The sequence below is a fragment of the Lontra canadensis genome, unplaced genomic scaffold, assembly GCF_010015895.1.
Source record: "Lontra canadensis isolate GAN:19392208 unplaced genomic scaffold, GSC_riverotter_1.0 scaffold33, whole genome shotgun sequence".
Lineage (NCBI taxonomy): Eukaryota > Metazoa > Chordata > Mammalia > Carnivora > Mustelidae > Lontra > Lontra canadensis.
The window spans coordinates 7,104,566-7,176,654 of NW_022631027.1; the positions used below are offsets into that span (position 1 = coordinate 7,104,566).

General features: G+C 38.3%; 1 protein-coding gene and 2 pseudogenes across 1 annotated transcript; 1 reads left to right on the plus strand and 2 right to left on the minus strand.

The window, feature by feature from the left end:
• The first annotated feature begins 5,604 nt into the window (after positions 1–5,604).
• DR1 (down-regulator of transcription 1) lies at positions 5,605–25,129 on the plus strand. Its single transcript, XM_032867157.1, has 3 exons — positions 5,605–6,559; positions 15,049–15,212; positions 23,077–25,129. The coding sequence occupies exons 1-3, from the start codon at positions 6,340–6,342 to the stop codon at positions 23,218–23,220; spliced, it is 528 nt and encodes a 175-aa protein (XP_032723048.1). The 5' UTR covers positions 5,605–6,339; the 3' UTR covers positions 23,221–25,129.
• Positions 25,130–26,154: 1,025 nt separating this feature from the next.
• LOC116873450 lies at positions 26,155–27,644 on the minus strand (annotated as a pseudogene).
• Positions 27,645–31,998: 4,354 nt separating this feature from the next.
• On the minus strand, positions 31,999–45,748 carry LOC116873451 (annotated as a pseudogene).
• Positions 45,749–72,089: the final 26,341 nt, after the last annotated feature.

A 72,089-nucleotide genomic window follows, 5' to 3' on the forward strand; every position in this document is an offset into this window, starting at 1 on the left:
TTGTCTTCAACCTCTCTTCTCTGTGAAATGTGCCCTAGCTGTGTATCTAAGCCTGACCACTTCATCTGTGCTTTTTTAAGCTCATCCACCTCCATTTCCTAAGACCTTATTTTGCTTATATTTTCCATGTATCCCCGTCACTGGCTCTTTTTCCCTTGAACCTCACATGTCTTCTAGCCTTTGCAATTCTTCCTTGACCTTGCTTCTCCCTCAAGCTATCATCCTATTGCCCTCTTTCAATTTACTTACAAATTTAGAAGGTGTGCTCTATGCTCCTTGGCTCCAGTTCTTCCCCTTAGTCCTCTCTTTTAATTGTTTACATGTTGACATCTGCTCTCTCCTATTGGCCATTTCTGTCGGTGACCCTACATTTGATCTCCTTCCAACAACACCTCTCTGTGGCATTTCACACTCTTGGAACTCTTCCATGGTTTCTTTAAAAAAATTTTTTTTTAATTTATTAATTTATTTTTTAGAGAGAGAAAGAGAGTGAGGGGAGGGGCAGAGGGAGAGGAAGAGAAACAGAGTCTTAAGCAGGCTCCACATCCAGCGCGGAGCTCAATGCTGGGCTCTATCTCACGACCTAGGGATAATGATTTGAGATGAAATCAATAGTCAGACACTTAACTGACTTAGCCATCCAGGCACCCCCTTCATAGTTTCTTTTGTACTATGCTTTTTTATTTCAATCAAGAATTTCCTGAGATATTGTCTTCTTTCTGCTTTTTATTTTTGGACTTCTTTTTTACTCTACCATTGTTAAAAGTCTTTATTTACTTTTAGAGTTAACAAATATTTATTAAGTGCCTAACATGTACTGGGAACTATGCTGGCCCTGGGGATGCAGAAATGAACAAATCAGAAACTCACTAACTATACTATTTACTTCTCCTTCTTCACTGTAGATGCAATCCTATAAATTCTGTTTCCAAATCCCTCTGATCTATTTCCTCTCTCTTATTACCACTGAATCTCTTGTTCAGGTCTACATGATTATTAGCTTGTTTTTGAAATAGGGTAGTAACCAGTGTCCTGTCTCTCTCCATTTCTAGTCCATCTGACATGATATCCCAAACTAATCTTTTTAAATATTTATGTTATTCCCCTTCTCAAAAATGCTCACTGGCTCTTTCCACTGTCTATAGAAGAAACTCCAGACTCCTTAAAAGGATGTTGGAAAGACCTTAGGCTTTGGAGTCAGAAAACTTAGGTTGCATTCCCAATCTGCCTTTACTCATTCTGTGACCTTGAATAAACTTGCTGAGTTTTGATTTTTTTCCCATCTATAAGATGCGATTAATGAGTGGTGATGAAAACCAAATACATATGAAAGTGCTTCATATTTTTTAAGTGTTAGAGTGAATATGTTTTTTTTTCCTTTTTAATTGGTAGTTACCATACTGAAAATGGCCTAAGCTTCAGAGTTAAATAACAGCCTATTTTTAAATTCCAGCTCCATTACTTATTATCTGTGAGATTTAGAACAAATTAGTAAATCTCTCTAAGACTGTTTTGTATCTGTCAAAACACCTTTTTGTATGGATATCTGAAAATTACGTGAAGCAGAGAATACGAAAACTTCTGGCAGTGCATTAATTCATAAAAGGCACTGATTTGTTATCTTTTGGGCCCAACCTCCTTTTCCTGCAGCATATTCCACTCTGCCTCCTTACAAACCCTATTAAACAGAGGCTACTTGAATTTTCCCAATTGAGACAGTGTACTGCACGATAAACAGATCAATGAATAAAAAGTTTCTGCTTCATCATGAGGACGTGCTCATTTCTTCAAGGCTTAGTTAAAATGTTGAGACCACTCTTAAGTCCTACCCTAATTCCTAATCTGTTTCTGAGGTTAAAAGTCATACAATTGTATTTGACTAATTTGCTCTCTTGACTATCTAGGAATCAAACAATCAGGCTCTCCCAGCTCTTTCTGTGAAATAGTTCTTGGAATCACTTTTCTTTTCAATCCTGTTTTGCCATTCCTTCAGTGTAATGATGATTGTTTTTAACAACTGTGACCGTTTATGAACATTGTAGTTCTGGGATAAAGACTTTGTATACATTCTGCCATTTGATCTTTAAAACACCCTGTGAAGCATCTATTCTTATCCTTATTTTATAGATCAGAAAAATCAAGATACAGCTTAGATAAACTGCCTAAGTTACAATTAGTTGAGTGGCAGAGTGGGATCTAAACCCAGATCTGAAGCCAAAGCCTTCAAATGAGTTGGGATTTTTCAGTTGAGTAGAACAAAAGTTGAGTAGAAAAAACAAGGTTTTTTAGAAGAATATTATAAATATATACAGAAAAATAAAGAACCACAGGAAACTGTTTCATGAAGGTCTACTGTCTATTTTGAAAGCAGAATACACTAACATTCTAGCAATCCAGTTATTTTGTTGGGCTCTCTGACATGAGTGTTTGAGGCCCTAAATTTTTTCTCCTTATTTCTCTTGCTCTTATTTCCTAACTTCTTCTTCATTATGTGTTTGACTCTCTCACTTCTCTCTCACTAATGTATAACACGAATGCTTTACTCCAATTAAGGATCCCCTCACTGTTCCAAAACAATTTCTCTCTACAACTTTGTTGAACACACATACTTCCTCCCTTTCTCTCTATCTTTCAAGACTCCTTCATTACTTCTTCCCAATAGCTCCAGTGGATTCTTTAGTGATTACTATGTGTTAAAACCTTTTGCTGACCCATGATGAACCCACAACATGAGTAAGAAATAAATCTTTTGAGATTTATCAAAAAATCTTATCTGAAAAGTGGAGATTAAAATGGTATCTAGCAAATAAAGTCGATCTGAGGATTAAATGAGATAATACAAATAAAAGTACTTAAGTTAAGGGATACCTGCCTTCAGCTCCCGTCAGTCGTTCCTGGGACCCGGCCAGCAACGGGCTACCTGCTCAGCTGGAAGCCTTCTCTTTCTCCCACTCCCCCTGCTTGTGTTCCTTCTCTCACTATGTCTCTGTCTCTGTCAAATAAATAAATAAAATCTTAAAAAAAAAGTACTTATGTTAAATACAGATAAAAGCACTCAGCACAGTGCTAAGGAATAAGTATATAATAGACGTTAGTTATTTTTTTAAAATTTGCATTATCACCAATTAGCAATTGGTCTGTTAGCAATGACAAATGAACATAATGAAGAGTGTTACTGCTTTTTTAAATGTTAACCTTCAAATTCCAAATGTTGTAGATTATTGTCAGTAATTTTAGCTGAAAACCTGGGCAGCTATGAATGAACACATTTTAAGATAACTACTATAGAGTTAGCCTACCTCATTATAAGAATAGCTCTTATTTTTATATATATATATATATCTTATATATTATATATTTCATATTTTTTATATTTTTACATATCTTTTTTTTAAATAAATCTTGGAGTACCATGAAAAATAATAATGTTTCATATATATGCACTCTAAAACTCTCAAGCTTATTATGGAGACATTATCCTTGTTTTCAAAACCCTATTTACACTAGGGATATATTGTACTATAAATAGCAATTTAAATATGGGATCTAGGTTGGCATATTTCATGACATCTCACGCTATTTTAAAAAGATTCTATTCATTTATTTATTTGAGAGGGAGGGAGGGAGAGTAAAGGGGGTAAAGGGAAGAGCAGAAGGAGAGGGATAAGCAGATTCCAAGCTGAGTGTGGAGCCTGAGGAGGGGCTTGATCCCACAGCCCCAAGATCATGACCTAAACTGAAATCAAGTTAGACATTCAACCAACTGAGCCACCCAGGCGCCCTGACATCTTGCACTATTAAATTTAATTAAATTTTCTCTCTAGCCATATTATGTATGGTTTACTATTGGTTGAAGGCTGCCCAGACCTGATAAAGATAATAATGAGCACTAAAATCTATCTTAATTCATCATAATGTTAAAAGTGCTTTTACATACAGTCTCATTTGACTTTGAATCCTGCGAGTTATATAATATTTCCATTTCTAGTTGAAGAAATTGACACTCAGACAGTTACCTGTCTAAAGTAACAAAAAACTGGGACTGCAACCTAGGTCTCTTTACTACATATTTCATGCTTGTGCCATCACAGAACTCTGTGGTAATAAACTATTATTGGAATAAGAACTTCACATGTGCTCTCTGGATCCATGTATCATTAGCCTATAAGTCTATGCAGCATAAATGTTAAATAAAAAAGCAAGATTGTGATTATGACTTTTTTTTTTTTCAGAAATGAGATTTGGGTGAGCAACAACGTTGGTAACTCTGGGGGATTTTTTGCTAGCTAGGTTTTTCAGACTAATACACTTGGTAAGGCCAAGATAAATTTAGACAATATGAGTGTTTAAATGGAAAGTAAACTGACTTAACAAAAACATTTCATGAAGTGCCAACATCTGAGCCAAGAGTTTCACATTCCTATTTTGAAAACATTTAAAAATACAGTTTTATCAAGGAAATTTTGTTTTGCCTAAACTTAGTATCATCGAAAAACAAGCATCAGTACTTTACAAATTACAGAAACCACAAGTGTACTGGAAAAATCGCTAAATGAAAAAAGTGTAGTTAACTAAGATCTCCAGGTGCCACATCTAGCTCTTAAAAGGAAATAAAACGTTTTAAGGGAACATTTCAAGCAAACCAGTTGCTGTCCAATGTATCAAGAACAATGTATCTAAAGGGCCCAAAGTAAAATAAATAAATAAATAAATAAAGTGCCCAAAGTGACTTAAATGGGATCTTCTAACTTTTAGAAATTGCAACACCCCACTATTTACAACATAGCCTCTTCTTCCAAAGACAGTACGGAAAATTTTGTGAAGACCTTGACATATACTATAAGCCACCCTGGAGAGAAGCAAAGATAAGAGCTGCTTGATACTTTAACATACTTTTTCGGAAACAGCCTTTCCAGAAGCCAACGTGCACAACACCATGAAAAACGGTTGGGTTGGAACCTCTTAACGTGGCTCATTGCATGCCACTCATTTCCACTACGTTGGATCTTACTTCTAGTTTCTCCCTTAGTTATTAGCAGGTCACTTCTCTTAATGTTTCATTTCACATAACACAAGGAAATGGGTAAAGGACCATAAAGAGCTTTGATCCGAACAACGTCAATCAGATAGATATCCAAAGCCTTTCTTCCGGACGATGGGGTTAGGCACACAACGTTCTGCTTTCCCCCATCTCATTCCTGAACCCAGGCCTCTTTCTTTCAATCCCAATCCCTCTTTAAGGGATAGCAAACAGAGTTCCTCAGACAAAATCCAGTGCTCCCGTGTCCTCAAACAAGGCTGGGAGGCGGTTTTGAGGCCTCAGCTGGTAGCGATGGTAGAGGTGACCCACCCTCGCCCCATCCCATCTAGCGCCGCAGCAAGCGCGTGCTGAGCGAATCTCCGGTACCACGAGGCGCGCGCACGCCGGGCTGCGCTCCCAGTGTAAAGGTTGGGATTCTGAGGCGCGTGCCGAGACAACAGCAAGCGGAAGCGGCTGGCGGCGAAGACCGACCCATCTCGCCGGGGCTAGTGGGGGAAGGGCTGCAGCCACACCCGGAAGTCGGTCTGCAAGGGGGGGGGTGGATAAGGGGGGCTGAGGCTTCCGGTAGCGCAAAGGGTGTCGGGAGAGGCTTCCAGCAAACCTTCTTCCTTGGCCTCTGGAGGGACCACCGTTGCCGCGGCTTCGGCTTCCACGATCTGCGTTCGGGCAAACGGCCACGGCGGCCGCTACTGTCGCTCCCGTTGTGCCCGGCTCTGTCAGTATTCGTTCCCAGGAGGCCGTCTCGGTTCCAGCAGCGGCCGCGGCCGACATGTTGTGAGGCGGCGGCGCGGGTGTCTGAAGGATGGTTTGGCAGAGGCGGCGGCAGCGGCTGCTGGCGGCGGCGGCAGCGAGGGCTGCGGCTCTTTAGAGCCAAGCCCGCTGAGTGTCCGCCCGGTACCGCGGTGAGGCCAGTGCCCCTGGACCTTGCCTCTGCTCCGGCGCGGTTGGGGACCGGTTAGGCGACAGAGCCCGCTCCTCTGAGGGGACACGAAGGTGGTTCCCCAGTGCTCAGATTTCCGGACCACCTTTGCTTTCTCCTCTCCGACCTGGGCAGTGCTGTCCCCGCAGTCCCCAGCCCCCCGACCTCCTTCCCAGTTTCGCCTAAATCTCTCACACGGGTGTTTCCCACCCTCACGAACCGGCTCCTCCCCACCCCCCAACCCCCTTCATTTTCTGCACCCTCTTTTCGCGCTCCTGGGATCACACTTTTGAGGGCAGCCTTTGAAAAATCTTCGCGGAATAGTGGACCAGAGCTGGGGAGTTTTTAAAAGTCGGGGCGCGCGCGAGAGGGAGATACGATGGCTTCCTCCTCTGGCAACGATGATGATCTCACTATACCTAGAGCTGCTATCAATAAGATGATCAAAGAGACTCTCCCCAACGTCCGGGTGGCCAACGATGCCCGGGAGCTGGTGGTGAACTGCTGCACTGAATTCATTCACCTTATATCTTCTGAAGCCAATGAGATTTGCAACAAATCAGAAAAGAAGACCATTTCACCCGAGCACGTCATACAAGGTAAGTGGTAGGTGTAGGGTTTTGTTTAAATGAGAGTTGGGGACAGCCTGCTGGTTGCGTGACCCGTTCATGTCAAAGCCTTCATTCCTCTCCCCCAATAAGTACTGGCGGACGAAAAAGCCACGCGGGCATGGAAGCAGCCGGTCCCTTGAGAAACTCCTGTGTCGTATTATCGTGGTGGTGCTTTCCATCCAGCGAATACCAGTAAGGATGGCAAGCGTTTAGGTCAGCTCACTTCCTCCAAAGATAAAGTATTAGCTGCCGTCTCAGTTTACGGCCAGGTAAGCCGAAACAACAAGACTTTTGCCTGCCTGAAGTTGAACTGAGGCATGACAACTGAGAAGTCGTCTGCCTAAAGTGGAACCTCGATCATGGCATCTGGGAGAGGAACCCAGAGTTCTCCCTTGGAAAGTGAAAATTCAGACAGGAACTTCAAGCATGAGTGGAGGCAGCACCCTTTCCCCACTTGCCCTTTTTACCAGTGTAGAGGAAGAGAGAAATTTTCACACATGAGTAAAAGAATTTGGAACATGAATGTGTTCAACGTTGGAAAGTTTGGTGATGTTGAATAGAGATAGTTTATTTTCTGCCTTAAAAATGATTCAATGGTTCTGCCATTCATCAAGTTAATAAAACTCTCCAGTTCTATTCTGTAAGAAAAGGAAGAATTATAATTATCTTTATCGTTTCTTCTTCCTTCTTTCCTTCTTTTTTTCTCTCTTTGTTTTTCTTTTGTTTTGCTCTATGGAGATAAATTTTTAAAATTTGGATTGGAAGGTTGTAAGAGATTTTTTTTTCATGGAACATTTCCCTGTCCTTTCCTGCTGCCATTCCTATTTAGATGTATATGCTTAAGCTTTTATTGAACAGCATTTCTGAAAGTTTCAACTGTTTCTGATCTTGAAAGGAATTAGTCCAGTGGTAGGGATCTGGGGGACCACATTCTTATGGTTTGTTTCAGGCACAGGGAGACATATTTACTAGTTCTAATGTTTTGAAACCACTTACAAATACTCTTTATGAAAAAGTTGTATTCAATTTGAGGGGATAATTTGCCTTTTATAAAATTCTAACAATTTCTTGATTGCTTTTGAAGCCAAAAAATCATGATTAATTTTAATCATTTTAGGAGGCGGACGGTTGTCTACTATTTTATTTCTTATAATTTAACTTTTTAAAGGTGACTTAACTGTTATTCTGAAGTACGAACACATCTGCTCATATTTGCCATGTCCAGTATTTTACTGTCAATATTGACAAGAATTAAATGATTCATTTTTGGTCCTTAATGATGTGTGCAAGGTAGATTTAAATACACTCTGCTATTTCCATTTCAGTACATGAGGAAGGAAAAAAGTCTCTAGGAAAAGCCATATGTGATTTTAAAGCTAGTATTTTTTTCTCCCTGTTTGGTGTGCTGAATACTCTGGGAAGTACAATGAAAGTCAAGTTCTTTATTTTTTTGTCTACTGTTCTATTTTTACATTGTATGTACAGTTGTCATAAGTCTTTCATAAGATTATCCAACACAGATAGCTACAATTTCCCTTTACAACTCATAAAAAAGAAAAAGAATCTTTTATCAACACTGCCTTTTTAATGAAAATTCCGTAAGATTTCTAAAGGACCTGCCTAACATTTGTTTACAACACAGAAGTGGGGATCATTCCAAAAATCTGATAACACATTACACTCTGTCTTCTTGGGGAGTTTGTTCTTTTCTAGAGTATATTTAGATTTCTGATTGACATGATGGAATAAAAAATGCAGCAGCTGTAGCATGTAGTATGCTAAATAGCTCAACTTTGGAATATGCTAAATTCAGTTTAAGGTGTGAGTCAGAAAGTTCCAGTGAAAGCATTTTCCTTTGTGTACTGAGGATGATTGAATAATTTTTAAAAAGTCATTCATTGGGGAAAAAATAAATCATCCATTGACCTGTTATACTGTTATAAATTAAAGTTTTCTTGGTAACATTGCTGTTGCCCAATTCTCTCCAGTTAGGGGAATAAAATTTATACATGATAATCTTTTATTAATCTCACATTGCTTAATCATTTTAAAGAATTTTTGTCTTGAGTGGTTACATTTTTAAAAAGAAATCCTTAAGGTGTGTATTTTCTTAGGTATTTAAAATGTGTTTTTAGGGGTGCGTGGGTAGCTCAGTGGGTTAAAGCCTCTGTCTTCGGCTCAGGTCATGATCCCAGGGTCCTGGGATGGAGCCCTGCATCCCTGCATCCTGCTCTCTGCTCAGCAGGGAGCCTGCTTCCCCATCTCTTTCTCTCTGCCTGCCTCTCTACCTACTTGTGTTCTCTGTCAAATAAATAGATAAAATAAAATAAATAAAAATAAAAAATAAACTGTGTTTTTACAGAATAATGCTGGAAAGCTTGTGAAATCATGGTAACTATGACATTTTTTTATGATTTTCTGTAAGCATTGATTAATTTAGTTTGTTGGATAGATCCAAGTGAAATAATAATATATATTTAAAGTTGTATGATCTCACATGTTGACGTTCAGATTTTCTAGTAATAAATTTAATGAACTAGATTTTGCTTCAGGACATGTCACTTTTTCACTTGCTACTTTGCTTTACCTTGTCAGAGCAAATTAAGCATTTGAGGCAGTTCTGTAGAATGCAAGTTACTAAAGTAGAAATAATTTTATTGCCAGAAAATCTTTGAAAAACTTAAATTTTTAAAAAAATTTCTAAATGTTAAACAGCTTATTTTAAGAAAGTAGACTCGGTATTGACGATCACAGATACACAGAGGGGTTTTAAGCTACAAAAGGTGTTCCTTTGATTTCATTGCTGGTTTCTGTGAACACGTATTCTTTTTTTTTTTTTTTTTCTTGGTGTATTTATTTTAGAGAGAGAGTGCAGGGGAGGAGACAGGCCCCATTGTGGGGCTTGATATTGTGACCTGAGCCAAAATGGAGAGTCAGATGCTTAACCAACTGAGCCACCCAGGCACCCCTGTGAACACATATTTTTAAATGAATTTTAGCATAGTTTGTTGTATTATGGAAAGAACAGACATTGAGAGTTTAGAGTGGCAGGTTCTACACTGGAAAGTCTTTGGGCTTATGCAAATCTGTTGAAAGGTTCCCCATTTATGTATGAATAATACCTAATTGTTTCAGGTATTACTTGCAGTTCTTGAGAATCAGTTGAGGTTGAGAACCTTACATGATATGCTGTAATAAATAATAATTTTTTAAATATATAGTGGTACTGATTGAAACATAAAGCTGGAAGTCTGTTAGGTTTAACCTTACAGCATGATGCCATTTGTTAAGCCAAATGGTAAGTAAGGATATTTTAAGTGATACTATTTTTTTGCATTTTTAATCTCCTGCTAAATTCTACCCCCCCCCAACATTTATAACAATAGTAACTGAAAGTAGTGGAAGTTTGAAAAAGTCTCTGAAGATCTGCATTTTCAGCAATTGAGTTGATCCAAGCTATCTATGTTGAAGGATTTTTAAAAATTCCAATCCCTCTCACACCGGTACTTTTGAAAACACAATAAAAATGGATCACTAGGAAAACAAAATTTAAAAAAGACATAAGTAAAATTTCAATTTTTGTTGTTAGATTCAATAGACATAAAATTACTGTCAATTTACTATGAAGTTTCTTTTTTTTCCCAGCTTTATTGAGATATAATTGACATAACATTGTGTAAGGTTAAGGTATACAACATAATGATTTGATATATGTATAAATTGTGAAATGATGCCACACTAAGGTTGGCTAACACATTCATCATCCCACATGGTTACAGTTTTGCTGTGAATGTTCCAAAATGCTTACTTTGATTTTCATATTTAACCCTTCACAGATCATTATAAGCAATTCTAGCACGAGTGTGTGGACCACAGTTTGAGTGGATTTGCTCTAAAGCCTAAACCACAGTCTATTTTAGAAAGTGGGTGTGAAGTAGTTTTTAAATCAGAGAATCTGAGTGATTGCAGAGAAGTTGTAATAATAATGGGAATGAGAATGATACAGTATTACCTAAATAATCATGCATACTCATATTTTTTCCAAAGGGACACATTGTATATGGCATTGTACCATTTATCACATAAATTAGTTCTTTTCAAGTTAGGATTTTATTATTTTCCATAAAATTGATACATCTTTGTTTTTATTTTCCTTCTGCCACCCAACAATTACTTTTGAATACTAAGTACTTGGCACTGTATTAGGTACTGCTAAGGATAGAAAGATGGGGGGCACCTGGGTGGCACGGTGGGTTAAGCCACTGTCTTCGGCTCGGGTCATGATCTCAGGGTCCTGGGATCGAGCCCCGCATGGGGCTCTCTGCTTAGCAGGGAGGCTGCTTCCCCCTCTCTCTCTGCCTGCCGCTCTGCCTACTTGTAATCTCTTTCTCTGTCAAATAAATAAACAAAATCTTAAAAAAGAAAGAAAGAAAGCTGGATGATATTTGGTTCCTGCTCTACCATCAGTCTCGTTATTTTCCCAGAGTGATCCATAGAGGACGTAGTTAAGGGTCTTCAGAAACCTTTGCCAGGCTAATGAGCCAAGAAGTCACTTTGGCCTATATTATCCTCTTAATGTATTTGAGTGAACTACATCACCCCCCCTTCCTTTAACATGTAAACAAAAGAAAATAGAGAAATTTGAGAATGCTATTTTGTGTATTTAATTTTTTAATGAAAAACTTGCATTATACATGTGAAGTACAAAGTAAGTAACACAAATTCTTATAATAAAATTTTATAAGATTATATCACTTTTTTATAAAATAAGAAAAGACTGTTAGAATTATTGTTGCTGGGTGGAAGTTTTACTTTTTTTTTTTTTTAACGTGGTTATCTTGTTAACATCTGTCTTTCAAATTGAAAATGTGCCAAGTATTTTTTCCCCTAATATACCATACATTTTTCTGGGTGTAGTTTTATTTATTTATTTATTTGACAGATAGAGATCACAAGTAGACAGAGAGGCAGGCAGAGAGAGAGGAGGAAGCAGGCTCCCTGCTGAGCAGAGAACCCGATGCGGGGCTTGATCCCACAACCCTGAGATCATGACCTGAGCTGCAGGCAGAGGCTTAACCCACTGAGCCACCCAGGTGCCCCTGGGTGTAGTTTTAAAATACATGACAGAGGATAGCAGACAGACCTCTAAGGAGCAAGTGATGTATGTGTTTTAACCACCTTTTTTTTTTTTTTTTTTAATTTTTCTTTTCTGGGTTTTACTCTGAGATCCCTAGAGCCAGGGCCATAACAGTCCATTAAGTCTCTTTATACAAACTAGAAAAAGGCACTTTTTACTTAAAAACCTTTACTGCCATCTGCCAGAAAACTGCCATAATAAACATACAAATCCATGTTTACAGTAGGAATGGCCCTCCTTAGATATGGTACTATAGTGCACTGAATAACCTGCACCACTACAGATGATGGCCCTGCTTATAAGTCATTTCCCTTATCCTTTAAGATTCTCTTTTGTGTAAAATAGGAATAATTATTACTACGTGGTAACAAATGATGTAAAATATCTCCTTGTTTAGAAGATACTATAACCACTTATGGCCATCTGTTAGCCAAAATGTATTTAAAATTTGGATTAAAGTCAATGTAGTTTTTGAAATTAAAGTTATGGCTCTTCCTTTTGAGCCATTTTGTTGAGAGTATAGATTTGTATATGGAAGCTCTTTGAATAATATTAAATATTAACCTTGGATTCACTCGAAAATTTTTTGAAGGCAGTGCTCTCAACCTTAGATGTTTTTAAAGGTGAGTTCTTTGTTTTCTTTTTAATTTTTAACTCAAGCCGTCCATGGTTAAACATAGTTTGGATTGGATTTTTTTGATGTCTAGTATAGTAATTTATGATATTTTGAAGAGTTGTCTCCATTGTATTTATTAATTTTATAAATTTAATATTTTATATAATGAATATATTCATTCAACTTGAATTTAGTGTAATAATGCATATCTCTACATATAATTATGTCTTGTACACTTATCAGGGCACTCTTATTTTTTTAATTAATTTTTTTTGGTAGAGCACTCTTTTAAATGTAAGAAAAAAAAAAGATGAATAATATATAGTCCAAGTGGTTAAGCGAATCTTATGTGCTAGACACTGTTAAATGCCTTAGATTACTTGATCTCACAGTCCAAAAATAATAAAAATATAATAATATGAGCCATCTTTTGTTCTAGGCTCTTTGTTTATATTAATTCATTTATTCTTCACAGTAACCTGATCTGATGAGGCACAGAAGAAGGTACTTATCTAGGGTCACACAGCTGATAAGAGGCAGAGCTGGGATCAGTCTCTGGTAGCCTTAGGGCCTGCATGTATAACCACTGTATTGCATATGTTTTAGGAAGGTATTAAATAGATGCTACTCTCAAAGAAGGAAAACTGAAGCTTAGAGATATATATCCAAGGTTATATGAACATATTGACAACCAAATTTCTAATTCTAAGATATCTGTCTGATTTTACAGTGGGGAGATTAATTCTGTTTAGGAGGATCAGGCAAACTTGATTTGAGCCATGAATGCATTACTATCAGTATGAAAGTGGGAAACTGAGGTCTGCTGGGAAACACTGAGCTGTCAGATTTAGCATAAGTATGTAGGGACTTAATGGTAGAAATAAAGATGGGGCTACTTAGGAAATAAGCCTTTCTTCAGAATATGAGAGGAAACCGTAAGCCATTTTTGGTTTCTTTTGGTATTGTCTCCAGCCAATATTACTGAAAATATACTATTATGTTCATGCCTTTAAAAAAGAGAAAAGGGGTGCCTGGGTGGCTCAGTGGGTTAAGGCCTCTGCCTTCCGCTCAGGTCATGATCCCAGGGTCCTGGGATCAAGCCCCCCATCTGGCTCTCTGCTCAGTGGGGAGCCTGCTTCCCTTCCTCTCACACTCTCTCTGCCTGCCTCTCTGCCTACTTGTGATCTCTCTCTTTCAAATAAATAAATTAATGAATTTTAAAAAAGAGAATAAAAGAAAAACTTTGGCTTCTATCACTGACAATAATCCATCTGTCAATTCAGGTAAAAAATGCAAGTTGCCTAATCTTCACTTAATTTTTTGCTATACCCCAAGCTCCTTGAGGCCAAGAATTATGTGGTGGTTACTTTGATATACAGAACTCAGAGTAATGCATTACTGAAGTTTTTTTGGGGGGGAGGGCAAAGAGGGGCAATAAGTTAATATAATTAAAATTCAAATAATAGTACTATGCTTTTTGGCATCAGATTATTTCTAAAGAAGGTTGATGCAAACAGCTTAATATTTGAAGTAATTAAAGTTATTTATCACTTCAAAATGTCTTAAAAACCACAGCTTACACAGGAGGGAATGTGTATTCATAAAGGTGTATTTGATATCCTCCCTGAAAAGCAAATCCCTGATGTTAGAATTCAGGGCATCTTTACTGAGGTCACTCTGGTTCACAACATCATAATTGTTGAAAAACTATAAGAACGGATGAACTAATTTAAGTTGATGTGCTGTGTTTTTCACTACCTATATTTCATCATTGGGTCAGAAAACAAAAGTGCCGTTGGGGCACTTATCAACAGATAGAAAACTATAAAATATAACTTTAATTACTCTAAGCCAAAAGGAAATTTAATGCTTTGTTGTGATTACAGAAGGCATTTAGAAAGTGCATTATTGTAAAATTTTCTTTCTAAATGTGAAAAAATGAGAATTTTTTGTTAATGCTTCTGTCTTTATAGTTTTCCTTTATCCCGATTTTCTACCACATCACTTGAAATGTTTTTATAGTGCTTCCCGTTAAGTTTTATTTTCAAGGGAAACTTGTTGGCTGAATATAAATGCTGAATTTCACAAGTTATTTCTACCAGGATATTTTAAACTTGGCAGTTTGAGTGTTTTTGCTAAAAATAGTTTTCTGTTGATATATTGTACAAAAGAAGTTATCTATTCTTTCAATCCTATCCTACTAAAACTTAGAACATGTGTTATCAGCCTACTTTTTCTAAGCCAAATGGCACAAAATGTGTTATTAACAAATAAATTCCAATTATTTCCCTTTTTTTGTATTCTTTGACAAAGTGACTGAGTTACTGATGTTTGATTTACTGTGAGTGGTATAGGAAAAAGGTTTTCTTACTAAAAGCACATGTTCTTACATTGGACGTTTTTGCATAGGAAGTGTTTTGGTTTTTAAAAAATTAGAAAGAAAAGAAAAAGTAAAAGGCCTATGCTCTTAAATGTTCCTCAAATTTTATCTATTTTGCAATTTAATATTAAGAAAGTTGATAAAATAGATTTAGCCATTCAGCTAGTTGCTGTGCAACTATAAAATAGGTAAAATTATTAAGAGAAAGCTACCCACTCCCCCCACCAAAAAAAACCCACAAAAAGTTAATGTTACATTAACATTAACAAAAGTTAATGTTCTGTAGATGGGGAAAAGACTAAATTTCATCGCTCTTTCATGTTTTCCTATTTTCATTTCCCTAGCACTAGAAAGTTTGGGCTTTGGCTCCTACATCAGTGAAGTAAAGGAAGTCTTACAAGAATGCAAGACTGTAGCGTTAAAAAGAAGAAAGGCCAGTTCTCGTTTGGAAAACCTTGGCATTCCTGAAGAAGAATTATTAAGACAGCAACAAGAGTTATTTGCAAAAGTAAGTAATGCATTTTAAATTATTTTCACCTGAGTCCTACCCTGTTTGCTAACAGAAATCTTACTGGTTTCTGAAATCATTTCCTAAAATCAACATACATACCCAGAGGATTTTCTTTCTGTGGCTGATTGTTTGATCATAGTCTGATGTTTAGATCTAACTAACCGGTTTGACTCTGGTCAGTTATTTACTTCATATAAAAGTAAATATTTGTAGCAACCTGTTTTCTAAGGAGAATAACTTCAAATAACTACTGAGATTTTACTTTGATGGTTTTTTTTTTTTTTTTCCTTTTCAGACTACTAACCACTTAAAAGCATGAAAAGTATACTTAAACATTCATAAAATTTTAAAATGATGGACTGGTGAGAGAATACTATATCAAACTTTATGATGAGTAGCATATGAGGGAAATTTGATAAACATCTATTTTATAGTTAAAGTAAGTTTTTTAAGTTTAAATTCAGTTAATCAACATATAGTTTCAGATGTAGAATCCATCATTAGTTTCAGACGTAGAATTCAGTAATTTCATCAGTTGCATGTAACACCCAGGGTTCATCACATCACGTGCCCTCCTTAATGCCCGTCATCCTAGTTAATTTAAGTTTTTAACACACCTTTAAAACAAACAGTCTGGGCATGCCTAGGTGGCTCAGTTGGTTTAGTGTCTGCCTTTGGCTCAGATCATGATCCCAGGGTCCTGGGATCGAGTCCCACCCTGGGCACCTTACTCAGTGAGGAGCCTGCTTCTCCCTCTGCCTGCGACTCTCCCTGCTTTGTGCTCTCTCTCTCTCTGACAAATAAATAAATAAAATCTTTAAAAAAAATAATAAAACATCCTAATCCTAAAAAATTGAAGGACTAGTAGAACAGAGAAAGGGAGAAAATTTTTTTTTTTATTATTAAAGTTCTAATTACCAGTTTGTAAAGGATTAGCACCGGGTACTAATATTCCTCTATTTTATTTTTTAATATTCCTCTATTTAAAAATTAAAAAAGGAAAAAAAATTTAAAATAAAAATAAAAAAGTAAGGGAGAGGATGAAGATTTTTTTTCCCCACTAAGTTTTGGCCTCTCATTTGAAATTGTAAGGCAATTTTGGGTTGAATAGAAAAGGTAAGATTTCCTACCGTTAGAACCATGTAATTACCATTAGAACTGAGAAAGTATCATTTTAGGTAATCTCTTCCAGGTTGGCACCATACCTGATCTCTTTGTAGTAATAACAATCAGTTGGGCTTGAATCAAATAGCACTTGAATTTTAAGTGTTGTCAGGTACTAGGCACTAGAAATGATTTAAATTCATAAGAAAAATAAAAGTTTACCAACATTTATTGAGTTCTAACCATGTGTTAATCATGTTGCTAATTAATTTACCTGTGTTTTTTTAATCCTCAAAACAACCTACAAGGTAAGTACTAAAGAGTACTAAAAGCTTTTGACGCAGGCATGAACACAAGCAATTTATAATCCATATGAATATGAGGTTACAAAGACAGATGATGATTAAAAAAATTAATGGCTATTTTTTATTGATTCTCTGCTATTGCAGATCACCTAGAGAGTTCCAAATTAGATTTTTTTTTTTTTTTAAGAGAGGGAGAGAGCGTCGGGGAGGGACAGAAGGGGAGGGAGGGAGAGAATCTTAAATAGGTTCCATGACAGCGCGAAGCCTGACTCAGATCTCCTTTTCACAACTCTTGAGATCATGACCTGAGCCAAAATCAAGATGCTTAACCAACTAAGCCACCCACATGCCCCCCGAAATTAGGTATTTGATGAAAGGAAAAAGATTCTCTGTTAGATAATTTACATACTTTGCAGACTTTTTATAAATATGAATAAAATAAATGTAAATTTTATTATACCCATTTACACATTAAGAAACAGATTCAGAGATGGAGAAACTTGCATGAGGTTGTACATTCATTTGTTCTACATATAATTACTGAAGTCCTCACTACTTACCAGACCTTGTGCTAAATGCTAGGCTTATAATAGTATAAAAAAGGGACATGGTTTTTGCTATTCTGAAATGTAGTTTACTGGAAAGGATTGAGTTAAATAAAACAAGTAAGTTCATATAGTTAGGAAGTGTTGGAGTCTAAATTCAAAACTCATGTCTTCTGACTCCAAAAACTTGCTCACTCTTCATTACCATGCTAATGTTCTAGCCACTATTTTGTCTGCTTAACTTTATTTTGGAACTTTTAAGTGAAATATGCCTTATCCTTTGCAGGGCAAAAAGAATAAAAGAAATCTGCCAAATCTGTCTTTACTTTTCTATCCTTGTCATCTGTTTTTTCCTCTTCCTTATTTCCCTTCTTTCTTGCCCTCCTCTGTGGAGTCATGATCCCTTAGTATTTCTTTGCTCTTGTGAGAAGATCATCAGAGAGAGAAAATTATAGCACCTATCTAATACTTCTTCCCCAAAGCACAAAGCAATTCAGTCCAAAATATGAAAGGAACTGTTAAGTAAATATAGTATCTTTTTCATCAGTTTCATTTCATTTCATCTTTTAGACTTCATTTTAAATACTAAAACAATAGCAACCTCATTTGAAGCTGTCTTCTACCTGCTGGCAACAAGTATTTAGAAAGGGGGAACCATTAGTATACTGAAATTAAAGTTAACTGTAAATTATAAATGAATCATTTTAGTATTTGGGAGTGAGATTCTTTAAACATAGTGAAACTCTCCAAAGGAAGAAGTGAATTAGGAAGTAGACACCTACTCTCTTTCTCACTCCTGTTTTAGAAAAAAAAAATACTTGGGGTACATTGAATAAGAGGCAAGAGGGAAAAAAAATTAGACAAAGTACCACTGAAAATTTTAATTTATGAAAATGAATATAAATAAAATTTATCAGTCAACAAAGATTTTAAAGGCACAGAAATGTTTTAATGTCCAGACAGCAAAGTACGGTTGCTAATATGGGGCCTTGGTACTTAAAAGTCAGTTAAATTTTAATTGTAACCAGTACATGTCTTTGCAGATCACTGAATAAACTACGAGATCAGCGCCTTTTGCAATTAAACCTGTGTAGAGACCTGAAATTATTTGAGTTTTTTCCTGTGCTACAAAATTATACCTATTTATAGTTGATTAAGGCACAGAGTAGGTATTCCTAAGTTTATTAAATTCAAATATTTGGTTTGCCCTATAATTTTCTTATGAACTCTTTTTTTTTTAAGGTTTTATTTATTTGTTGATTTATTTGAGAGAGAGTGTGCATGAGTGAGAAAGAATGCAAGTGGGGAAAGGGGGGCAGAGGGAGGGGAGAAGCAAACTTCCTGCTGAGCAGGGAGCCTGATCTGGAACTCCATCCCAGGACCCTGGGATCATGACCTGAGCCAAAGGCAGATGCTTAACTGGCCAAGCCACCAAGGTGCCCCATTATGAACTCTTAAAATGTTTTTTATGAAGCACTCTTAGTCTGTTTTACACTCCAGGTACTCCTGCTATAAAAATAAATATGCCTGGGTGTTAGAATAACTATTTTCCATACTTTTTAAATAAAAATTGATGAAAGTGGTGATGAGAATATCTGATTTTCTAAACAAAAAAAGTTGTTGTCTTGTAGGACAGGTATATAGGTACACTAACAACTATAATAAGGCTGACTGTTTCATGAAGAAGGTGTAAAAAGATCCCAAGTACAGAGACATCACATTAGATTTTGGCGGTGTAAGAGTGTGCCAGTTATTTTGTATGTGAATGCTAATACAAATTTAAACCCAAGACGATTTCATCACATGTCTCCTTATGAATGTTGACAATGGAAGGAATACCTTGTCTGTAGTATAGTATCAGTTCTGGACTAAAAAGCTGGGGAAGAAAATTTTCTTTTTTGCATAACTCAGAAAAACAGCTAGTGTGCAGTTTTCTTGTTGACCTCAGCACATGAACTGAGCTGATAGTGTTAATTCACATTCAAGAAATTATCTGAATCTTGATTTATGTAGATTCGTAATCCACATGCAATATTAACTAAATTAGATAGTTTTTGGAACTCCAGGGTGGCTCAGTCTGTTAAGCGTCTTTGTGTCAGGTTGTCCTGGGATCAAATCCCACATCGGGCTCCCTGCTCAGCAGAAAGCCTGCTTCTCCCACTGCCTGTCACTCCTTCTGCTTATAGTCTCTCTCTCTGAAAAATAAGTAAATCTTAAAAAAAAAAAAATTTGGATAGTTTTTATATTTTCACATGTATACCATAGGCTCTCCCCACCCTCTTCAATATCCATTAGTTATTGAACTTTGTAAACTGGCATTGAAACATTACAATGTTTTGTTGTAGCATTTGATGGAGAATCTTTTATATACACTTGTAGTAGGTGAGAAATAAACCAAATTGCAAATCCTTTTTTTAATCCTTGAATCTCAAATTATAATACTAAGGTTTTGGGGTGCCTGGGTGGCTCAGTCAAATAAGCATTTGCCTTCAGCTCTGGTCATGATCCCAGGGTTCCTGGGATTGAGTCTTGCATCAGGCTCCCTGCTTAGTGGAGAGTCTGCTTCTCCCTCTGCCCCTCTCCCCTGCCCATGCTCTCTCAAGCTCTCTCTCTCTCTCAAATAAATAAATAAAATCTTTAAAAAAAAACCCTAAGGTTTTGGTCCAAATTAAGTAGAGTAAGTTATATTTATCGCATTCTGTTACCCAATATGAGTGTATTTTTATAAACATAATTATGTTTAAAAAGTTTTAAAAAGAAAAAACATCATGCGCCAGTTGCTAAACAGTTTTCTTGGGCTGAAACCTACCTTTCTATGATTTGATTTGTGACCAGGCCTAGTACTTTGCAAACTAAATTTCTGCTTTTCTTGCAGACTTTGTTACAGACTCTGCTGCCAGTAGGGTGTTCTGGAGGGAGATTGCCAGGCTGAAGGAGAAGGCAGCACTTGAACTCCTTTCTTTTACTTCCTGTTGGTTTCAAGCTGAATAACCTACTAGTGCTTCTTCATTCTGGCTGCATCACTTTTTTGTTTTTTTTTCCCCCCCTGTAGCAGGAACTGGATCCAGTTCTTTAATTGTTACAGACTCAGCCTAAACATTCATTCTCTTCTTCAGGGATGTGGGTCTCAAACCTTGAGGCATTCTGCGAAGCTCAGAAATGCTTTTAGCAGCCAATCTATGCCCCTTCTTCAAAGGTCTAAGTTTCAGTTCCAATAATTGTTCCTTTAAGCTTCTGAGTTTTAAAAATTCCAGCCTCTTCCTTTGTTGCCCCAGTTTTAGGGATGGTGGCTGGTTTTGGTAGTTACCAGTCACATGATGTCTTAGTGTTCTTTTCTTGCCTTTTCAATGACGTAGTTACCAGCTTTATACTTAGTTAACAATCCTTTATATTTCCTTCTCTCTATTCCCCTAACTAGTGTGACTTCCATCTTGATTAGATTCTGAATGATACTGTTAGGAATCAGGAAAAAACTTAATGGATAAAATAGTATTTCATTTTGAGTTGAAGGAAGAGTGAAATTTTGGTAGGTGAAAATTATGAAATTTCAAATAGAATGAATATCAGCATGAGTTAAGGTAGTGAAAATGGGAGGATATGGTGTATCTGGGAAATATTTTATGTTCTAAGTTTTCTTGGAGTACCAAGTATATATTACAAAAGTTGATTTTGAAGATAGGTTGGGGCAGGCAGCAATTTTGAGGACCTTGAACTCTAGGCTGAGAAATTGGACTTAATTGGTATAACAAATGATTTTTTTTTAAAGTATAATAATGGCCTGATTAGAATTCTCCTTTAGAGGGCGCCTGGGTGGCTCAGTGGGTTAAGCCGCTGCCTTCGGCTCAGGTCATGATCCCAGGGTCCTGGGATCGAGTCCCGCATCGGGCTCTCTGCTCAGCAGGAAGCCTGTTTCCCTCTCTCTCTCTCTGCCTGCCTCTCTGTCTACTTGTGATCTCTGTCTGTCAAATAAATAAATAAAATCTTTAAAAAAAAAAAAAAGAATTCTCCTTTAGAAATGTTTAGATTATAAATTCATGACAGTTATTAAGAAAAGTTAGGAATGTACATGGTAAAATCTTAGAGTTATCCTGAGTATTAGCATTTCCCCACCAAATATTCATTCAGAAAATAGTGGAGACCTAAGTGTTGGTAATGCAACAAAGAATATGAAAATAGTGTCTCTTCTCAAGTCTAGTGTAGAAAAAAGATAATATGCTCAGATAATTAAAGAATAGAGTAGATAGGTATAGGAATGCATAGAGAATTATAGCATATGAAATAGAATATACAATATTACCTAGAAGGATCAAGAAAGCCCAATTTCTATTTGAAATGATAACTAGGAATTGGCCATGCATAAAGGAGGGTGGAAGATATGAGCCAGGCTTAAGGAACAATTTTGAGAAAGGGCAGAGAAGGAGAAACAGCATTGTTTTGGTAGAAGCCAATGGGAAATTATATGATCCTTTCAAGAACACATTCATTTTTTTCCTCTTGTGGGATTTTTCTGTGAGTGGATGAAATTAAGTTGGGAAAGAGCTTTAGCTGCTGGCAACAGTGCGTGTAATGCATATGTTTGTATCTTAGTTTCTAAGATTATTAAGAATAGGGGCACCTGGGTGGCTCAGTCAGTTAAGTGTCTGCCTTTGGCTCAGCTCATGATCCCAAGGTCCTGGGATCGAGCCCCACATCGGGTTCCCTGCTCAGCAGGAAGCCTGCTGATCCCTCTCCCACTCCCCCTGCTTGTGTTCCCTCTCTCACTGTGTGTCTCTCTCTCAAATAAATAAATAAAATCTTAAAAAATAAAATAAAATTACTTAGTAATAAAATTACTAAGAATAAAGCTTTAGAATATAAAGCTTTTTTTAGAATATAAAGCTTTATTTATTTATTTTTTATCTCTCTATTTATTCAAAGTAGGCTCCATGCCCAGTGTGGGGCTTGAACTCCTGATCCTGAGATAAAGAGTTGCATGCTGTACTGATTGAGCCAGCCAGGTGCCCTGGTTTCTAAACATTCTGTGATGGTTGTTGGGGGTATATATATCAAATGAATGGATTTTAACTTTCTCACTTAAATTCAGTCCTGGATAATTGCCTTTTCTCTAGTGTGTGTATGGGAAGGGTGTATGTGTGTGTGTATTTATGGGGATGGGGACAGAAGATAAATATATATGTTGGGTAGGGAACTGTGAGAGAAACTCAAACATCGGAGTGCCTGAGTGGCTCAGTTGGTTAAGTATCCAGCTCTTGATTTTGGCTCAGGTCATGATCTCAGGGTCATTAGAGACCCTGGTCAGCTCTGTGCTCAGGACAGAGTCTACTTATCCCTCTCCCTCTGCTCTTCCCCCGGCTTGAGTGCCTCAAATAAATAAATACTTTAAAAAAAAAAACAAAAAACCCTTAAACATCAAGGCAGCTATTGCATTCATATATAGTACTCCTCCTTAAGAGTTAGAGGTACTATACTAGACACTTTTAAGCCACAGAAATAATTTTTAGATTGAAAAGTGTTTACATGTTACCTGTAAGTTGAGAGGACAGAAGAATCAAGTGAAACAAAAGGAATGAGAAGCAGAGAAAGGAACCAAAGAGAGGACATTGTGATTTTTCTACCAGCATTTTCCACTTCAGTTGAGCCAAAGGTCATAAAATTATGTGGCATAAAGGGGACTGTCTATAAAAGAACCAAGTATTGCAAAATGTCCTTGTTTGACAGAGAGGCGGTCATCTATATTTTCTTATGTAGTTCATGTTTTCCAGATGTATAACAATTATAGAGTGTTTGGAAAATAATCCAAATTTGATGATTAAGTCTGTAATTGGCTTACTTTGTATTTAACCACAGTGTATTTGTTGTGAGTTTTAAAATATATATATATATTTTTTTTATGTTTTTGGTGTTTAGGCTAGACAGCAACAAGCAGAATTGGCCCAGCAGGAATGGCTTCAGATGCAGCAAGCTGCTCAACAAGCACAGCTTGCTGCCACAGCCAGTGCGTCTAACCAGGCAGGATCTTCTCAGGATGAAGAAGATGATGATGATATCTGAAATTTACCAGCTGAGTTTCTATTTCCTCTATAAATGTTTCTCCCTGCACAAGAAAACAGTGAAAGAAATGCTTATCTGTAATTTTGTATGCATTTTGGTGGACTTGCCATTGGTATTCTAGGGATGTCTATTGTTAAGTTTCATCTATTGTGTGCTATTCATGTAAAAACTGTCTCTTTGAACTATTGAAAATTTAAGGTTCAGTATAATATCAATTTTGAATTTTTAATGGTGTTTATGAAATTTTAGATAGCAGTGAGTCCTTTATTTGATCAATAAACAGTGTTACAGAAAACGTCAGGTTTATAAAATACAGTGAATTTATACATACAGAAACTCTAAATCTGCATTTGCATTTCCTCTGCCCTTTTAACTAAACTAAAAATTGGGAATTTTAAATTATTGGGGGGAGGGTGTTGTGTGATGCAGTAGATGTTAGATCAGGTTGGTGAAAAAGCAAAGAGTTCAGTTTTGTAGTATCTGAATTTTTTGTCTTTTAAAATGAGTATATATATATATATATATATATATAGGCAGTAAATATATATGCTCAGATAAATATACTTGTTTAAAAAAATCTCAAAACATTCAAAAACTAGGAAGGAGTATGTTCAATAATTGTATAAATTCAGTGGGTTATGTTTTTGATTTTGTTTTTGTTTTATGTAGAGGTAAAAACTACAGTTTTATTATGGCATAATTCATCTTGAGCTACGCTATTTACATTTCAGAGACTGCCCAATTTTGAGGATTGTCATGATTCTTACTATTTCACTATTTCACTCCAGTAATTGTTAATAGTATTACTTGCTTAGTCCATCCATGTTTATTGGACCTTGTGAAACAATTGCTTAATGGAGATTCATGAATATTCCAGCCTTTGCTGGAGGAAGAAATGAAAGTTAATAAGCATGCTTACTGTAAAAGAGGGATTTTTTTTTTGTAATTTAACTTGTAGTTATAGTTTACTTATTGTTTGTTTTAGCATTACTTTTACATTTTCTTGACTAGATGGCCTAGAGTGTCCAATGCTTCCTTTTGAAATGGCATCATTGTCTCCATCATAATTGAGTGATAGCTTTAAAAATGATTGGCTTTATTTTGTTTAAGAAAGCATGTCATAACTGATCAGCCCTATATGAAACATAAGTAATTTCAACCTACTCATTAAAAGGGAGAAGCTTTATTTTGGTTCCAATAAATAAAGTATGGTAGTGATTTTTATAGGAATCCAGTGAGTTGAAGAAATGGCATATTGTTTGTATTTTGGAAACAGAATGGAAAGGCCACTTAAGATAGTATAAAGTAATCTAAATTCCTATGTCATTTACCAGATCATTTAAATTTTATATATTCACCAGGCCCAAGGATAAATTGTGGCTGCTGGGATTCCAATTTTAATTGAAGAGCTAAATAAGTAAAGTTTATAAGTGTTAGATTTCTTAATGACCTTATTTTGCAGTTTTGGAAAAAATGAAATATTAGCATACATTTATTAAATACACTTCCTCCATGCCATGAAAAGGTTGATCTTGCTGGATGTTTAAGTTGAAGTTGCTACTGTATTCATGAAGTGCTTTGGACAAGATAGAAGGGTTTTTTTTTTTTAAAGTTTAAGTACCAAAGGTAGTCTAGTCTAAGAAATAATAAGTTAATAAGTGTTGGCTTTTCTAATTTGTACTGTAACATCCTTATACTTTCTATTTTAAGATTATCCTTTTCTTAAGTAAACAACTTAGATATTTTTCCACACTTTTTTTCCCCTGATGCAGAGTTCAGGTTAATTAATATTTTACTGCATCTGATAATGTATTATATGTTTGAAGCCTAGTGACTTTTCATTTTTGACATTCTTGTGATTTCATATGCTGTATTCTTCAAGCAATAAAATTCTGATGTGTTTTATAAATTGTTTTTACATTTAATAGTCTACACAGATTAGCAGCAGATTTCTGTTATTAACATTTTTACTAGTTTCAAGAATCTTAGGCCCAGAAAATATTTTGATCATTTGATGTATAGTAACTAACTTTCTCCTTTGTTTCTTGTTATTTCAGAAAATGTGGTTTTACTTGTACTTTTGTAATTTACAGTCCTAGGATCTAGGCATAACAAAGCTAATTAAGCAGTGTTTTACATTTAGCTTATTTTTTAACATTTTAAAAGTCACTATACTGTCCGTTGAGATTTTTAAAATCTTGTGGAGAGAAAAACAAATCTTTAGGGTTCTTGAGAAATAAAGTTATTGTTTAGTAAATATTTTCCCCATTTCCTTGAATACATATCTATCTTTTTCAGTAGACTGTCAGACTGATAAATGTTGAAAAGTTACCAATTTTTCTTAAAACTGCATATACCATACATATAGAAGAGTATATAAGTGAGGGTTTTGACAAATTAAACATAATCCTATCACTGGCCCTCAGATCAGATCTGGGGTATGAACACCCCAGAAGCCCCTCTTGCTTCTCTTTTAACACTGCCTTCTTTCTTCCCAGAAGTAACTCCTGTTCTGTTTTCTAAAACCATTGATTAGTTTTGTCTTTTATTTTGTGTAAATGCAATCATAAATAATATACTTTTTTTTTAAACTTTTACATCTTCACTTTAAGTCTTGTAGGGGCTAACTAAAGAAAAGTGTTGGGGCACCTGGGTGGCTCAGTCCTTAAGCCTCTGCCTTTGGCTCAGGTCATGATCCTGGCATCCTAAGATCAAGCCCCATAGCTCTCTGCTCAGCGGGGAGCTGCTTCTCCCTCTTCAGCTCCCCATGCTTGTGTTCCCTCTCTTGCTATCTCTCTCTGTCATAAATAAATAAAATCTTTTTTTAAAAAGTGTTATACTCTGTATACCCTAATAAAAATTGAAAATTTATATTCCAGTTGACTAGCTTAAAGAGTTTAAGACCACTTTCACATTTATAGAGCCTAATTAAGGCTAGACAAGCTCATTCCCATCTTCCATGTCATCTTTAACCCCTTTGTTCTGAGAAAGGAGTCTTAGCTGTTTCTTCAGTTCTTCAATTTCTTTTTCTTGTTCTAGTATCTTTGTAGGGTGAGATTAAAATTTCCAGAATTTTGTAAATTCTGGATTTTACATCAGCTGAACAGAGCAGACAGTCTGAGTTGCATTCTTCCTGGTTAAGTGCTAGGTATACTTGACTTGTGTTTTACTGAGGGATTCAAGTATCTGACCAGTTCTTAAACCTGTTAAAACTTGTACTTGGTCTGTTTTTGTTCCAAGCGGCTTAAATAGCTCTAGTAAGATCACACCGAAGCTATACATATCTGACATGGTGTCACACTCAGTTCCTTCTAACTTCAGGTTAAGGGGTACAGACAAGTACCTGCTCTGGAAGTATGCATTGGTGTTCTCTTGCCATGTCTGTTGATCCAGTCTGTGTTCTGTGTGATGTCTCTGCAGGTCAAACCAGTCTCCTATTTTTACTTGCTGATCAGGGCCATGAGAAAAATATTTCTGGGCTTCGGATAACTGTGTACTATTCTCATGTTATGAATATAAAATATACCTTCCTCCAATTCTTGAAAGATTTTTATTGCAACACTGGTCATAACATAAGGACATGCAGATTGGTCCCCACACTCCTGGCCCTGCTAGTTTCTCTCAGCTATCCAGTCCCACAGAGAGTCCCACAACTGGATCTGGATGTGCAACATCAGGTGACACACCATCAGGTGATGTCTGCCCCAACAAGTTTTAAGTTTTCTTGAGAAGATTCCTTGATGGATGTGAAATTCTCTTCTAAGTCGCAGTCATGCCTAAGTGGCAGCCGATGTTCAACAATCTGGAAGACAAATCACCCAAGCCATTTTCTTGGAGTAAAATGAATGGTTCGAATTCACTGACATCTTTGTGACTAAATTGGTGATACAGTTCATCAATCTGTTAGTCTGATTTTCAATGCCAGGTTTTCCTAAGGATTTTTCTTTTTCTAAGGTAAATTTGGGGAGGATAATGGATGAGCTGTTACTTTAATCATTTTTAACAGTATAACAGTATATTGATTTTTGTCATCCTGGTTGGAGCTCAATTCCAGAGATGGCAGCTGAACAGAAATTCTTGCATTCATGCCACACGTGCATGTTCTATTCAAGCATTATGATAGCCCTACGATATTAGGATACCAAAGACCTGCCAACACCTTCACTCACCATAGTACCTTCATGCAGTCTGTTTAGTTGCACCCTTTATCAGGATCTTCTAAATTTCAAAATACTGACCATCTAATTTATTCCTGATCTTGTATACTCTTTTATAGCCTTCTTTTTCTAAGGTGGCAAGCTGTTGTAATTCATTTAAGTATCGTGAAGTTTGTTCTTCAAAGCTACGTCCCTTGATCTGATGTTCTAGATGTGAGAATTATCCTCACAAGGATCTTGAGGAGCTCTTTCTTTAGCTGACCTCATTAAATGAGCAATAGCTTGGGGCACCTGGCTGGCTGAGTCAGTAAAGCATGTGACTCTTGATCTTAGAGTTGTGAGTTTAGGCCCCATGCTGGGTGTAGAGGTTACTTTGAAATATTTTTTTTAAGATTTATTTATTTATTTTAGAAAACAAGAGCGAGCACACAAGCGGGAGTAGGGGGAGAGAGAGGGGAAGAGAAGCAGAGACCCTGCTGAGCATAGACCTCAACACCATGGGGCTCCATCTGATGAGCAGAGAACACTACCTGTGGGGAAATCAAGAGTCATACTCAACTGACTGAGATACCCAGGTGCTCAAAAACTAAAATCTTAAAAAAAAAAAAAAAAAAAGCAATAGTTCTTTTGTGAGCTAAACTCATCACTGCAAGTGAAAGAAGACAGCAGCTCGATTTTTTTTTTTTTTAAGATTTTATTTATTTGACAGAGAGCACAAGTAGAGAGGCAGACAGAGGGAGAGGGAAAACTAGGGTCCCCGCCCAGCAGGGAGCCCAGTGCGGGACTCGATTCCAGAACCCTGGGATCATGACCTGAGCCGAAGATAGCCGCTTAATGGACTGAGCTACCCAGGCGCCCCAGCAGCTCCTTTTTTTTTTTTTAATTTTTTTATTTTTTATTAACATATAATGTATTATTAGCCCCAGGGGTACAGGTCTGTGAATCATCAGGCTTACACACTTCACAGCACTCACCATAGCACATACCCTCCCCAGTGTCCATAACCCAACCACCCTTTCCCCAACCCCTACCCCCAGCAATCCTCAGTTGTTTTGTGAGATTGAGTTCTTATGGTTTGTCTCCCTCCCGATCCCATCCTGTTTCATTTTTTCCTTCCCTACCCACCAAACCCCCCATGTTGCCTCCCAAATTCTTCATATCAGGGAGATCATATGATAATTGTCTTTCTTTGATTGACTTATTTCGCTCAGCATAATACCCTCTAGTTCCATCCATGTCGTCACAAATGGCAAGATTTCATTTCTTCTGATGGCTGCATAGTATTCCATTTGTATATATATACCACCTCTGCTTTGTCCATTCATCCGTTGTTGGACATCTAGGTTCTTTCCATAGTTTGGCTATTGTGGATATTGCCAGCAGCTCCATTTTGATAAAAGTCTGAAAAAGCAATTTAAACACCTATCTTGAACAAAGTAGATTCATGCACATGGCTCAAGTGTTTCAGCAAAGCAACAAGCAGTAATTGGTTTGCGACTGCAAAAGGCAAAGTCAACTGTCATAGGGTCATTTTAACACCTGGAGTTCTGCTGGAACATCAGATTCCAGACAGCCCTCCTGCTGCCCCTTCCCCACCTCAGCACTCAACCCATATCCAGCCCAATTCACTCAGAGGATGAACCTTGCTGCTCTGAATTTACAGGAATTAAGGTAGATGGGGGAAAGGAAAGGGCTGCCAGCATTCCGGGTGCCTCTCTGTCATACATGAAGTCCCAGCCCTGGGCCAGGAAGTCCATGATAGGTGCCAAAGGCAGACCCTGCTCTTTCACCCTCTGCCTCACGCTCCTGGGCCCTGGAGCTGCCCGCCCAGCATCATGAACTGCAGCCCTGCCTCCATGCCAATCCAGTGCCACCTCACTCAGCACCCCAGTGTACTTTTTTTTTTTTTTTAGATTTTATTTATTAGAGAACAAAAGCAGGGGGAGTGGGAGAGGGAGAACTAGGCATCCCGCTGAGCAGAGAGCCCGATGTGGGGCTCGATCCCAGGACCCTGGGATCATGACCTGAGCCCAAGGCAAACACTTAACTGATTGAGCCACCCAAGCACCCCCCACCCCGCCTCCCGCAGTGTACTCTTCTATTTGATCATTGTTATATTTGTGAGTGTACTGGTTTTCTGATGCCACTGTAACAGATTACCACAAACTTAGTGACTTAACACAAATTCATTCTCTTATAGTCCTGGAGAGCAGAAGTCCCAAACTATTTTTATTAGACCAAAGTCAAGCTATCAGCAGAGTTTGTTCCTGAATCTGATTCTGAAGGTTGTGAGGGGAACATCTGTTTCCTTGCCTTTTTTCAGCTTCCAGTGGCTGCCTGTAGTTTTTGTGGCCCTTACTTGGTGTTAAATCCTCTGCTTTCAACATCACAGTCACCTTCTCTTCTTCTGTAGTCTAATCCTTCTCTGCCTCTCCCTTTAGAGCCCACCTGGATGATCCAGGATAATCTCGGTTCAAGATCCTTAATTTAATCACACCAGCAAAGCCTCTTTTGCTTATAAGGTAACATTCACAGGTTCCCTTAGTTAGATCCTAGATATCTTTGGAGGCCATTATTCAATTTGCTAGAGTGAGATTTACTCAGAGTGTATTGTAGTCATTTATTCTCATTACTGAATAGTACTTCATTAATTCAACCATTTTTATTATATCCAAATTTTTTCCATTCTACCACTGATGAATTTGATATTTGATGAATTTCTATCATCAAATGGCTATCATGAATAATGCTGTAGAGAACATTCTTATACATGTCTTTTGGTGACTGTATATATGCGCTTCTGTTGAATATATAGCTGGGAATGGAATTGCTAGGTCATGGGGTATACATATATTTGGTTTTAGTATGTATGTCAATTTTCCAAAGGCTTATAAAAGGGCACTATTTTAATATGTACCATTATAATGAATTACTCTAAAGGTCTAGAGGCCTGACAATGTTAGTGAATTTCTCAAAATACCTAAATTTTACCAAATGAGTTATGTTTGGTACAGCAGGTCTGTTGTTATTTAATATCACACAAGATGAAAATAAAAGCAAAAGCATTTGTTCTTGGTACAGACACAGTAGTATTGTGTACTCAGATTATTGCTCCTCAGAAGAAATGCAAATTTTAGGTAATAATAAATAGTATGTGGAGTTTATAAATTGAATGTTTAGTTATGGAAATGTATGACTTACATTTTTAATTGAATTAAAACGTTTTTATTAGAATCTTTTTTGGAAATACAGATATTTCCCCATACACAAATGGCCACCAAGAACTATCTAATCCAGATAGCCTAGACACTGCCTTCCACTGGCTTCACTTGGACTGTGTTTCTTTTCTTCTCCTCTGTTCCCAACACCTTGGCCCCTTCTTTTTGCTTTGCCCCATGGCATAGAATATCATGGGTAGGATTGGCCAGGGTGAAGAGAATGGTTGCATAAATAGCATCCCTTCACCTACTCCCCCACCCCAGCATTACTACTGATCCTTCTCCTATTTCCTCAAAATAAAAGATCTACTCTTAAATATATACTTAAATTTGGTTTTTCCCTATGCAAGATATAAGTGAAAAGAGAAAGTAGGGAAGCAAAGAAAGCAACTTTTAACTTATAATCAATTTCTACCAGAAATCAAGCAAATTAGTAGAACCTTAGAATTTCTTAGAACTCCTTAGGATTTCTCAACCCCATGTTATTGGCATTTGAGGTTAGTTATTCTTTGTTGTGAGAGGCTGTCCTGTGTGTTGTGAGGAGTTCAGTAGAATCCCTGGCTTCTATGTACTAGGGTCCAGTAGCACTGCTTGTGACAACCCAAAAATGCCTCCAGACACTCCTAGATGTCTTGAGAGGTGGTGCAAAATCACCCCGTGTTGAGAACTGCCGCCTTACAACATCTAGGTTTTTACTTTTAGGATAGAGTACTGGGGAAAGACTGAAATTGAACCTCTGTTTGGAAGCAACACGTGGTATAAGTTGAAAAAGACAAAAAGAAGCAACGTGATTTGGAGAGAATAGGCCCAGGATTAAAATATATTCTGAGGAAAGTAAAATCTTAAAGGTGGCTCTTGACTTCACATCTGCAGATCCCTTTAGCCCCTAGAAAGCCGGTCCAGTTCTTAAAAATCTACCTGCTCATTGCTTTTCACCCAGAGATCCTAGCCAAACCCAGTTTAAAATAGATCTGTCTCAATACAGTATATATCTTTTAACAGGTATTTTTAATTGCTTTTATTGTACTTAAATATACATATAAAATGTACCATTTTAATCATTTTAAATGGCCAGTTCAGTGACATTAAGTACATGGATATCGTTGTACAAGCATCAGTATCTCCAGTACGTTTTCATTATCGCACACTAAAATACTGTACCCATTAAACGATAATCCATTCTTCTCTCCCTGCAGCCATTGGTAACCATTGTTTTGCTTTCTATTTCTAATGAATTTGATGATTCTAGGAATCTCATATAAGTGGGATCATACAATATTTGCCCTTTTGTGGCTGACTTATTTCACTTAGCATCATGCTTTGAAGGTTCATAACATGTATCAGAACGTCATTCCTTCTTACAGCTGAATAATATTCCATAGAGTGTATATGCCACATTCTGTTTATTCATCTGTTGATGAATGGAGCACTTCCACCTTTTGACTATTGTGAATAATGCTGCTGGGGACATAGGTGTACGAATATCTGGTCCCTGTTTTTTTGAGCATATAGATCTGTATTTTGAGAATTGAAACAAGAAGTATAGTACAAATGCACATAGATAGTTTATAATATATGATAAGTACGACATGAATGAAGGGGACATTTTTGTATTAGATCTTTACCTATGTTATTTCTCATCACCTCTGTTAGGTCTTGATAGTCCAGGGTGGCAGACTGGTAACACAGGTGTACCATCAAAAGATACATATAGATATTTATAGATATATACAGAATTTTACTTTACTTACAAAACTTTATATCTTATACATAATATAATATATGTCAAGAGCAATATTATAGTCCATAGCTATTTCCTTTCAATTTCATGTGATCTAGTAGTTTCCTACTTTTGTATACTTCTTATGAATAGTATTTATTTGTCACTAACATGAAATTCAGTAGTGGAGCTAGAAGGAGATTTTCCAGAAAAATATGTGATAGAAAGGTTTTTTTACTAGAGATTGGGAGTGGAGGGGAAGTGATAGTATTAGGAAGGATGTATCTGGTGATGGAAGAAGAAGCTATGCTTGATGTTAAGGCAGCTTAAGATCCTCACTACTGAAGGAAAATGTGGCAGGCTCAGAGTTGCTTGGTGATGCAAGATGCTTTTCCTAAGTTTTTTTCTTTTATTGTGCCTATAAAAGATACCATTAACATCATATTTATGTCATTAATAAACTTCCAAGATCTATGTAGTAGGGTGTAGTAGTATACTTAAGAGACAACAGTGTTTTTTATTTCAGAAACATTTATTTGGTGTGTTACACTGAATGTGGTATGTTTTATAAGCCTAAGATTTGCATATACAGTTGAATCATACATGTAATAGTAGCCAAATTTTGGTCTGTCTTTAGTATAAACATTTTATAAATAAGGGAACTAAGTTTAAAAGAAATTAAGTAATACAATAATATGTACCAAGTGGAGGCATCAGAATTTGAACACAGATCTAAGGAGTTCTAAGGACTATGTTTCTTCCACTAGATCATTCTTCTTTCCCTCCAGAAGTACTCTGGGGATACTGGGGATATGAATCTTTATATCTTTATTTGAAGTCATTTAAAAAATTATAACCCTTCCTGAAGATCGCAAATTGTGTGCTATTGCAGGATAATTACAGAGCACATAGTATGGAAGCAGAGGTAATGTCTGGTAATGTTTTTGTCTCCCTTTTCCTGCATACTGTTGTCCAAATGATTCAGTGTTATGCAGAATACAAAATATTGTTAGAGAAACTATTTCAGAATGTTGATTTACTGTATAGGGGTTTTTTTTTTTAAGAGAGAGAGAGAGAGAGTGTGTGTGTGTGTGTGTGTGTGCATGAGCTGCGGGAGGGGCAAAGGGAAAGGGAGAGAATTTTAACTCTCTGGGCATGGGGCTCAGACCCTGGGATCTTGACCTGAGCTAAAATCAAGAGTCAGAAGTTTAACCTACTGAGCCACCAGGTGCTTGCTTTTTTGCTTTTTTTTTTTTTAACTTTTTAAAGATTTTATTTATTTATTTGAGAGAGAGACAGTGAGAGAGAGCATGATAGGGGAAGTCAGAGGGAGAAGCGGACTCCCCTTGGAGCTGGGAGCCCGATGTGGGACTCAATCCCAGGACTCTGGGATCATGACCTGAGCCGAAGGCAGTCGCTTAACCAACTGAGCCACCCAGGCGCCCATGCTTTTTTTTTTTTTTAAGTAGGCTGCACACCCAGCATGGGGCCCAGTGCAGGGTCAACTCACAACCTTGAGATTAAGATCTGAGGTCAGATCAAGAGTTGGATGTTAGCCAACAGAGCCAGCCAATCTCTGCTATTGTACAGGTTTTATATAAGACTTCTCTTCTGATCAAAATACTTCAAAGATTATAGGAAAATGTGACCTGGAATCAAGTTTCTAGAATTTCATATTATCCAAATGTAGTAGAAATTTGGAATTCTTTTTTTTTTTTTTTTAAATATTTTATTTATTGATTTGACAGAGAGAGATCACAAGTAGAGAGGCAGGCAGAGAGAGAGAGAGAGGGAAGCAGGCTCCCCGCTGAGCAGAGAGCCCGATGCGGGACTCGATCCCAGGACCCTGAGATCATGACCTGAGCCGAAGGCAGCGGCTTAACCCACTGAGCCACCCAGGCGCCCCGAAATTTGGAATTCTTTGAAGTAAGCTCTCAATCAAGGCCAAATTAAAAAATTTAATTGCAAGGCCCCTATTTGTTTATAACCCAATAACAAGCTTACTATTATACAAATAGGAGATAAGATCTGGTAATAGTGGCCCAATATTTAGAATTTTGAAATTAAGGATTGTGTTCTTAATGTTACTGATTAATCAACAGCTATTAATGTATGCAGATAAGCCTTAGAGAAAGTGTTGCCTCTACCTTTAATGTAGGAATTATTTCATAGTATTCCAGTCATGCTGTTTTAGAGATAGAGCAGCTGTAAATCCTACTTCACATCCTCTTGATGTTCTCCGCTGAATCTTGCTGTAGCCTCCTAACTGGCCTTGCTGCCAGTCCCTCCTTGTTCTGATCTCTCCGTCACATTGCTAACAGTGTTATTTCTGAAAATACAAATATGAGTATGAGACTCCTCTGCTCCTCAGTGACCGTAGTATTAAGTTCCACCTCCTAAGCATTGCATAAGGTATGTTTCATAACATGATTCAACCTTTTCTACACTTTCTCAGTTGCCCTGGAATATGGGCTAAATAATGTCATCTCTTTTATGCTTTACCACCTTTTCATGTGCTTCTTCCCTACTCTGGATTGACCTTTTCTTCACCTGACAAATTAACCATTCCATAAGATCCAGCTTATGGATCTTATGGAATCCATATGTAAAGTTTGGATCCTATGTAAAGTTTTCCCTAATGCCTCAGTGCCTAGATACTCTTTCTCTGCCTATCTGTGCCTGTGATACATATTTCTATATTCAAACCCATGATACCATACTATATTTATTTGTTTACAAATTATTTGTATTACAGTGGGAGGTGCTAGAGAACAGGGACCGTATCATCATTATTTCAGTATCCCTAGAAACTGATATAGTAAAGTTTTTTGCAATTGAACTTATAAATATCTGCTTGTGGTCAGCCCTCCTTTCACCTGATGCTCCATACCATTTGCTCCTAGAGCCATAACACAATATACAGGTTACTCAGTAAATAAATATTTATGGTGATAGAAGAAGAAGAAGGGGGGGAGGAGGAGGAGGAGGGGGAGGAGGAAGGAAGAAGAAGAACAAGAAGAAAGAAAAACTGTCAAGAATAAGGTATTTCAGTACCAAAAGTGCTGAAATTATCAGGACCCCCCCCCCCAATACCTGCCCCAGGAATAGCACATTCTCTGGTCCTAGGAATACAAGATAACAAAATGTTATACCACGTAATTAACCAGAAAAACAGAAGGCATTCAAGGTATTTCAAGCAAAGAGTGATATAACACAAGCTATTAGGCAATAAATTACTGGAGACTAGAAGAGCAGCAAAGAAAGGCAGACAGTATTGCCCAGTGATGAGGAACTATGAGAACTCGCCAGAACCTCTGCTCATCTACCAACTTTCACTCATGCAGGAGCCCTATTACTGCATAAGAAATAATTTAAAACTCAGCAGCTTAAAACAACAATCATTATTTATCACAGTTCTGTGAATTGGCTGGACTCGGCTGAGTGGTTCTGCTTCACATGCTGTTTGAGGCTGCAGTCATCTGAGGGCTCAACCAGAATGAAATGTCCAAGATAACTAACTCACTTACATGGCTGGTAGTTGGCACTGTCGGGTGGAATCTCAGCTGGAGGGGTCATTTGCAGCGCCTTGATTCCCCATATGGCTTGAACTTCTTAGAGCATGGTGGGATTCTAAGAAGGAGTGTCTCACGAGTGTTCCCAAGAGAAGAAAATAGAAACTGCCAGTCCTCTCAAGCCCTGGGCTCAGAAGTCCCAGAACATTACTTCCACCACATTATATTGGTCAGAGCAATTTCAGGGCCAATTCAGATTCAAAGAGAGAAGATACAGGTATCTCTCACTTTTCAAAAGTTCAAGTTACACCACTCACTTTAGAGAAAGACCTACACTGAAGCACTTGGGTGGCTCAGTCAGTTAAGCACCTGCCTTCAGTTCAGGTCATGATCTCAGGGTCCTGGGATTGAGCCGCACACTGGGCTCCCTGCTCAGTGGCGAGGCTGCTTCTCCCTCTCTCTCTCTGTGATCACTCTCATTCTCACTCTCTCTCAAATAAATAAAATTTTAAAAAGACCTATATTAGTACCTGTTTTCCATAACCAAAAGAAATCTGAAGGGGCTTTTTGCTTTTACAAAAAAAAGGTGAAAAGAGAAAATAGCATTCAGGTTTGTTTGTCAGAGAGCCCTTATACAGGCAGTGAGCACACTGAGCAGAGAGTAGCATCACTAACTCCTTCCCAGGAAACTACACTTAGCTTCTCAGCATCAAGCAGCCATAGCTTTGGACTGAGTCTGTGAGCAACTCTGCTTTACTGTGATTTATTTTGTGCATCTGTTAGCAAGATGTGTCCCAAGGTGTCAGAAAAGCCTAAGTGAGGTTATTTTTTCAGTCTGGGAATGCTCAAAATTTTTTTTCTCCTAAATTAATAGTAATTGCTCCTTTGCCTCATGCATTTCAGTTTACAAAAGTTTTCATGGGAACACTCTATTTTCAGATAGCAGAGGAGACCTGTATAAGCATATGGGAAGAGGATGAATTGTTGGGAGCTGTCTTTAGAGACCAGCTGCCATACTTGTCTTTGCACATGCTTCTTTGCTCTGAAATGCCTTTTTTTTTCTTTTCTTCCCCTTCAAACTACAAGACCCAGCTTATATTTCAGCCCACATCTAGAGCCTTCCCTGATACCTTCAATGCATAGTCAGTAGCCGCTTTTTCCATATAGTCTTTGCCTGTGGTACATATTTCTATTTTTGTGTCTATCATTCCTTGTTATAATTTGTTTGCTTACATGTTTTTCTGTGCAAATGTCTAGGGGACATTCATGTCATTGTGTCATCTTCATCTCCATATCTCTAGTAACTGTCATAGTAAAGGTTTTTGCAATTGAACTTATACATATCTGCTTGTGGTCAGTACTAATTTAGTCTGGTGTCCTACACCATCTGTTCTTGATGCTTCAATGTGGGGCCTAAAGAGAGATACTCAGTGAATATTCAATGGTAATAATAATGGAAAAGGACAAAAAATGCCTTTTAAATACTCTGTTTAGGAAGAAAGGACCATGTATGAATCATTTAATAATAAAGATTTTCAGGAAAATTGGTGTTTTAGTCCTGAAAGGTTTAAACTTTTCTGGACAAATAATTTTCCTAGCATAGTACATTCTCTGGTTCTAGAAACACTAAATTAAATGTTACACCACATAATCAGAAAATGAGAACTAATCCATCAAAATCCTAGAAGAGGGGTGCCTGGGTGGCTCAGTGGGTTAAGCCTCTGCCTTCAGCTGGGGTCATGATCTCAGGGTACTGGGATTGAGCCCCGCATCAGGCTCTCTGCTCAGCAGGGAGCCTGCTCCCCCACACCCGCCTGCTGCTCTGCCTACTTGTGATCTCTGTCTGTCAAATAAATAAATGAAATCTAAAAAAAAAAAAAAATCCTAGAAGAGAACACAGGCAACGACATCTTCGACTTTGGCCATAGCAACTTCTTGCTAGACATGTCTCCAGAGGCAAAGGAAGCAAAAGCAAAAATGAACCATTGGGACTTCATCAAGATAATCTTTTGTACAGTAAGGGAAACAAACAATAAAACTAAAGGGCAACCTACAGAATGGGAGAAGATATTCACAAATGTCGTATCAGATAAAGGGCTAGTATCCAAAATCTATAAAGAATTTATCAGACTTAACAACCAAGAAACAAAAAATCCAGTCAAGAAATGGGCAGAAGACATGAACAGATATTTCTCCAAAGAAGACATTCAAATCGCCAACAGACACATGAAAAAATGCTCAACATCACCCTGCATCAGCGAAATACAAATCAAAACCACAATGAGATACCACCTCACAGTGGTCAGAATGGCTAAAATGACTAACTCAGGAAACAACAAATGTTGACAAGGATGTGGAGAAAGGGGAATCATCTTACACTGTTCTAGCAATGCAAACTGTGCAGCCACTCTGGAAAACAGTATGGAGTTTCCTCAGAAAGTTAAAAATAGGATTATCCAACAATCTAGCAAGTATACTGCTATCTATTTATCCAAAAGATATGAACATAGTGATTCAAAGGGGCACATGCACCCCAATGTTTATAGTAGCAATGTCCACAATAGCCAAAATATGGAAAGAGCCCAGAAAAAAAGATGTGGTATTTATATACACTGGAATATTATTCAGCCATCAAAAAGAATGAAATCTTGCCATTTGCAACGACATGGATGAAACTAGATTGTATTATGCTAAGCGACATTAAGTCAGAGAAAGAGAAGTACCATTTTATTTCACTCATATATGGAAATTAAGAAACAAAACAGGTGAACAAGGGGATGGGAAAGAAAATAAGATAAAAACAGAGAGGGAGCAAGATGAGATCATAAGGGAGACAAACCATAAGAGACTCTCAATCTCATGAAACAAACTGAGGGTTGCTGGGAGGTGGGGGATTAGGGATAGGGTGGTTGGGTTATGGACATTGGGGAGGGTATGGGCTATGGTAAGTGCTGTGAAACGTGTAAGCTTGATGATTCACATACCTGTATCCCTGGGGCAAATAATATATTATATGTTAATAAAAATAATTTAAAATAAAAATAAAATAAAATAAACAGAGGGGAGGAAACCATGAAAAACTCAACTATAGGAAAGAAACTGAGGGTTGCTGAAGGAGAGGTGCTGGGGGTATGGGGTAATTGGTTGATGGGCATTAAGGAGAGCATTTGATGTAGTGAGCACTGGGTGTTGTATGCAACTGATGAATCACTTATTTCTACCTTTGAAACTAATAACACACTATATGTTAACTAAATTGAATTTAAATAAAAATTTTTAAAAAGTGGGAGCTACTTGAAGTATTTTAAGCAGGAGGGATTTAATACAGAAATTAGGTAATGAAATTGTTGGAAAAGCTGGAGAAGCTAAAGGAGGTCCATGTTGCCCAGTGATGAAGAACTATAAGAAGCTGCTTCTTTCCCTGAAGCCCACAGTTGTTGGCAGAATTCGACTCATCCACGACCCTGTGACTTTTATTTTTATTAATTACTTTTATTAACACATGCACCACTTGCCCAAGGGGTACAGGTCTGCAAATCATCAGGTTTACACACTTCACAGCACACACTATATCACACACACCCCAAATGTCCATAATCCAACCACCCTTTCCCTACCCTCTCTTCCCCCAGGAACCCTCAGTTTGTTTCATGAGATTAAGAGTCTATTATGGTTTGTCTCCTCGCAATCCCATCTTGTTTCATTTTTTTCCTTCCCTATCCCCAAACCCTCCACCCTGCCTCTCAACTTCCTCATATCAGGGAGATCATATAATTGTCTTTCTCTGATTGACTTATCTCGCTTAGCATAATACCCTCTAGTTCCATCCACATCATTGCAAATGGCAAGATTTCATTTCTTTTGATGGCTGCATAGTATTCCATTGTATATATATACCACCTCTTCTTTATCCATTCATCTCTTGATGGACATCTAGGTTATTTCCATAGTTTGGCTATTGTGGACATTACTGTTATAAACATTTGGGTGCACGTGCCCCTTCAGATCATTACATTTGTATCTTTAGGGTAAATACCCAGTAGTGCGATTTCTGGGTCGTAGGGTAGCTCTATTTTCAAGTTTTTGAGGAACCTCCATGCTGTTTTCCAGAGTGGCTGCACCAGCTTGCATTCCCACCAACAGTGTAGGAGGGTTCCCCTTTCTTTGCATCCTCCTCAGCATCTGTCGTTTCCTGGCTTAATTTTAGCCATTCTGACTGGTGTCAGGTGGTATCTCATTGTGGTTTTGATTTGTATTTCCCTGATGTGGAGTGATGTGGAGCACATTTTCATGTGTCTGTTGGCCATCTGGATGTCTTCTTTGCCGAAATGTCTGTTCATGTCTTCTGCCCATTTCTTGATTGTATTATTTGTTCTTTGGGTGTTGAGTTTGATAAGTTCTTTATAGATTTTGGATACTAGCCCTTTATCTGATAGTCATTTGCAAATATCTTCTCCCATTTTGTCCGTTGTCTTTTGGTTTTGTTGACTGTTTCCTTTGCTGTGCAAAAGCTTTAGATCTTGTTAAAGTCCCAATAGTTCATTTTTGCCCTTGCTTCCCTTGCCTTTGGCGATGTTTCTAGGAAGAAGTTGCTGCCACTAAGGTTAAAGAGGTTGCTGCCTGTGTTCTTAAGGATTTTGATGGATTCCTGTGTCATATTGAGGTCTTCCATCCATTTTGAGTCTATTTTTGTGTGTGGTGTTAGGAAATGGTCCAGTTTTCCATGTGGCTGTCCAATTTTCCCAACACCATTTGTTGAAGAGGCTGTCTTTTTTCCATTGGACATTCTTTCCTGCTTTGTTGAATATTATTTGACCATAGAGTTGAGGGTCTATTTCTGGGCTCTCTCTTCTGTTCCATTGATCTATGTGCAAGACCCCATGACTTAAAGGAATTGTGTTCCTCTGCTCCATGCTGCTGATGCAAACTACTAGGAGCCCATGTTTAGCTGCTATCCAGATGCTAGAGGAGCTGACTGTTAATGACAACAGGGTGCAATTTGTCTGATGTCACCACTGCCCAAGCTAGAAGATTGTTTCTATCTTCCTTTAGCTTTCCAGTCTCTTTGCATATGCCTGCTGTTGACTGAATCCTGACTAGGATTCCTGCTGGCTAGGGAGTCCAAGGAAATTTCTAACTTGCAATACAATAAAATTGTGTGGATGATGCTGAACACATCACAGTATCTGGAGCATGGCCTTATAACCATAGCTTCCAAAAGGAATATAGTAATTACAGCTCTTACTATAGTTGTGCCCAGACTAGAATTTTAGGATGGAGAAGTTTCTATCTTAAGCTTTTAAATAGTTGATACAATAAATAAGAGCTTTTTTTTGAACCAATGTCTAAAACTAGAGTACTAGTGATCTTAGGTAACTTTCAGCCTGTTTTCTTTTTTTAAAAGATTTTATTTACTTATTTGTCAGAGAGAGAGAGGGAGAAAGAGCGAGCACAGGCAGACAGAATGGCAGGCAGAGGCAGAGGGAGAAGCAGGCTGCCCGCCGAGCAAGGAGCCCGATGTGGGACTCGATCCCAGGGTGCTGGGATCATGACCTGAGCCGAAGGCAGCTGCTTAACCAACTGAGCCACCCAGGTGCCCCTCAGCCTGTTTTCTTAATGGCAAATTAGAAAAATTTCCTGACTTGGCAGTCTTTCAAAGGTACAGAGGTCGAAGGATCTTTAAGCTTATTAGATGAGAAAATTATGTATGTGTACATATAAATATGTGTATGTAAATGTATTGATATACACATAAGATACAAAGACAAAAAGATACTGTTTGAGAAAATGGAATTTCATTTTTGCCACCCAGTGACAGTATGACTTTGGTGGAATATTGCCCAAAAGTTGAAATATAGTTTCATTAATGTCTATTGGACATTGGCACTGTGCTTGGTACTAGGAACACAAAGATGCATATTATACATTCCAATTCAGCAAATACTTATTAAATATCTATTCACTGAATATTTAGGTCTTGGGTCTACCGAGATGAACAAGGCCAGATTTTTTTTCCCTAGGAGGTATTCCTAATCCATGGGGAAAGACTGATGATAAGCAAATGATTGCAAAATTGTGGTGTGTTGCTAAGAATTTGGAAGTTGACCAAAAATAAGCAAATGGTGAAATTTTAAAATTTAATTTACAATAAGAAACTCAGCATTAACATTTACTTAATTAAAATTTAATTTACAATAAGAAACTCAGCATTAGCATTTACTTAAAGTTACTCAAGAAGATGCCATGTCTCAGGGAAAAAATACTGGCTCTGGAATGAATACATCTCAGGCAGTTAAAATTGAAGGTTTCTTGGTCTTTAAATGTGTGTAAAGTGCTCACTTTGGGAAATACCAAAAAGTATCTTCTTGAAGTCATGTAATCTCACCACAGGGACAGCCACTGGTAATATTTTGATGTATTCCTTCCTAATCCAAGGGCATATTTTTTAAAACAAGAAAAATAAAACAAAAAAATGAGGCCTATAAGTCCACAAGACATGATAGATTGCATGTAAATTAGAAGGCAAGAAAAAGAGAATGAGAGAGAGAGAGTGAAAGAGAGAAGGATCCGTTGGGCCAGGTATTTCAAACTTCAAAACACACACGTCAACTCAGTATCTTTTTCCCAATTCTTATTCCTCCATTTCTACTTGCCATTTTTAGGAAGGCCTCACCATCTATTGGGTAATGCAGTCAGATACATCCATCTACTGTCAGAGTAATCCTAAAACAGTCTAATTTAATTATTCCTTTGATTGAAACCCTTCAATAACTCCCCATCGATTTTGGTACCAAGTGTCATCTTATTTTAGCATCCTCTTCATCTAGCTCCCGCCCATCTTACTGGCTTGACCTGCCTTCCTGCTACCTACACAGTTCTCCACTCCAGCCGTAGTAAAAATTTTGTAGTTCCACAAAGGTATAGCAGGGTTCTCCAATCATCTTTGACTTTAAGACATGCTCTTTTCTCTCTCTAGAGTACCATTACTCACCTCCATCTTTTATCGGTTTAACTGCTTCTCAAAAACTCAAGGGTTGCCTTTCCAGATGCTACAACCTATTCTGTTCCCTCACTGTACCATGTACATATCTCAAACATAGAATTTGTCATGCTGTCCTGGAATTATTGGTGTTCATAATCTCTTATTCAGCTCAACCAAGGGCTTCTTGATGATCTTGAGACTCCTGCTTCTATCACAGTACCCAACATATAGTAGATGTTATAAGGTTGAAAGAATTTATGTAAATTGGTAGATAAAAGGATTGGTGACTTTTTTTATTAGTAATATTCAGGAAACATTTAGAAATTGTAGCAAATGTTAGTTGTTTATGCAACAGATGCCTCCCCTTTTTCATTATCAAAACTCAAGTTTCAATGTGGCAGTGGACCCCAAGGCATGTATCTTGATAAATCTAAGGCAGTCATGGTATCCCCTTTCCCCTTTGACAATAATACATTTCAGTTGAGCATGATGGGGCATAGAGGGAAGCTGCAGAGGCTTCAGGGAGAGGTCTTCCTACTTTCTCGTCTTTTTTCGCTTCCTGCTATATTTACTTACATCTGTAAGGGATGTGAAGCCGGGAATTGGGGCAGCTGTCCCCTGTAATCATAAGGCAAACGGTTTGAGAACAAAAAATAACATGCTGAGAATTGTGGAGAGGGAAAGACAGAGAGTCTGCGTCTTTGATGAGATCATTGAGGCTTACCAATCCTAAATTACCTGTCACATACAGACTTCCTCTTATGAAGGATAGTTGAAATAACTTCATTGTTTAATCTACTGTGTGGTTGAATGGTGATCCCAAAAAGATATGCCTATGTCCTAACCCCCAGAGCCTATGAATGTGACCTTATCTGGAGAAAAGGTCTTTGCAGATATAATCAAATTAAGGATCTTGGGATAAGATTATCCTGGATTATCCAGGTGAGCCCTTAATCCAGTGACAAGTGTCCTCATAAAAGACACACCAAAGTGGGGTGTCTGGGTGGCTCAGTGGGTTAAGTGTCTGACTTTTGGTTTCAGCTTAGGTCATGATCTCATCGTGATCTCAGGTTTGTGGGATCAAGCTCCATGCTTAAGGGTGTCTGCTTCTCTCCCTCTCCCTCTGCCCCTCCCCCTGCTCACATGTTCACTCTCTTTCTAAAGTAAATAATTTTTTTAAAGATTTTATTCATTTGAGAGAGAGAGAGCATGCGTGCACATGCATGAGTTGGGGGAGGGGCACAGGAAAAGGGAAAGGAATAAGCAGACTCCCCGCTGAGCATGGATCCCAATGACGTGAGGCTCTATCACAGTACCCCCAAATCATGACCTGAGCCAAAATCAGACACTTGATCAACTGAGCCACCCAGGGGCCCCAGTAAATTAATAAAGCTTTAAAAAAAAAAAAAACATGCACACACAGAGGAGAGATGCACAGAGGAGAAAAATAGAAGCACTGGAGAAGGCAATGTGAACCTGGAGGCAGAGATTGGAATTATGCAGTGACAATCCGAGGAATGCCTGGAGCCACCAGAAGCTGAAAGAGGTAAGGAAGGGTTCTCTTCAAAAGCTTCTGGAGGGAGAATGACCCTGCTGACACTTTGATTTTGGGTTTTGACCTCCAGAACTGTGAGAAAATTAATTTCTCTTGTTTTAGACATCTAGTTTGTGGCACTTTATAACAGCAGCCTCGGGAAATAATACAAACTGTGAGTCAAATCTCTGTTGGTGTGCAGCCAAAGATATCTTAATTAATATAATGATTATTTTTATGTTCAAGCTAAACATATGAAAAAAAGGTATTGGTTATAATTCAGGAAAAGATCCTGGAGTCCCTGGAAATTCTTTCCGCAGGATTTCAAACTAAGATTGATATCGATGTTGTCAGATCTGGGATTTAAGCATATCTCTGACTCCACTTCACCTTCTCCTACATCACTCTCCCTCGGGGACTAATGGGTGGTAGCAGAGATGAAAGTTACACACTCCTTAAGACCTTTTTTTTTTTTTTTTAGAAACTTTATTTTCCATCAACCTTCTTTCCATTTTGTTTGCCTTTGTGGAAGAGGAAGACCACTCAGTGGTCGTTCCTACCCATTCCGTGGCCTGAGCAGTGGGAGCTGCAGACCAGTCTTCCGTGGCAGAGTGGGCGCTCCTGTCTTCAGCAGGGAACTGCTGACTAGGCACCAAGGGCACCTTCAGACCAGTCTGCAACCTCGGGTTGAGTAGCAGTGAGTTCAGGGGCTGGAACAGTCCATCCACGCTGAAATCCCTTCTTGGTCACAGAGTTCTCAGCAGCAACCTGCCCTTCTTTTTCAATTTCTTCAGGATCTCTTAGAAGTAGAGATCAGGCATGACCTCCCGGGGTGCTCACGAGAAATGGTGCTACACATGCACCGAACTTCCCAGGCCAGCATACACATTAGACTCACTGAGTGAGCTCCCTTGTGTAGCAAGGGATGGCGATGTCCACGTAGTGAAGTGGAGAGTCTGTGTTACACAGAGCGACAATAGGCAGATTAACATAAGGCCTCTGTATGAGGCTGGTGGTCAGCCCTGGGATCAGTAATCACCAGCAGTCTCGGCTCTCCAAAGTCTGCCTGGATCTGGTTAGTGAAGCTTCCAAGAGTGAAGCCTCCAGCAATGGGAGTGGTTCCTGTAGCAGCAGCAAAATTCAGCACAGCTCACTGGCCAGTATTCCTGGAGGACAGGACACTGAAGTCAGCTGGGTTTTCAATGGCCACAATGGCACAAGCTGCCGGCAGAAGCTTCTCCCAGGTTCTCTTCAGATTTATGATGTAGATGCCATCACTTTCCCTTTTGTAGCTGTACTGTTCCATTTGGAAGTCAAGGTTGGTGCCACATAACTGAGTCCCTGCTGCAGGGAATTTGAGAACATTCTACTCCTTCATTTGCAGGACATCAAGGGCTCCAGACATTGTGAAAGTTTCCCTTTAAGCTGTGATGGGAATGCAGAACAATGCCATATGGACCCCTCCATGGGTAAAGTGGAAAAGCTCCTTAAGACCATTTTTGATGAAGTTAGAGTCATCCCTGATCCAGCTCAATATGGGACTCTTTTTTTGTTCCTGTTGTCAAATATAAGCAAAAGAGACTGCTATCTGAGGTAGCTTCCCAAACACGTATAATTTGGAACAGAAAAATAATCTTTAAAAATCAGGAAAAGGACAGAAAGAAAAGCAAGACCAGGAGACATTTGGAATAAAGATATGCAAACTATCAGGTCCTACATAATTAGAGTTAAGTTGCAAAAGACTGATTAGTTTACTTATGTATCCTTCTTACCTATTCCATTGTCTGGCACATTGCAATATTCAGTATTTGTTGAGTAAGTGTGTTAATGAGATCTTATGAGGGGTGGGTCTAGTTTCCATTTTAACAATGTATTGAGTTATGATTCAAGCTGTAAGTGAGACTAGAATTTTCCTTAGAAAATAGCTTGCAGTATGTTCCAAGACATGAAGCAGTTAATAGTTTAAAGCCTGTTTAAAATTATTTTACCCTACAAAAAGTTCACTGTGAACTTAGCAGCTGTCCTCTTAAGTCATAGAACAGTGTTAGTAATGTCACATGGAACAGGGTTTTAAGCAGCACAGCTTCCTGTTAAACCCTCTGAGATGAATGAGTTGAACCCACTTATTAATTTTAGTGTCACTTCAAGCGGGACAACCAGGCTATTTGTGTCTCCTAAAAGGATTGATAACATGCTAACACTACCTGTGAAGTATTCTTGCTCCCTAAAAAAGTTAAACCTGCAAGTTTCTTTTTTTTTTTAAAGATTTATTTATTCATTTGAGAGAAAGAGAGCACGGGGGAAGGGGCAGAGAGGTAGAGAGAGGATCTTAAGCAGACTCCCCACTCAGCGTGGACCCTGAGGTCATGACAGTCGAAACCAAGAGTCAGACACTCAACTGAATGAGCCACTCAGGTGCCCCTGAATCTGCAAGTTTCTAAAAGCTAACTTTCATTATAGGAAATAGAGGAGATAAAGGAACAACAAGGAAGCAAATAAATCCAAAACGTGGTAAATTGAATAGGACAACTGATCTGGTCCCAGCAATCAGGTCAATGTCATCAAAAAGAGGTGAGGAAGAAGAAACTGTTCTAGATTAAAGAGGCTTAAGAAACAACCAAATGCAATTAGTTTAAAAATCTGATTTTAACAAACCAATTATAAAAAGGTAATTTTGATATAATTAGGAAAATCTCAAATAAGATCTGGGTATTAGATGATACCAAAGAATTACTGTAAGTCTGGTTAGGTGAGTTTCATAGTTTGGGTTCTCCCAGACCCAGAGATAAGATTCAAATACAAGTAGTATATTTGAGGAAAGATCCCAGAAAACACTGGAAGAGGAAGAGGAAGTGAGATGAGGAAGGACTAGAAGCCAATAAAAGTTGCACTCTTAAGCAACTTAACCACTGTGGACAGGTGGAACTTGATCTCACTGATGTACTTGGGGAAGTAGTGTGGACTCTACCTCGGAGCCAATCCCCACCCCCAGGTCAAGAGACTTGGGTTACTTTTATACCAGCTCCCATCAGGCATTGGTTCAGCTGAGCCCACGGGAGGGGGAGGCAGAGTGGACTTTTAAGTGGCCAGAGAAAGCCCGCAAGCCAAGAACATCCACTGAAATGGTAAGGGCCAACGTGGTGTGGGAAAAAGCACCAACACCACTTGCTACAGTGTGATAATAGCATGGTGATAGTGTAAAAACATGCCATTTCGTTAAAAATGAGTACTGAAATAGGTGAGGGTGAAGTGATGTCTGAATTTGCCTGAAACTACTTTAAATCTTCTTTTTTAAGATTTCATTTATTTATTTGAGAGAGCGTGCACGAGTGGGGAGGGCCAGAAGGAGAGGGACTAGGCTACTCCTTGCTCAGTGGGGCTCCATGCCAGGACGCCAAGAGATCATAACCTGAGCTGAAGTCAGATACTTACCTGACTGTGCCACCCAGGTGCCCCCTTAAAATACTTTAATAAGAAGAAAATAAAAGGGACAGATGAGGAGCGCCTGACTGGCTCAGTCAGGGGAGCATGCGACTCTTGATCTCTGGATTGTGAGTTCGAGCCCCATGCTGGGTGTAGAGATTATTTAAAAATAAAATATTTTAAAAATAAAACTAATTAAAAAACATAAAAGAGAGATAAAACAAATATGGCAAAATGTGATAATTGAATCAGTCATGGGTATGTGGAAGTTAATTATGCTAACCTCTCTACTTTCTACTCTCTACTGTATATGAGAATTTTTTGCAATAAAAGTATTTTTAATGTACATTTAAGTAATGAAAATACGTCTATTGGGCTGCCTGCAGGAACTAGATATAAATCATTTCATTTAGAGAACATCTGTCAAAAATAATGTTTTTAGTTTTAAAGATTTAATTTTTTATTTGGGAGTGAGAAAGGGAGCACAAGCGGGGGATGGAGGAAGCAGAGGGAGAGGGAGAAGCAGATTCTCTTCTGAGGAGGAAGCCTAAAGCCGGGCTCAGTCCTGGGGCTCCAGGATCATGACATAAGCTGAAGGCAGCTGCTTAACTGACTGAGCCACCCAGGCGCCCCAATAATATTTTTAGTTTTAAAATCGTTTACCTTAAGCTATTCTTTCTAGTCATAGGTATGCTCTAAAAAATACTTTTTTTCCCAGAGCGAGAGAATGAGAGCACAAGCAGGGAGAGTGGCAGGCAGAGGGAGAAGCAGACTCCCCTCTGAGCAGGAAGCCCGATGCCCACATGGATCCCAGGACCTTGGGATCACAACCCAAGGGCAGACACTTAACCAACTGAGCCACCCAGACATCCCTAAAATGTTTCCACAATAGTACAAGCTGGCTGGGATCTGGGAACTGAGCTACCTTTTAATTGCTCTTTTGGGATTGAACCAATTAGTCAGTGAACCAGGCCAAACACATTTTGCAGATGGCCCAGCAAGCCTAGGGCTGCTGTGGCCTCACTATGGCTGGTGTGTCAGGAGTCCCCCACTGTAATTGGGTTTTCTAGCATCTGTGAGTCGCTCCGTTTTCTCAGCTGCAAACACAAAACTGCCTGCTGACACAAAAAAGGAAACCCAATACCAGCCCCAAAGCTGAAGCCTTTAGCTCTCCTTGCCTTCCTTGACACTCTTGGATTTAGACTCTTCTTGCCCTTCTGGACTTCTTTCACTAATGTTCATAGATCTGATGAAAGAATATTCAAACATGTTTCCCTGGGTCAACAAGTCACTGAGCCTCAAAGTTTGCTTGCCTACATCTGTCTACCCACTATGCCCAACGACTTTGTTAGACTTCTAGGTTTGGCCTTTTTACATGCTCCACAATACCAATTGGCACTGTTTTTAATTATTTGTTCATATCTGTTATGTTAATCCCTTGAGAAAGGATTATAGTAGATGGCATTTTTTTGTAGGTGACAAAACTCTGACATGACTACCTTAGGCAAAAAGAAGAATTTATTGACTCATGAAACTAAATGGCAGAGGAATCATTAGCAATATGAATAGAGGGGACCAGGATTTTTTATTTGTTATTCTTGGAACAAAGATCTGGGGATTAACAACCTAGCTTGCCTTTTACCATGATATCAGAATTACTTCCTCTATACTACCCTCACTGGCACCACTCATCAGGGATAGCCCAGCTCCACAGGCTGATTTTGGAGAGTAAATTTTCTTCTTTTTGAAGATCTATTTATTTATTTATTTATAACGGTTTTATTTATTTGTCAGAGAGAGAGAGAGAGAGAGCAAGCAGGGGGAGTGGCAGGCAGAGGGAGAAGCAGGCTCCGCATTGAGCAAGGAGCTCAATGTGGGACTCAACCCCAGGACCCTGGGACCATGATCTGAGCTGAAGGCAGACACTTAACTGATAGAGCCACCAAGGTGCACCTATTTTATTATTTATTATTTATTTTAGTGAGAAAAAAGAAAGAGTGCAAGCAGGGGTAGGGGCAGAAGGAGAGGGATCTGAATGCAGAGCCCAACCCCACAACCCCAAGATCCTAACCTGAGCTGAACTCAAGAGTTGGCCACTTAACCATCAGAGCCACCCAGATGCCCCCTGCTTTTCTCAATTAAATTTTTAAAAATATATATATTTTTTTTAATATTTATTTTTTCTTTAAAAATATTTATTTTTTTGAGAGAGAGAGCAGGAGAGGGTCAGGAGGAGAGGGAGAGAACAAATCTCAAGCAGACTCCATGCTGAGCATGGAGCCTGACATGGGGCTTGATCTCACAATCCAGAGGTCATGATGTGATCCAAAATCCAAAATCAAGAGTTGGGCACTTAACGAACTGAGACTAGATTTTTAAGTGAGCAACTGTATTTAGCTGTAGCCAATACTTCAAATACTTACCATGTGCCTCTTACATGTCAAGCACTGTTAGATTCTGTAGTGAATACATAAAGGATGTGGAAACCTCAATGTTATTATCACCTCAGCTACCATTTTAAAGAGTCATTGATCTGTTGGCAACAATCCCGCTCCACCTTGGCTCTTTGCAAACTGGGGATCACGGATTTTTTTTTTAACAGATTTTATTTTTATTTATTTGTCAGAAAGAGAGCACACAGGCCGGCAGAATGGCAGGCAGAGGCAGAGGAAGAAGCAGGCTCCCCGCCGTGCAGGGAGCCCAATGTGGGACTGGATCCCAGGACACTGGGGATCATGACCTGAGCCAAAGGTGGCCACTTAACTGACTGAGCCACCCAGGCATCCCTGTTTTTTTTTTTTAAAGACTATTTATGTATTCGAGAGAAAGAGAGAGCACAAGCAGGGGGAGTGACAGAAGGAGAGGGAGAAGCAGCCTCCCCACTAAACAAGGAGCCCAAAGAGGGACTCGATCCCAGGATCCTTAATACTTAACCAATTGAGCCACCCAGGTGCCCCCGATCATAATTGCTTTTAATGTGTTTTGTAGTACAGTGCAATTCTAGCCAGGCTGTATTAAGATTATGAAGTTTCTTTTAAACATTCATTGCAAATTCTAAGGGCTAAAATGAACAGAAGGTTTCCTTATTTTCTGCTAGACACTGATGGTGTTTGCAGCCAAATTTTGAAAAGAAATTTATTTTAAAGACTATTTTTAGATTTTATTATTTTAAGATAATATGCTTTTCTTTCTTTTTTTTTCAGTTAAGGCAAACTGTTTTCTGTTTATCTTTTTTTGTTTGTTTCTGTGTTAGGCAAAATTTTGCTTCAGTAACATCCTCAAAATCTTAGCGGCTTAAAATGGCAAGAGTATATTTCTTACTCATGCTCTGTGTCATCTTAGGTTGGCAGGGGCTCTGCTCCATGTTGTTCTCACTAAAAGATGCAAAAATCACAGAGGCTTCACTCTCTGAAACATCACTGGGAACCATGGCAAGGGGAGGGAAAAGGGCAAATGGTGTAACATCTCTTAAAGTCTTCCTCTTGGAACTGATACTCTTGACTTCTATTCAGTTTTACTGGCCAAAAGAAATCACATGGCCACTTCTAGCTTCAAAGGGGCAAGGAAGTGTAGTCCTACCATGTGCCTAAAGGAAAAAAATAAGAAATATTGGGGAGTAGCAATATTTTCTTGTGATCAACAAATATTCATTTAATACTCCCTCGTGCATGCAAAATACACTCACCCTCTTCCCAAGGTAGACATCCTTGAAGCTCTATCTACTCAGGGCATCCAGATCAAAACCCAGAATCTCTGAGTGATGTGCAGTCACCTCTACAAGAGATACAGATGTGGTTCCTTTTGACATAAAAACCTATGCCTGAAAAGTCAAGTTATCTGTCCCATGGAAAAGATAACCACTGTAAAGATTACTTTCAAGAAGGACACGTGTAGCTGAGGCAGGCACCGATCTGTGGCAGTTCTGAAGTTCTGTTTGGCAGCTCTTTTGAGGATCTTATATCACCTTGGGGAATGAGGAATATTTCTTCTTGAAGCCCTGACTCTGCCTCCTGGCAGTGACCCCATAGCTCACTGTTCTCTGTTGCTCCTGATTCTTTCTGTGGATGACTTTTTCCATCGTTATCCTTGGCCACATCTGGAATGGGTGTTGGAGGGATATGCCCTCCTCCTTTCTTCCCAGAGATATTGGAGTTCTAAGGGTGAATGGTTATGATCTCTTTTATTTAGTCCAGTGTAGTAATTATTTTGAAACTGCAACTCTTTTGGAACGTAATGAAAAGGGAAAGAAACCAAAACTAGTCATTTTCATCAGCTTCACAAGTTAATAGTCACCTCCATACTTCCTTCTAAGGCATAACTCTCATTTGGTAAAATTCTTTGTTTTTCTAACCCCTATCCATATTCATATTCTCTCTCTCTCTCTCTCTTTCTCCCCCTCCCTCCCTTCCTCCCTTCCTCTCCCTTTGTCTCTCATAGTGATTACAGAACTTTATCAGACTTGATGTGAGAGTCACTTCTCCTCCTTAGCCTCTTTTCTCTGAGCCATTGTGTCTATATAACCTTGGTTGGCTGGACTTTTGATCTGGGACCTATTAAACCATTCAGAGTTTTAAGAAGTTGATGAAACAGCCATTCTCGTAATTTGATGCATTGCCTTCAGGCTGAGTTCTAGTTATTCTTTGTCACTGCAAGCATATCTCAGTTTTATCTTTAACTATTTGAGGTTGAGATGTAGTTGCCTATTTCAACCCCATGAGTCCTCAAATTGGTGATTCTTTATTCTCTTCATTCTTTCTTGCAAACCAGTCAATTCTTTTTTAACCTCATTTCTTTTTTGTAATATCTTGTCAAATGCAAGCCAACAAGAATGAACATAAAACATTCCTTTTGGGGGGTTCCTGGGTGGTTCAGAGGGTTAAGCCTTTGCCTTCAGCTCAGGTCATGATCTCAGGGTCCTGCAATTGAGCCCTGCATCAGGCTCTCTGCTCAGTGGGGAGTCTGCTTCCCCCACCCCCTCTGCCTGCCTTTCTGCCTACTGGTGATCTCTCTCTGTCAAATAAATAAATAAAATCTTTTAAAAAATTCCTTTTTTTTTTCAATCTGCTGTTTAAGCTACAAATTTATTATATGCTCTGTCTGCCAAATGAACTGTAGGAAACAATTTTATGAAATGCTTTATCACCTCATAACACGGATTACTATCTTTCCATCCTCTGAAAATTGTTTTCTTGCTACCTGTCACCTGTCTCTTAAATATTTTAGGTTCTTGTGATAGCACCTCACTTTAGATTTCTCGCTTCTATCCATGATCTAGATTTTGCTGTTATAAAGATTTATTTATCACTCATGTTACCTGTTGTCACAGGATGGAGCAGAGCTGCTCAAACAGACATGTAGCCTACCTCTCAGTGTTCCCAAAGATATGATGCTTAGCCTGTGAGATACCTAAGACTTTCCCAAGGTTCACAGGAGGATAAATCTTAAGGAGTCAATTTCTACATCCTCAACTAATATACAGACTCTTTTTAAAGATTGAGCTGCCTGATCAGGGAAATACAAATCAAAACCACAATGAGATACCACCTCATACCAGTCAGAAAGGCTAAAATTAACAAGTCAGAAAACGACGGATGTTGGCGAGCATGTGGAGAAAGGGGAACCCTCCTACACTGTTGGTGGGAATGCAAGCTGGTGCAGCCACTCTGGAAAACAGCATGGAGGTTCCTCAAAAACTTGAAAATAGAGCTACCCTACAATCCAGCAACCGTGCTACTGGGTATTTACCCTAAAGATACAAATGTAGTGATCTGAAGGGGCACGTGCACCCGAATGTTTATAACAGCAATGTCCACAATAGCCAAACTATGGAAAGAACCTAGATGTCCATCAACAGATGAATGGATAAAGAAGAAGTGGTATATATATACAATGGAATACTATGCAGCCATCAAAAGAAATGAAATCTTGCCATTTGCAATGACGTGGATGGAACTAGTGGGTATTATGCTGAGCAAAAGAAGTCAATCAGAGAAAGACAATTATCATATGATCTCCTTGATATGAGGAAGTTGAAAGGCAGGGTGGAGGGTTTGGGGATAGGGAAGGAAAAAAATGAAACAAGATGGGATTGGGAGGGAGACAAACCATAAGAGACTCTTGATCTCATGAAACAAACTGAGGGTTCCTGGGGGAAGAGAGGGTAGAGAGAGGGTGGTGGGGTTATGAACATTGGGGAAGGAATGTGTTATGGTGAGTGCAGTGAAGAGTGTAAGCCTGATGATTCACAGACCTGTACCCCTGGGGCTAATAATACATTATATGTTAAGAAAAAAAAAAAAAAGAAAAAATCTGCTTGAATATGAGCTTGTGATGGAAGTGTAGATTCTCCTTTTACAATTTTTTTTTCTTATTCCATAACAATAAATCTTCCTCACATCTCAAATTCTTCTAGATGTACTTCCCAATGTATTAAAAACTTCCATGCCATAGGGGCGCCTGAGTGGCATAGTAGGTTAAGCGTCTGACTCCTGATTTCAGCTCAGGTCATGATCTCAGGGTTGTAATCTCAAGGTTGTGAGATAAAACTCTTCTTCAGGCTCCATGCTCAGCCCAGAGTCTGCTTAAGACTGTTTCTCCCTCCCCCTCTGTCCTTCCCCTTCAAGTTCTCTCCCTAAAATAAATAAATAAATCTTAAAAACAAACAAAAAACTTACAGGCCATAGAAAGTGAAAACTTGAATATGGTTGTTGATATGAAGAAAGTGAATGACGGGGGGAGCAAATCCTTTAAAAGTCAGGTTGTTTCAATTTTTTTTTTCTTTCCAGAAATTTAAAGGAGAACTTAATTGAGTTGTCAGTGGAGAAATCAGCAAAAATTATTATTAGTAGTAGTAAAGATTTTACTTATTTATTTTGAGGGAGAGAGAGAGAGAGAGAGTGTGTGTGTGTGTGTGTGTGTGTGTGTGAGGGGGAGGAGGGGCAGAGGCAGAGGGAGAGAGAGAATCTCAAGCAGATCCTGCACCCAGCATGAAGCTGAACAGGGGTTGGATCCCATAACCCTGAGATCGTAATCTGAGCCGAAATCAAAACTCAGATACTTAACCTGGCGTCAGCCAGGCACCCCATGTAAAAATTATTCTTTTTTAGAATATTTTTTTCTTTTAGTGGGGGTGGGCCTGGAGAGGAGCGGAAAAAGAGAGAGAATCCCAAGTAGGTTCCACGCTGGGCATGGAACCTGACGTAGAGCTCAATTCCATGACCCTGAGATTATGACCTGAGGTGAAGTCAAGAGTTGGAATCTTAACTGACTGAGCCACCCAAGCACCTCTAAAAATTATTTTTGGTGATAGATTATTATATGATTTTTTTTTGCCTGTAATTCAAGTTCAAAGAATTGAGTGGCATTACCCTGACAAAACTCCTTCCATTCCCAGCTACTTATTTATGTAAACTGGTTTCTCAGTGCTTACATCTATTAAAACAGAAAACTAGGAATAAAACTGATGCTGAGGGGCTCCTACATAGCTCACTCAGTTAAGCATCTGTCTTTGGCTCAGGTCATGACCCCAGGGTCCTGGGATGGAGTCCCACATTGGGCTCTCTGCTCAGCAGGGAGCCTGCTTCTCCTTCTCCCTCTGCCTGCTGCTCCCCCTGCTTGTGCTCTCTCTCTCAAATAAGTAAGTAAAATAAAAATCTTAAACAAACAAACAAACAAACAAAAAAACTGATGCCAAATCCTCTCTCATTATAGTAATGTTATATTCATCCATAAAAAATTAAAATGACCCATTCAACTCATTAAGAAATGCATTTCCAATAAAATTGGATTTATATGTTTAATAATTACTTATAAAAATGTGCAATATATTTTCATTATCTTCATAAGTTTTATACTTATGATCACTGGAGTGATAAATACAAAAGAATTTTTTTTTCAAAATTTAGAGCCTTATGATCAGAGGAAAGAAATGCTTTTGGTAATGAAAATTTACGTGCTTATTTTTGTTGCAAAGAAGTGTGGTAAGACAAGCAATCAAAGGGGCACCTGGCTGGATCAGTTGCTGGAGCATGAGACTCTTAATCTTGGGGTTTTGAGTTCAAGCCCCATATTGGGTGTAGAGATTATGTAAAAACAAATAAACAAATCAACTTAAACAACAACAACAAAGAGAACATCCTTACTCTTAGAACATGCTTGCTGAACAATTTAGGAGTAAAGTGCCATGATTCCTGCAACCTATTTTCATTTATTTATTCATTTTTAAAGATTTTATTTATTTATTTGATGGACTGAGAGAGAGGGCATAAGCAGGGGGAACAGCAAAGGGAGGGGGGGAAGCAGGCTCTCCACTGAGCAGGGAGACCGACTGGGACCTGGATCCCAGGACCCTGAGATCATGACCCGAGCCAAAGGCAGACGCTTAACCTACTGGGCCACCCAGGTGCCCCTGCAACCTAATTTTAAATGGTTCAGAAAAAAAGTAAGCTATGCCCAAGCAAATAAAGTATGACAAAATGTAGGCAAATGTTAAGTCTATTCCAGGTAGATGTTAATGAAAGGTCTATGGTGTTGAATTGCTGGGTTTTTTTTTTTCATTTTTTCTGTATATGGGGAGTTTTTCCTAATAAAGTTTTAATAAAAATGATAAATACCTATGGTTTTAACTTTCAGGTTGGAGGCAGTATATACCTATGTAATAGATTTCTGCAGGGTAAAAACACCATAGTTTATGCAGGTGGCACTTATTGTCACTGTATGCCATTTCAATGGTAGATAGTTCAACTATACTTATTGAAATAGCTAGATATTATAAATACGGAGAACAAGCTGATGGTTCCCAGAGTGGGGGAGAAAAAAGAAGTAGGGAAAATGAAAAAAGGGAGAGAGCGAAATAAGCTTCCCCTTATGGAATGAATAAGTCACAGGAATAAAAATCACAATGTAAGGAGTATACTAATAGTATATAGTGATATATTAGGATAGATGGTAGCTACACTTGTGGTAAACATCATAATGTATAAACTTGTTGAATCACTATGTTGTACAGCTGGAACTAATATAACATTGAGTGTCAACTACACTGAATTTTTTTTAAAAAATGGAAAAAGAGAAAAAAGAAAATACAACAAAATAATTATTGATATATATGAGAAAAATTTAAATAATACTTAAAATGGTAATATTAAGCTTATTTTGCACTTAAAATGAATAAATTGTTACCTAGAAAAATTATAGAAATTTATAATTCTACTATGATATTGAATAATGAGATTCCTTTCCATTTTCTCATATATTAAACTGTCAAATTGGACATGACAAAGTTATGCATTAGAGGCATGTTTATTTTTTTGTGAAAATTATGAATAAAAATATGTTTTTATATTTTTTTACATTTTTACGTTAAAAATAAGCTAAACATTACATGTCTGTAATATAGTAAATGCCCAGTCTATGTTTGTTGAGCTGGTACAATAATGGGAAAGGGTAAGGAGTGCAGGATTTTCTAATCCTGCACATGTCCCTATTTAGCAATAAGACCTAGAGAAAATCACTTATCTTTTCTAGATCCCACTTTCTTTATTAAAAAAGGAGAGATTTGATAAGATGATCTCTATGGTGTCTTTAAATATCCAGGCATGTGAAAATAAGCTTCCTCAAAACTTGAGAAAGTTTTCGTTTTTATAAGATGTTAGGAAATTGAAATTTTTTATCCTAAAACGAAAGCTGAACTTAATGAAAAACCTGGAGCAATATAATAATGCCTTATTATTAACTGACACATAGTACTTCCCAGCTTACAAATTGCTTTCACACATATGGTCTCAGAATCTATCTGACAACTCAGACACTGATAATAAATGTCTTGGTACTACATGTAATTTATGAATTTATAACTGAAAATTATCTGATCAAATGTTCTCCAGAATAGGATAAAGATCTGTAGTCAACTAGAGAAAAGGGGGGGAATGTGTCATGTATGATAGAAATAACAGCCTGGCTCTCACTCCAGGGTGTGTAGGAAAGCTGATTATGGGTTTATCTATTATTTAACAGAATGGCAGCCTGCAAATGGACACTTAAGTGGAAATAAATATTATAAACCTAAAACTGATTCAGGAGGAAAATCTAGGTCAAAATAGCATTTGATGAAAAGTCTTGCTGGGAGACAGCACAAAGCAATAGTAAAGAACTTGGATTCTGAAACCAAGCCTACCTGTATCTAAATCTCAGCCTGTCCTTTTTTGGCCAAGTGACTTTTCGAAACTTGCTTGACTTCCATGTGACTCACTTTCCTCATTTATAAAATGGGGATAAAAATAATACCTACTTCTTAGAGTTGTTATGCAGATTAAAATACTTAATATTTGTAAAATATCTAGAAGAGTGATTACATAAAATATAACTTGTGTTTGTTAAATAAAAATTTTTAATGTAAGTACCTTCTCATTCAGCAGCATATTAATAGGAGTATATGACATTATCAAGTGGGATATATTCCTGGAATGTAAGGATCCTTCAAAAAAATGAAAAATTATCAATGTAATATGCCACTGATGTAGAAAAAACATCCATCAGCACCCTTTCACAATAAAACTAGGAATAGGAGAAAATTACCTCAACATAATGAAGGCCACATATGAAAAACTCACAGCAAATATACTCAATAGTGAAGGACTGAAAGTTTTCTTCTAAGATCAGGAACAAGATAAGGATGCCCCATCCAACACTTTCTACTCAAAATAGTACTGGAGGTTCTATCCAAGAAAAAGAAATAGCAGGCATCCAAATTAAAAGGAAAGAAATAAATTTATCTCTGTATAAAGGTGATACGATCTTATATGTGGAAAACCCTAAAGATTCCCCCCAAAAAACCTATGAGAAATAATAAACAAATTCAGCAAAGTAGCAGGATACAGAGTCAACATATATAAAAAATCTGTTGCATTTCTATATGGTAACAACAATCTGAAATGGGGATTAAGAAAGCAATTCCATCTACAATGACATAAAAAATACTTAGGAATTCACTTAACCAAGGAGGTGAAAGATTTGTATAATGAAAATTACAAATCATTGCTGTTAAGAATTTTAAGAAAACATAAATAAGCCAAAGATACCTGTGTCGATAGATTGGAAGACTTTATATTGTTAAGCCATCAATACTACCCAAAGTGATTTACAGATTTAGTGCAATCCCTACCAAAATTTCAATGGCTTTTTTTTTTTTTTTTTTTGTAGAATTAGAAAAACCTGGGGCACCTGAGTGGCTCAGTCAGTTAAGCGGGTGACTTCAGCTCAGGTCGTGATCCTGGGGTCCTGGGATCCAGCTGCCTGTAGGGCTCTCCATTGAGCAAGAACTCTGCTTCTCCCCCTCCCTCTGCCCCTCCCCTATTCATTCTCTCTCTCTCTCTCTCTCTTAAATCTTAAAAAAAAAAAAAAAGTTAAGAAAAAAAGGAAATAGAAAAGCCTACCTTAAATTCATATGGAATCTCAATGGATTCTAAATAGCCAAAGCAATCCTGAAAAAGAATAATGCTGGATGACTTAAACTTCCTAGTTTCAAAACTTACTACAAAGCTACAGTAATCAAAACAGTGTGGTGATGGTATAAAAACGACATCTAGACTAATGAAATAGAATAGATAGTCAAGAAATACGCCCTAGTACATATGGGCAAATGATTTTTGACAAGTGTGCCAAGACTGTTCAATGGTGGAAGAACGGTCTTTTCAAAAGTGGTGCTGAGAATACTGGATATGCGTATGCAAAAGAATGAAAGTGGGCTCTTACCTAACACCATATACAAAAATTAAGTCAAAATGGAGGAAAGACAGGGGTGTCTGGGTGGCTCAGTCTGTTAAATGTCTGACTCCTGGTTTCAGCTCAGGTTATGATCTCAGGATTGAGAGATCCAGTACCCCCGTCAGGCTCTGCGCTCAGCATGGAGTCTGCTTGGGATTCTATCTCTCCCTCTCACTCTCTCACTCACCCTCCCAAGTCTTGTACTCTCTCTCTCAGATAAATAGATAAATCCTTTTAAAAAATGGAGGAAAGACTTAAATGTAAGACCTGAAACTGTAAAACTCTTAGAAGAAAATATAGGGTAAAAATTTCACAACACTGGATTTGGCACTGATTTCTTGGTTATGATACCAAAGTCAGAGGCAACAAAAGAAAAAACAAATTACATTTCATGAAAATTAAGACATTTTGCACATCAAAAGACACTATAAACAGAATAAAAAAGCAACCCACAGAATAGGAGAAAGTATTTGCAAAATAAATATACAATAAGGATTAACATCCAGAATATACAGAGAATTCCTGAAATTCAACAATAAAAAAACAAACAACTTTATTAGAAAATGGGCAAAAAACTTGAATAGACATTTCTCCAAAGATCTATAAAAGGCCAATAAGCACATGAAAAGATGTTCAAACGACACTAATCATTAAGAAAATGCTAATCAATTAAGTATAATAAGAAACCAATTTACACCCATTAGGATGTCTGTCACCAAAAAAAATCAGAAAATAACAAGTGTTGGAGAGAATGAGGAGAAATTGAAACCCTTGTGTGCTGTTGATAGGAATGGTACAACTGCTGTGGAAAGCAGTATAGTGATTCCTATCACTATACTGCATAGAATTACCACATGATGCAGCGATTTCACTTCTGTCTATATACTCAAAAGAATTGACTTGATCAGCTATTTGTATACCCACATTCATAGCAGCATTATTCACAATAGTTAAAATGTGGACACAACCTAGGTGCACATCTACAGATAAATGGAAAAGTAAAATATATTATATACACAAAATGGAATACTATTCAGCCTTAAAAAGGAAGGAAATTCTGACATATGCTATAACATGGGTGAACCTTAAGGACATTATGCTAAATGAAATAAGCCAGTCACAAAAAGAAAAACACTATAAGATTCCACTTACATTAGGTACTTGGAGTAATCAAAATCATAAAGACAAAAAGCAGAATGTGGTTCCCAGGGGAGCCCAAGAGGAGTTGTTTAATGGGTATATTACCAAAGTGGCAGGGTTTTTTCCTACTCAATACAGTTCACCAAATAACCAAACTGTAGGAACTCATGTTCTAAAGGCGCCTTCTCCCCAATTACATCTCATGGTCAGTGTTTTAAGGGGTTAGGGTAATTAAGGGGTGGGTAAGCAAGTTGACATTGGGATTTTTTTTTTTTAGATCTTATTTATTTATTTGTCAGAGAGAAAGGATGCACAAGCAGGGAGAGTGGGAGAAGGAGAAGCAGACTTCCTACTGCACAGGAAGCCCGATGCGGGGCTTGATTCCAGGACTCTGGGATCATGACCTGAGCCAAAGGCAGACACTTAATGACTGAGCCACCCAGGTGCCCCAATATTGGGATTTTTTTGGTGAACAGACTTCCCTGAATCAGAGTGCCACCTCTTTTCTTTCCTTAAACACGTGAGTCAGATCTATTATGAGGCTATAGATATGTTTTTTATTATTAAATTAGATAGTAATGATCCCAAGGTCATCTGGAGGTTTAGCACAATATCTAACCTGGATCAAATCAGTTGGAAACTGGGTCATGGGGGCTTGTTGGGAGCTTGCAGCCCCTGGCATTCGGGTAGCAAGCAGCACCTGTAAACAGGGCTACAAAACTGGGTTATTGTGGAGTGTTTGGAGCTTGTTAGTGAGTCCCCAGTGACAGGTACAGTGTTTCTGTTTCACAGGATGAAGAGTTCTAGAAATGGATAATGGTAATGGTTGCACAACATTAGCAATGTATTTAATACCACTGAAATGTACACATAAAAATGGTTAAGATGATAAATTTTGTGTTACGTGTATTTTACCACAATAAAAACAAATTGAGGAGAAAAAAAATCTTCCAGGGATGCCTGAGTGGCTCAGTCAGTTAAGCACCTGCCTTCTGCTCAGGTCATAGTCCCAGGGTCCTGGGATTGAGTCTCACAATGGGCTCCTTGCTCAGTGGGGAGTCTTCTGCTCTCCCTGTTGTGCTCTTTTGTGCTCTCTCTCTGACAGACAAATAAATAAAATCTTTTTTAAAAGAAAATAAAAAGCTGTACCTTTAAAAAAAAATCTTCCATAAAGTAACTCCAAGCCAAGGGACTATTTTCACATATTGACTGTGACCTGTTCCATATAGGATGAGAGGAGATTGCTTAAAGTGTGGGTCCAGAAGACAATCCTCAACTCAAGAACCAATATAAATGTTTTACTTATTCTCCTTGTTTGTTTTCTTTAGAGTTATCCCCTAGAAATCCCATAGAAATAGCTACTTCAAAGATTCAGGAATAGGAATGTCCTGACTACATATCTGCTTTATACATTACAGTTCAGTCTACTCATCATATGTGTATTTTAATAGTTACATGGTAAAGGTAAATAAAGAAGACACAGTCATCAATATTAAGAAGGAGAGGAACAGGGGCGCCTGGGTGGCTCAGTGGGTTGGGTCTCTGCCTTCGGCCCGGGTCTTGGGTCATGGTCTCGGGGTCCTGGGGTTGAGCCCCACGTTGAGCTCCTTGCTCGGCTGGGAGTATGCTTCCCCCTCTCTCTGCCTGCCTCTCTGACTACTTGTGATCTCTGTCAAATAAATTAAAAAAAGAAAAAAAAGAAGGAGAGGAACAGGGTGGCTGGGTGACTAGGTCAGTTAAGCATTTGCCTTCAGCTCGGGTCATAATCCCAGGGTCCTGGGATTGAGTTCCACATCGGGCTCCCTGCTCAGTGGGCAGTCTGTGTCTCCCTCTCCCTTTCCCTCTGCCCTTCCCCTGTGCTTGTGCTCACTCTCTTGCTCTTACTCCCTCTCAAATAAGTAAAGTCTTTATTTTCAAAAAAGGAAAGGAACATCATTATAGAGTCTATAAATGTTGAAAATATAATAAAGGAGTATTAGTAATAACCTTATAACAATAATTTAACAACTTAGCAGTTTACAGACGACCAAAGCTTACTCAAAAAGATAGTACTAAAATTTCATAGCTACTAAATCAAATTTTTAGTTAAAAACTTTCCCAGAGGGGCACCTGGGTGGCTCAGTCAGTTAAACATCTGCCTTAGGCTCAGGTCATGATCTCAGGGTCCTGGGAACAAGCCCTGCATCGGGAGCCTACTTCTCTCTCTCCCTCTCCCTGCAGTTCCCCCTTCTTGTGCTCACTCTGACTCTGTCTGTCAAATAAATAAATAAAATCTTAAAAAAAAAAAAAAACTTTCCCATAGAGAAAATTCTATGCCCAGGTCTCTTCATGATTGAAGTCTTATCAAAACATAAAAGCGGGGAGGAGTCAAGATGGTGGAGAAGTAGCAGGCTGAGACAACATCAGGTAGCAGGAGATCAGCTAGATAGCTTATTTAACCATTGCGAACACCTACAAATCCAATGGGAAATCGAAGAGAAGAAGAACAACAATTCTAGAAACAGAAAATCGATCACTTTCTGAAAGGTAGAGCCTGCGGAGAAGTGAATCCAAAGTGAAGGGAAGATAGACCGTGGGGGGAGGGGCCGGCAAGCGTTTGAGCAACGGAGCACAAAATCAGGACTTTTAAAAGTCTGTTCCACTGAGGGACATCACTCCAGAAGCTAAACCGGTGGGGGGGCGGGAGCCCACACGGGGTCAGCGTAACCCCAGGTCCTGCGGAGTCACAGAAGGACCAGGGGTGTCTGAGTGTCACAGAGCTCGCAGGTATTTGAGTGGGGAAGCCGGCTACAGCGACAAAGCCAAGGAGTGAGCTCTCAACTCGGGGTTACCTTGAACCGGTCACAGGCTGGGTGAGCTCGGAGTGTGGCTGAAGGCCAGGGAGACAGAGTGACTGAGCACTTTTCTCCAAGCGTGCAGCTGGAGGCCAGGGAGTTGGAAATGACCGAGTGCTTTTCTCCAAGCGCGACCAGAGGCCAGGGAGACAGAAGCGACCGAGCGCTTTTCTCCAAGTGCGAGCGATTGAGTGCTTTTCTCCAAGCGTGACCAGAGGCCAGGGAGACGGGGGCGGTTGGGCGCTTTTCTCTGAGGGTGCACTGAGGAGCAGGACCCTGAGCTCTCGGCTCCTCCGGGCCGGAGATTGGGAGGCTGACATTTTCATTCCTGTCCTCTGGAACTCTACGGAAAGCACTCAGGGAACAAAAGTTCCCCAAAGTGAACCCAAGCGGATTACTTAGCCCGGCCCCTGGTAAGGGCAGTGCAATTCCGCCTGGGGCAAAGACACTTGAGAATCACTACAACAGGCCCCTTCCCCAGAAGATCAACAAGAAACCCAGCCAGGACCAAGTTCACCTACCAAGGAGTGCAGTTTCAATACCAAGGAGAGTAGCGGAATTCCAGAGGAGGAGAAAGCAAACCTTATCTGGACAAAATGACAAGGCGGAAAAACTCACCACAAAAAAAAAAAAGAACAAGAGGCAGTACTGAAGGCTAGGGACCTAATCAATACGGACATTGGTAATATGACAGATCTAGAGTTCAGAATGACGATTCTCAAGGTTCTAGCCAGGCTAGAAAAAGGCATAGAATATATTAGAGAAACCCTCTCAGGAGAGATAAAAGCCCTTTCTGGAGAAATAAAAGAACTAAAATCTAACCAAGTTGAAATCAAAAAAGCTATTAATGAGGTGCAATCAAAAATGGAAGCTCTTACTGCTAGGATAAATGAGGCAGAAGAAAGAATTAGTGACATAGAAGACCAAATGACAGAGAATAAAGAAGCTGAGCAAAAGAGAGACAAACAAATACTGGACCACGAGGAGAGAATTCGAGAGGTAAGTGACACCATAAGACAACACAAGATTAGAATAATTGGGATTCCAGAAGAAGAAGAAAGAGAGAGGGGAGCAGAAGGTATATTGGAGAGAATTATTGTAGATAATTTCCCTAATATGGCAAAGGGAACAAACATCAAAATCCAGGAGATGCAAAGAACGCCCCTCAAAATCAATAAAAATAGGTCCACACCCCATCACCTGATAGTAAAATTTACAAGTCTTAGCAACAAAGAGAAATCCTGAAAGCAGCCTGGGAAAAGAAGTCTATAACATACAAGGGTAAAAACATTAGATTGGCAGCGGACTTATCCACAGAGACCTGGTAGGCCAGAAAGAGCTGGCATGATATATTCAGAGCACTAAACGAGAAAAACATGCAGCCAAGAATACTATATCCAGCTAGGCTATCATTGAAAATAGAAGGAGAGATAAAAAGCTTCCAGGAAAAACAAAAACTGAAAGAATTTGCAAAAACCAAACCAGCTCTACAGGAAATATTGAAAGGGGTCCACTAAGCAAAAAGAGACTCTAAAAGTAGTAGATCAGAAAGAAACAGAGACAATATACAGTAACAGTCACCTTACAGGCAATACAATGGCACTAAATTCATATTTCTCAATAGTTACCCTGAATGTTAATGGGCTAAATGCCCCAATCAAAAGACACAGAGTATCAGAATGGATAAAAAAAAAAAAAAAAAACCATCAATATGCTGCCTACAAGAAACTCATTTTAGACCCGAAGACACCTCCAGATTTAAAGTGACGGGGTGGAAAACAATGTACCATGCTAATGGACATCAGAAGAAAGCTGGGGTGGCAATCCTTATATCAGATCAATTAGATTTTAAGCCAAAGACTATAAAAAGAGATGAGGAAGGATACTATATCATACTCAAAGGGTCTGTCCAACAAGAATACCTAACAATTTTAAATATCTATGCCCCTAACATGGGAGCAGCCAACTATATAAAGCAATTAATAACAAAATCAAAGAAATACATCGACAATAATACAATAATAGTAGGTAGGGGACTTTAACACTCCCCTCACTGAAATGGACAGATCATCTAAGCAAAAGGTCAACAAGGAAATAAAGGCCTTAAATGACACACTGGACCAGATGGACACCACAGATATATTCAGAACATTCCATCCCAAAATAACAGAATACACATTCTTCTCTAGTGCACATGGAACATTCTCCAGAATAGACCACATTCTGGGTCATAAATCAGGTCTCAACTGGTATCAAAAGATTGAGATCATTCCCTGCATATTTTCAGACCACAATGCTCTGAAGCTAGAACTCAATCACAAGAGAAAATTTGGGAAGAACCCAAATACATGGAGACTAAACAACATCCTTCTAAAGAATGAATGGGTCAACCAGGAAATTAAAGAAGAATTGAAAAAATTCATGGAAACAAATGATAATGAAAACACAACGGTTCAATATCTGTGGGACACAACAAAGGCAGTCCTGAGAGGAAAATACATAGCGGTACAAGCCTTTCTCAAGAAACAAGAAAGGTCTCAGGTACACAACCTAACCCTACACCTAAAGGAGCTGGAGAAAGAACAAGAAAGAAACCCTAAACCCAGCAGGAGAAGAGAAATCATAAAGATCAGAACAGAAATCAATGAAATAGAAACCAAAAAAACCAATAGAACAAATCAATGAAACTAGGAGCTGGTTCTTTGAAAGAATTAATAAGATTGACAAACCCCTGGCCAGACTTATCAAAAAGAAAAGAGAAAGGACCCAAATAAATAAAACCATGAATGAAAGAGGAGAGATCACAACCAACACCAAAGAAATACAAACAATTATAAGAACATACTATGAGCAACTCTATGCCAACAAATTCGACAATCTGGAAGAAATGGATACATTTCTAGAGACATATAAACTACCACAACTGAACCAGGAAGAAATAGAAAACCTGAACAGACCCATAACCAGTAAGAAGATTGAAACAGTCATCAAAAATCTCCAAACAAACAAAAGCCCAGGGCCAGAGAGCTTCCCAGGGGAATTCTACCAAACATTTAAAGAAGAACTAATTCCTATTCTCCTGAAACTGTTCCAAAAAATAGAAATGGAAGGAAAACTTCCAAACTCATTTTATGAGGCCAGCATCACCTTGATCCCAAAACCAGAAAAGGATCCCATCAAAAAAGAGAATTACAGACCAATATCCTTGATGAACACAGATGCGAAAATTCTCACCAAAGTACTGGCCAATAGGATCCAACAGTACATTAAAAGGATTATTCACCACGACAAGTGGGATATATTCAGGGCTGCAAGGTTGGTTCATCTGCAAATCAATCAATGTGATAAAACACATTAATAAAAGAAAGAACAAGAACCATATGATACTCTCCATAGATGCTGAAAAAGCATTTGACAAAGTACAGCATCCCTTCCTGATTAAAACTCTTCAAAGTGTAGGGATAGAGGGCACATACCTCAATATTATCAAAGCCATATATGAAAAACCCACTGCAAATATCATTCTCAATTGAGAAAAACTGAAAACTTTTCCACTAAGGTCAGGAACACGGCAGGGATGTCCGTTATCACCACTGCTATTCAACATAGTACTAGAAGTCCTAGCCTCAGCAATCAGACAACAAAAAGAAATTAAAGGCATCCAAATCGGCAAAGAAGAAGTCAAACTATCACTCTTTGCAGATGATATGATACTATATGTGGAAAACCCAAAAGACTCCACTCCAAAACTGCTAGAACTTGTACAGGAATTCAGTAAAGTGTCAGGATATAAAGTCAATGCACAGAAATCAGTTGCATTTCTTTACACTAACAACAAGACAGAAGAAAGAGAAATTAAGGAGTCAATCCCATTTATAATTACACCCAAAACCATAAGATACCTAGGAATAAACCTAACCAAAGAGATTAAGAATCTATACACAGAAAACTATAAAGTACTCATGAAAGAAATTGAGGAAGACACAAAGAAATGGAAAAATGTTCCATGTTCATGGATTGGAAGACCAAATATTGTGAAAATGTCTATTCTACCTAAAGCAATCTACACATTTAATGCAATCCCTATCAAAATCCCATCCATCGTTTTCAAAGAAATAGAACAAATAATCCTAAAATTTATATGGAACCAGAAAAGACCTCAAATAGCCAAAGGAATATTGAAAAAGAAAGCCAAAGTGGGTGGCATCACAATTCTAGACTTCAAGCTCTATTACAAAGCTGTCATCATGAAGACAGCATGGTACTGGCACAAAAACAGACACATAGATCAATGGAACAGAATAGAGAGCCCAGAAATAGACCCTCAACTCTATGGTCAACTAATCTTCGACAAAGCAGGAAAGAATGTCCAATGGAAAAAAGACAGCCTCTTCAACAAATGGTGTTGGGAAAATTGGACAGCCCCATGCAGAAAAATGAAATTGGATCATTTCCTTACACCACACATGAAAATAGACTCAAAATGGATGAAGGACCTCAATGTGAGAAAGGAATCCAACAAAATCCTTGAGGAGAACACAGGCAGCAACCTCTTCAACCTCAGCTGCAGCAACATCTTCCTAGGAACATCGCCAAAGGCAACGGAAGCAAGGGCAAAAATGAACTATCGGGATTTCATCAAGATCAAAAGCTTTTGCACAGCAAAGGAAACAGTTAACAAAACCAAAAGACAACTGACAGAATGGGAGAAGATATTTGCAAACGACATATCAGATAAAGGGCTAGTATCCAAAATCTATAAAGAACTTATCAAACTCAACACCCAAAGAACAAATAATCCAATCAAGAAATGGGCAGAGGAGGGGAGCCTGGGTGGCTCAGTGGGTTAAAGCCTCTGCCTTCGGCTCAGGTCATGATCTCAGGGTCCTGGGATCGAGACCCGCATCGGGCTCTCTGCTCAGCCGTGAGCCTGCTTCTCCCTCCCTCTCTTTCTCTCTCTCTGTCTACTTGTAATCTCTGTCTGTCAAATAAATAATAAATAAAATCTTTGGGGGGAAAAAAATGGGCAGAGGACATGAACAGACATTTCTGCAAAGAAGACATCCAGATGGCCAACAGACACATGAAAAAATGCTCCACATCACTCAGCATCAGGGAAATACAAATCAAAACCACAATGAGATACCATCTCACACCAGTCAGAATGGCTAAAATTAACAAGTCAAGAAATGACAGATGCTGGCGAGGATGCGGAGAGAGGGGAACCTTCCTACATTGTTGGTGGGAATGCAAGCTGGTACAACCACTCTGGAAAACAGTGTTGAGGTTCCTCAAAAAACTGAAAATAAAGCTACCCTATGACCCAGCGATTGCACTACTGGGTATATATCCTAAAGATACAAATGTGGTGCCTCGAAGGGACACATGCACCCAAATGTTTATAGCAGCACTGTCCACAATAGCCAAACTATGGAAAGAACCTAGATGTCCATCAACAGATGAATGGATAAAGAAGAGGTGGTATATATATACAATGGATTACTATGCAGCTATCTAAAGAAATGAAATCTTGCCTTTTGCAATGACGTGGATGGAACTAGAGGGTATTATGCTTAGTGAAATAAGTCAATCGGATAAAGACAACTATCTTATGATCTCCCTGATATGAGGAAGTGGAGATGCAATGTGGGGGGGTTGGGGGTAGGAAAAGAAAAAATGGAAGAAGATGGGATCGGGAGGGAGACAAACCATAAAAGACTCAATCTCAAAAAACAGACTGAGGGTTGCTGGGGGGAGGGGGGACGGGAGAGAGTGGTGGGGAAATGGACATTGGGGAGGGTGTGTGCTATGATGAGTGCTGTGAAATGTGTAAACCTGGCTATTCACAGACCTGTGCCCCTGGGGATAAAAATACATTATATGTTTATTAAAAAATTTAAAAATTAAAAAAAGCGAAATAATTAAAATTGTATAAAAATTCCTCCAGATAATTGAAGAGAGAGAATACTTCTTTTTTTTTTTTGAGGGAATACTTCTTAATTAATTGTATGAGACCAGCACTAACCTGGTTCCAGACAAAAACAATAGGAGAAAAAATGTACCTTCTAATATTCCTCATAAACATAAATGCAAAGTGCTTTAGACAAATTTGGCAAATTAAATCCAGTAATGGATACAAAGGATAATATATTATGACTAAAGTAGTTTATCCTGGGAAAGTAAGGCTGGTATAACATTTGAAAATCACACACACCCACACATTCATCACAATAGATAGAAATCATTTGACAGAACTTATATTCATTCCAAAAAAGTAGGAATTTGTCAACCTGACAAAGTCCATTAAAAACAAACAAAATGACAGCTAGCCTCATGGAAAATCATAAGACTGAATACCTTCCCTCTAAAGTTCCAAACATGGCAAAAAATGTCCATGCTCATTTTTTAAATTCAGCATTGTATTAAGGCCATAAAAAGAAACAAAAACATGTAAATTGTACAAGAAGAACATAAACTATATTTGTATACAACATTGTCATCTTTGAAAAAATCCTAAGGAGATGGAGTTCCTGGCTGGCTGAGATGCTGGAGCATGTGACTCTTGATCTTGGGATTGTAAGTTCAAGCCTCACTTTAAAAAAATAATAATAAAATTAAAAAAGAAAAGAAAATCCTAAGGAACTATCTAAAAGATTTTATTTATTTATTTAACAGAGACAGAGGGGGAGAGAAAGAGAGAGAACACAAGCAGAGCAGCAGGCAGAGGGATAGTACAGGCTCTCCATTGAACAGGGAGCCAGATGTGAGACTTGATCCCAGGACCCTGGGATCATGACCTGAACCAAAGGCAGACATTTAACTGACTGAGCCACTCAGGTGCCCTAACAAACTATTTTTAAAAAGCTACTATACCTAGGAAGTGAGTTATTGTCATTGAAGTATACAAGGTCAATATAGAAAAAATATAAAAATACTAGCCATAGTAAGGATTCAGAATTTAAAAATCTCTACCAGTCTTAATGGCATTAAAAATATGAAGTTTTTTGGGGGGCACCTGGGTGGCTCAGTGGTTAAGCCTCTGCCTTCGGTTCAGGTCATGATCTCAGGGTCCTGGGATCGAGCCCCACATCTGCTCAGCAGGGGGCCTGCTCCCCTCCTCTCTCTCTGCCTGCCTCTCTGCCTACTTGTGATCTCTGTCTGTCCAATAAATAAATGAATGAAATCTTTTAAAAAAATGAAGTTTTTAGAAATAAATCTGATGAAAGATCTTGAAAGCTGATAAGGATAAAACACGGCTAAGAAAAATTAAGTAAGACCTAAATAAATGGGGAAATATAGCCTATTCATGGATCAATAACTCAATATTGTTAAGATGTCAATTCTCCTCTTATAGATTCAATACAATCCCAATAAAAAAAGGCCAACAGAATTTTTGTAGAAACCGACAAGCTGATTCTAAAATGTATATGAAAATAAAAATCTAAAACAGTCAAAACAACTTTGAAAAAGAATAAAGTTGGGGAGGATTTATAGTATTTAATTTCCAGCCTTATAAAGCTATAGTAATCAAGTTGCTATGGTATTGGTGTAAAAATAGACAATAGAAGAGGGTAGAGAGTTTGTAATTAGAGCCAAACATAATATGGTCAATTGACTTTCACAAAGGATTAATGCAATTCACTGGGGAAAGGGTAATCTTTCAAACAAATGATGCCAAAACAATTGGATAGCCATATGTGATGTAATGAGCCTCACACTACACACATGCCATACACTGTTACTTCACACTGTATACACATTATATACAAAATGAATTCAAAATGAATTGTAGACTTAAACATAAGAGCTAATACTTTAGGAGTGCCTGGATGGCGCAGTCAGTTAAGCACTGACTCTTGGTTTCAGCTCGCGTCATGATCTCAAGGTCATTAGATCAAGCCCCACGTCAGGCTCTGCTCAGCTTGGAGTCTGCTTGGGACCTTCTCTTCCCCTCCCTTTGTCCTCCTCCCCCACACCTGCTTGCTATCTCTTTCTCTCTCTCTCTCTCTCTCATAAATAAATAAATAAATAAATAAATAGTTATCACTTTAAAATTTCTAAAGGCAAACATGGGAGAAAATCTTCATGACTTTGGGTTTAGCAAAGATTTCTTTAAAAGAGCACAAAAAGCATAAAAGAAAAAAAGCCTACTGTATTATTTATTTGCTATTATGTAAGAATTACCTCCAGTCTTAGTGATTTTAAAACAATATACAGTATGACTTTTGTGGGTCAGGAAGCCAGGCATGACTTAGCTGAGCCTTCTGCTTCAGAGTCTCTCATAAGACTGCAATCAAAGCTGTCCATGTGGCTGTGGTTTCATCTGAACGCTCATCTGGGTAATGATCACTTTCAAGCTCACTGACATGGTTGTTGGCAGGATTCAGTTTTTCAACAGTGTTGAAAAAGTCCTAAGTTTCTTGCTGATTATTGGCCAGAGGCCAACATCAGGCCACGTGAGCTTCTCAATAGGGAAGCCCACAACAGAGCAGACTGTTTCATCAAAGAATGAGAGAAAAGCCAGAAAGAAGCTACACACAGGAAGGAGGTCGTGGACTTTCATAACAAAATCTTGAAAGTGAAGTT

What these genes read in the sequence shown, in the direction of transcription:
- DR1 (XM_032867157.1), top strand. Translation starts at nt 6,340, where the DNA reads ATGGCTTCCTCCTCTGGCAACGATGATGATCTCACTATACCTAGAGCT. An exon ending in ACCCGAGCACGTCATACAAG is followed by an intron (nt 6,560 to 15,048) that starts GTAAGTGGTAGG and finishes TCATTTCCCTAG; the next exon opens with CACTAGAAAGTTTGGGCTTT. An exon ending in AACAAGAGTTATTTGCAAAA is followed by an intron (nt 15,213 to 23,076) that starts GTAAGTAATGCA and finishes TTTGGTGTTTAG; the next exon opens with GCTAGACAGCAACAAGCAGA.